The sequence below is a fragment of the Gossypium hirsutum genome, chromosome A08 (genome assembly GCF_007990345.1).
Source record: "Gossypium hirsutum isolate 1008001.06 chromosome A08, Gossypium_hirsutum_v2.1, whole genome shotgun sequence".
NCBI lineage: Eukaryota > Viridiplantae > Streptophyta > Magnoliopsida > Malvales > Malvaceae > Gossypium > Gossypium hirsutum.
In genome coordinates this window covers 111,375,032-111,447,120 of record NC_053431.1, presented here as the reverse complement: position 1 = coordinate 111,447,120, position 72,089 = coordinate 111,375,032, and the positions used below count along the sequence as shown (strand labels likewise).

The window sequence follows — 72,089 nt, the reverse complement described above, 5'->3', positions numbered from 1 at the left end:
TGTTCCGTGGAGATCCCTAAGGTATGTTATTATCCCTATTCAAGACTAATAACATCTAATCCTTAGATTGAATAATTGAGACTTTTCTCTAATTAACACCCTAGGGTTGTATTAACGATCTATGGATCCCCTTATTAGGTTTCACCCTAATCTGGCAAAATCTTGTCACCCTATGTCTAGGTGCACAAACAATTCAGGTTAATTATGAAAAATGTACTCTTAGACAGGGTCTATTCCTCCTCTGAATAAGAGCTTATCTTGAATCAGTATCCTGGGATATCAAAACAAGAATTAAGAACACATAATTAAGAACAAGTTAAATATTTATCATACAATTCAGAAAATAATAACAAGATTCGTCTTAGGTTTTATTCCCCTTAGGTATTTAGGGGATTTAGTTCATAACTAAAAGGAAAACATCTCAGAAGAATAACGAATACAAAACATAAAGAAAACTCAAAACTCCTGAAGGGAAATTGAGGGAGATCTTCAGTCTTGATGGTGACTCCAGCTTCTGAGATGGATCAATCGACTTCCTTCGAGTAATTCATTCCTTCCTCTTTGTGCCCTCCTTTTTCTCTTCCTTTAAGGCGTATTTATAGGCTTTAGAATGCCTAAAAAACCTCAAAATTAGCCTTTTCCGAATTGGACTCAACTTGGGCTCGGCTGGGACACGCCCGTGTGAATCGTGCTTCGAATCTGCCAAATTGACACGGCCTTGTGGTCTGCCCGTGTGAGGAAGTCCAGGCCGTGTTGATTTCGTACTTTGGCCCATTTTTTCCATTTTTGGCCCGTTTATCGTTCCTTTCGCTCTCCTATTCTCTCCTAAGTATAAAACATGAAATTAAAGCATTAGGAGCATCGAATTCACCAATTCTAAGGGAAAATCATCCATAAAATACGTTAAGCATGGGGTAAAAATATGTATATATTACGGTTTATCAAATACCCTCACAGTTAAGCATTTGCTTGTCCTCAAGCAAAATCCTCAACTCATAATCAAAATAAATCTTTTTCAACCTATAATCTCTATCGAAAATATCTCAAAATAATCCATAGGTAATCATACATTGAGAATTCAACTAAAAGAACATAAAAGTTTCAAACATTCCAAGTTGGGTATTTAATCATGCAAACATAGGTGTCTCTCCTCATCTAAGTAATTACCTTTGATTCAGAATATCACAGAGTTTCACATCCTCACTAAAGATTCACTCAAATCACTCGAGGTGTTTAAGGACAATAATTGAAGCACTCAATAGTTAATAATAAAAAATTATTACCATAGGCTTGCATGAAAATCAAATCTCCACCACTATAAATTGAGATGATACATCAATCAAAAGGTCTTTAGAGGGTTGTAATGAGGCTTGGTTAGGGGTGTGGTCACAGGCTGAAAGCAAAAGTTAGAATCGAGATTGAACTGAAAAATCACTTAACTAGAAAAAGATTTAATATCACTTGCGTACAATAGAGCTTTTTCTCAGAATATGGAATTAAATACTTAAGCTCAAAAACAAAAGATTACTAGTACTAATATGTATACATTTTTTTAAGAAAAAAATTAAATTACAGAATAGAATAAAACATAGTTAAGCAGCTATTTCAATTCAAATCTCGACAAAAATGGGGATCGAATTAATTTAGGGGATTTCAACAATAATGGGTTAAGGGTTAATATTAAGGGTAATACAATAAATAGTTTGTTAGGCTCAAGGGGGTTTACTAGGGGTTAATCGTGGAGGTAGGCTTTTCATGGCATGAGTGGGTTAATCCTAAATGCCTTAATCATTTTGACATATCAAATCAAATGGTGTGGTCTTGACATGCATAATCAAGCAAGTTCTAGAATAACAGTTCAATACTGACGCACTCAAAGCAATAATAAAAGTGAGCATGAAAGAATTAATAGATGCTCAAAAGGCTAAAAAATCTCACACAAATTATGGCTTTTTGATGTTTAAAACTTGTGAATTCCAACCCAAAGTAATACCTAATCTTTGGGGAAACAACCTAAGATTTTAAATTCTTAAAAATCAACTTATCATGCTTGATTCTCTAATGTCTTAAAGTTTAAACAATCAATGCATAAATACCTATGTTTTAATTTAAGATATATCAATCAAAATCATAAATCAATTAAAATTTATTCTAAATATGATATGAGAGCTTTTCAAGAGAACAAGGCAGTCATTCAGAGATTTTTCTGATAGGGAAATGAAGTAAATACCCCCCCACACTTAAGATGTACATTGCCCTTAATGTACAAAGATAGATATAAGAATATAAAAAAGAAGATAGGGAGGAAGTGAAACTTCCTGTATGATGAATTCCTCGAATTGGAGTTTTTGAGAGTAATCGGTGTGAGAGTGGAGGAGGATATTCCGGCGGTGGTAGAGGTTCATTAGTCCATAAGTCCTGTGCCAAAAGATTATTATATCTAGTGGTAGCTATGGTCGTGGTCGATCAGGACATGATAGTCGTAGAGAACTGTTCCCGGTGGAGTTTTTAGTTCTTATGCAATGATGAGCTTAGGAGCTCTATATAACTCTGATAAAATAAGGAACTTTTTAGGGGATATTAGGAAGAATAATTACTCATAAAGAAATAACTGAAATTGATGATTAAAAAAATTAAAATTCTAAAGTCTAATAAAAAATAAAAAGTAGTTTTAATAAAAATTAAAAACATAAAATAATAAATAAATATTTTTAAACATCTTCATCGCTGGATGGTTCGCGAGGTAGGACTGGCGATGAGATGTCGAGGTGTTGACAAATCTGCTGTAGAGTAGCATCAATGTTGTCAAATCATTGAAAACACTGCTGCTCGAATCGAGTGAGGCGCTCAGAGATGTCAGCATATGAAGCCGCCGCATAAACTAGACGAGAGGGTGGTGGTGGCTGAGATGGGGGTCCTTGTGCTGTGGAGGGACATCATCAAGAATGTCTTCGTAGGCCTTCTCCTCGGTAGATTGAGCGAGACGATATTGAGGAGGGTAGGTTCCTCGGTGCTTTTCGATCATCCTCATGCTAAACATACTCGAGATGCCTTGTGGAGACATCTAGCCAATAAGGGTTAAGGATGATTCTTAGGTGGTGGTGCTGAGGAGCCCGAAATGTCGAGCCAACTAAGTAACATAGGGGCCAATGGAGATAACCCCCTTCCTATGCCGCTCTGTCTGGTGCTGAATCGCGAGGGCGATGAAATACGCAAGGTCAATGATGTGCCCGTGTGACATACACCATAAAAAGTAGGCGTCGTGAGTGTTGATGACGCCGGTGTAACACTCAGGTTTTGGGCCTAGTCGGTACAGTAGTTTCGGGACCACAAATCCGATGATGAAAATTTTATTTTTATTATATTTTTATGGTCTACGATTTCAAGGAATAATTTCGTGAAAATTTCATTCGAAAATTTTAACATTCGAGCACTTAATTTAGGCAAAAGGACTAAATTGTAAAAAGTGCAAAAGTTGAGTTCTACATACAGAGGTGTCCAATTTTTATGAAATTTTAAATTGAGTGTCCTTAAATGGTAATTAGACCATTGGTTAATTTTTAGACAAAAATAGACATGAAATGAGTGTAATAAAATATTTTTAAGTTAGGGGTATTTTGGTAAACTAATAATTAAAAGAATTAAAAAGGGAAATAAGCCAAATTAGCTATCATCTTCTTCATTCAACCGTTTCTAACAGCAGCAGCCATGTTTAAGGTTTGTTCAAACTCCCAAGCTCAATTGTAAGTGCTCGCTAGCCCCGTTTTTAAAGTTCTTTACATTTTTGAAATCTCGGTAACTTAGTTAAGCTTATTCTAGCAATAATTTAACCTAGGGTTTATATTTGGAAAAATACCCATAGGTGAAATGTGTTTATTTTGATGTTTTATGGTAAAATATTAATCTTGAAATTGTGTTAAACAATTTTTACTAAGCGATTTTACATGAAAACGAGTAAAACGACATAATCAGTAAAAAACCTAATGTTCAAAAGTACATGTTAGAGTGCGAATTTGATGTTGCTATAGAAGGGAAAAATGATCAACATGTCATAAAACACAAGGAAATAGGATGAAGTTTAATTTACGAGCCTAGGGGTAAAAATGTAATTTTGACAAAGTTTAGGGGCAAAATTTTAATTTTTCCAAAATATGATTTTGGGTTAATTTGAATAACGTGAGTCCTAATTAGGCTATATTTGAAATGATAGAGCAAGGAAAAATCAAAAATCGAGTTAAAATCAGAAAATATTAGGTTGTGGACAAAATGGTAAAAATGGCCATTTTCGCATACGAGGTAAGTTCATATGGTTTTTAATAATGCAATGTGTAATTTAATGTTATTGCCTTGATATTAAATGAGATGCAAGTTCATGTGTAAATGTTGGTAACATAATTGTCATTTTAAGTAATTTAATGTTATTTATATGATATGATGATTATTATTATGAAATATTATGCTTTGTGGTTATTATTGAGTAATATGCAAATTATGTGAGCTATTTTATAAATATGAAATGCTACCAAGTATCGGTTCTGACATTCCGTGGAAGACAGCAAAGATGTGTGATTGAAGAAAATCCCGTTTGAACCTTGGGAATAGATTAGGATACAAGTGACATGTCACTAGGATATTTGTAACAGCCTAATTTTCAGTGGTGTCGGAACAGTGATTCGAGATCACTAAATCCGACAAATGAGTAGGAAATATTATTAATTTAGTGAGTATAAGTTAAATGTGAAGTTAGGAAAATTTTTGAAATAGTGAATAGTGTACTAAAAATAAATACTAAAATAATTAGAATCGAAAACGAGGTATCAAGACCTCGGGAATTTTAAATCGAGCCATAAATATTTTTATAAATATTTATGGAGTGTTAATAAGTTAGTATTAAAGTTTCGTCAAGAAATTTTAAAGTTCTAATAGTTAATTGAACAAAAAGGACTAAATTGTATCAAATGCAAAATTGTAGGAAATGATTAAATAGCTTAAATGATAAAAGAAAGAGGGTTTAAAAGGAAAATAGACCCAAGGTCTACTTGGGCTGGATGGCAAGAGCATGAAATCAGCAAGAAAATAAGGAGAATTAAGGGCAAAATTGGAAAATTGCAAAATTTACTTAATAAAGCTAGGACTAAAGTGGAATTATCTAGATTTCTCTTTATTTTTCTGGATTCTCATCAGAAAAAACGCCATGGAAGAGTTCTATTAAGCTGGTTTTTCATATTTTTACTTCAAGTAAGTTCAATTCTTGATTATTTCTTGAAATTTTTGTGTTTTTATGACTTTTACAACTAGGTCCACTTGTTGAATTTATTAGTTTTTGATTCTATGAAAGAAATTGAAAGTTGCTATAAATATATGCTGGAAGTATATGATGATTTGGCATGGAATTAGAGCTTCAAATTGTTTATATGCTGATTTTTTTGAAAGAATTGAATAGAAAGTGAATGTTTGGGACCTAATTGTAAAAGAGTTTGAAGTTAGAGTTTTATGTGGAAATTATGAATTTCAATAGTTATGAAATAAGTTATAATGTCTAGGAAAAGTATTAATTGAGAAAATTATCTTAATTGAGGGGTTAATTGAGCAAGGACTGAATTGTATGAATTGTGAAATTTGGGGCAAAATGGAAATCAACATTTTGCACTAAAACTGTTTTGGACAGCAGCAGTAGTCTAACTTTGAAAAATCACCAAAAATTATAGAAATGGAATTAGAGGATGAATAAAATATGAAATTAAATCTTATTGAGTCTAGTATCTTATAGAAGAAATGATGTAAGCAATGGAATTGTAAATCATGAGATATGATGAATTTTGTGGGACAAGGTCAGAATGATTTTGGGTTCCCCTGTTCTGACTTTGTAAAATCATAAAAAATTGGATAAAAATAATTATGGGATTAAATTTATATTTTTAGAATCTTTAATGAGTCTATTTTCAAGAAAAACAAGCGAGGACATCATTCGAATCCTGTATGAGAAGATAATTAGTTTTTAGTGAAGAAGGGTAGGAACTGTCAGACAGCAGAACAGGGGAGACTTCAATGAATAAACTGTATTAATTGGCCCAACCAAAAATTATGAATTTTTTATGGTAAGAATACATATGAGTCTAGTTTCTGGGAAAATTTATGGATATTAATTTGGAGTTTTTTAGCTCAAAATAAAAATAATTTAGGGACTATGACACAGATGGGCAGCTTGAATATTCACATAAGTAGATAGTGAAAATTATGGATAATGTTACCTACAAGTGTGTTGTTTACATATATATATATGAATGACTCGTGTATAAATTGATCACATGCCTGATTATAATCGATAAGTGTTGAATTAGAAATGATATAATGATTTATTTGGAATATTTATTATGAAATTATGATTATCATTATGATACAAAAATTGAACTTGTGAGTTTATATGGATAAAATTTTAGTGATTATTTGTTAATTTTATGAATTTCATGATGTGTTATTTCATATGTATTGATGATAAAATCATGAATAATGTAAAAGCATGAAAATTGAATAAATGATCAAATTGAACATTTCAGTTCAGTGACAAGATGAATTGAAGGAAAAGACCATGGTTGGACCATGGCAACAAGTGATAAGTGATAGCTTCGGCTACACTTATCTGATCAAGAAAAAGTGAAAGTGATAACTGATAGCTTCGGCTACACTTATCTGATCAATGACAAATGACAAGTGAAAAGTGGTAGCTTCAGCTACCTGATCAGTGAAAAGTGGTAGCTCCGACTACCTGATCAGTGAAAAGTGGTAGCTCCGGCTACCTGATCAGTGAAAGTGGTAGTACCGGCTACCTGATCAGCGAATAGTGGTAGCTTTGCTACAAGTGACAAGTGATTTCCGTACAAGACCATATCTGGGATATGGCATCGGTCTGATATATGCTACTGTATAAGACCATATCTGGGATATGGCATCAGTGAGATATGTGATTCGTGTAAGACCATAGCTGGGCTATGGCATCGATATGTGATATGTGATTACGTGTAAGACCATAGCTGGGCTATGCCATCGATATATGAATATGTGTAAGACCATAGCTGGGCTATGGCATCATTATGTGAAGATGTGTAAAACCATAGTTGAACTATGGCATCGAGAAAACGAAGTACTCAATTCCTTAAGATGTTCACTAATTTGAAGAAGTTTGGTAAGTATTACATGGAATTATGCGACATAAGGAAATACAAGTTGATGAGACATGAGCATAAAACTTGGTTGATGAATGAGTTCATTTGTGATTATATATTTCTACGCCTTGAGTGCATTATCCGTATGAATTGGAATTCCAAATGAGTTAATGAGAAAACTTCTAGTATGAAATAATCTGAGTTCAAAATGAAATATCATGAAAATGTACTTGAAATACATTGGTATGTCTTGTATATGCTATTTGAATTCATAAATGTAGAAATTAAATGTATGTGGAAATATGAGATGATGATATCTGTACATGGAATTTATTGATGAATACGTACATCCAAATTTATATGATAGATTTTAGTGAACATTGAAATTGGGCTTAATAAGTGATTTGGCAATTTAAATCGTGATTGGTAGGAAGAGTTAATGAATTGTATATTTATGAATTTTTACACGTATTTGTCTGAAATACGAGGAAGTAATGGTAATTGATACATGGAAATATGAAACTATGATATATATAAAAACATGGAATATGTTTGATAAATGTGTTCATTCATAATTATGGAATTATGTACCCCATGTGTACTATTTGCATAAAGATGATATTTCAAATATTTTGGTGAATAAAGCGTAAATATGAAATAGTATGAAATCGAAACAAATTGTTATAAAAATGTATTTAAATTATCTGTAAGTGTTTCGTGCTTTTCGATAATGCCTCGTACGCTATTCCGGCGACGGATACGGGTAGGGGGTGTTACAATATTTGAGTTTCGAACTCGTTGAGTTGAGTCCGAGATCGTGAGATGTAACTAGGCATCCGAACTCGTTGAGTCAAGTTCGAGTTCACTTATGGATGTGCACGCCCGAGCTCCGTTGAGTTGAGTCCGAGTTCACTTATGGGTGGGTTACATGGTAGCTTGGGTACACATATACTCCGCTGGCTATTGAGTTTGTCTAGCTTTGGGCATGACACTTATGTGCATGCATTCCGTGTATCCGATTATATTCCGAGTGTTCAATGGGTAATTTGGCGAAGTATTCATTGATGATCCCAATGAGATAATCCATTGGTGAGTATGTCTTTGAGTTATGTTACAAGTTGTACAGTTTTGGCAGGTCAGCTCGGGGTTGGAGATTGTCAGAGGCAAAATCACACTATTAAGCTATCATTTTTGGGAGAATTAATTCAAATATTAGAAATATCAAGTGAGTGACATGTATAGGAAGTTGGTTTGTGTGATATGTATTATTATTATGACTTTGACCATATGTATCGATTTGCATTGAGTTATCGTATATGATGATGAGATGTGGTCCTTATCCATATGGTTTGTAAGTTTAATTAATCATGCCATGTCGTATGTTTTCATGTGACGATATAGTTAGCTTTGTTTGTTATGCATGATTGCTAATACATCAGGTAAGTTAAATGTAGACCAGTGGATCATGAATTAAATGGAAATGAGTAATGTTGCCTTGCATATAGATGTTTAATGGACAAACTGGTAACTACATTATGATGGTATAAAATGAGAATAAGATTTAGCATGTCTAGTTCTAGTTAATGTAAGAATGTATATTATATATAGGATGGTAAGCAAATATGTTTAAAGTGAATGACATGTTATTGCATGATTATGGATGTGTAAGTGCTCATTTATGCCACGTTATATGTCTTTAAATATGAGTCTATGCATGTGTTCGAAAAGTTTTGAATTAAATGAAATTTTATGGCCTAATTTTTGTCTATGTGTATGGTTAAGTTTGGTAATGCCTCGTACCCTATTTCGGCCTTGGATACGGGTAAGGGGTGTTACAGCCGGTTCTCTCTCGCCCTCCTATAATCGTGTGAGCCAAATTGGCGTGGAGGTACCTCAGAGATGGAGGGAGAGCCGATGCCTTGGAGCGGCTAGGATTGTAGGTGGCCCCACCTGGTACTAGTGCGTCTCAGCACAGTGAAAGAGAACGATGGATGTGGCGGTTGAGAGCATGTAAGTCATTCTCCTCCTTGAATTCCTCCGTATATAAACCCAGCACCGTACCAAATTCTAGGACGCTGAGCTGGTGGACTAATCTGCCTAGGTGAAATTGGACCGTGCCAGGATCATCGTAGTTCGTCATCACGGTCTGAAGATGAAATGTGGATCATGGATCATAATTCTATCGTAAGCTCGAGATACGTCGGCTCGATGATCCCAAAGAAAAGCTCCTAAGGGTCGGTGCTTAGGAGGGCCCGAATTGCTTCAGTCAACTGAACTTGTTCTACCGCAGCCCAATTGATGCAGCGGCCCGCAATTAAAGGTCAGGCCCGGAATATTTGGAATAGTTCTTCTTGGGGCCCGATGGGGAACCTCAGGAAAGAGTGACGAACTTCTGCGGTAGGACCCGAGGAAGATGACGCTCCCTTCCTTTACTTTGAAGCAGAGACAGCAGCCTTTTTACCATGTGAAGATGTCATGGTACCTGCAAATAGAATCATCAAGTCTTCTTGATGAGTAGTCAAAGTAAAACGAAGACAAATTTTAAATAAAAATCATAATTTCAGCCACAACTACTAAAACTAACTAAAACAATAAGTTCAATGGCATACTTTGGTGGCACTAGTATGGTGATATGAGTAAAAATGGCCAGGAATTTAATGGAAATATAAAGAGCATAAATTTAGCACATGGCATGAGTTGTAATGGTAAATAACAAAAAACAATTGAAAACTATGAATATTGATTTAGAATAGGTGAGTAAGGCATGAGAGTTTCATAAAAAAATATGTCATGAGGAATGAATGATAACTAATCTTAAAAGGAATGAAACTTGAATGATAGCATAGTGTGAGATACATGAAGATTATAGCATTAAAAATGTGTGGAATTAAAGGTAAAAGAGTGAACAAACGATAAAAAATGGAAGAATAAGCGTCAGGAATGAAGTTGAAAGCAGCGTACGGGCGTGGCAGGGAGGGCGTGTGGACTTGCAGCGGCTAGGGTTAGGTGTTTCTGGGTGAAGAAGACAATGAATAGTGTAGCCTATTTATAGATTTTAGGGCACACGGTCAGGTAACACGTCCGTGTTGCCCAATTTTAGCCCGTGTGATTCGCGAATTTTGAGTTTGGGCACGTCTGACATTTAGTACACGTCCGTGTTCCTTGGGCGTGTGGGTGCACACAGTCGTGTCACACGGCCGTGTCTGGCGTTGTTCGCTTCTCCCACGCCCGTGTATGTAGACCCACGCCCGTGTCAATCTAACAGGTTTGACCACGGGTGCTAGACACGGGTGTGTCACACGTCCGTGCTGTTTTAACAGGTTCACCCACGGTTCTTACATGCCCATGTTGTTTTGGCAGGTTCGACCACGACCATGTCGCATGAACGTAGCATTTTATCGTAGCCCGTGTTTGGGAAAATCGTTACCCTATTTTTACACGGCCCTAAGCACGCCCGTGTGCTTGGCCGTGTCTCTGTGGAAAACCTGTATTTAAGAGCTCCGTTAGTAAGTTAGGTGTTGAAGACTAAATTTTAAAGATGTTAATACAGTTAGTGCTCGGGTTGCCTCCCGAGAAGCGCTTATTTATAGTCTAAGCTCGACTTACCTCTCCATTGAATGGTCATGGTGGTTCGAGGAGTTTATACTCCTCATTCCTGCTATCATTCTCATCAAAATAAGGTTTCAGACTAGTGTTGTTTAAAGGTGCTGAACTTGGGATGACTTACCTCGACTGTACCGAATGGGAAAATGCTAAGTACCGTAAGAGGGATTTCTTCATTCGGTGTGGTAGTGACAATGTGAGGATCTGCGGCATCTAATAAGACTTTATCTCTAACCTTAAGTTGATTTGGAAAGGTGTTGAGCTTGTTCTGGTGTAGTTCTGGTTTATCATGCGTTCTTGGTTTATGCGTCCGTCATTCACCTAGCTCCTCGATTTGTAGCCTTCATTCTTTATGAATAGGTCCTCTACCATTGCTTGAGAATGACTCATGTACTTCCTTCAGATTCATTTCCTACAAAGTAGGTTGCATCATATTGTCAGTTTTAGTGGAATGGGTTAAACGATCAACTTCAATTTCTGATGTGTTTCCAGAATTGCGACCTTGAAGGGTGATTGTTTCATCTCCCACACGGAGTGTGAGTTCACTTGTGCCAACATCAATGATCATTTTAGCAGTTGCTAAAAAAGGCCTTCCTAGAATTAAAGGAGTATTGCTATCCTCTTCTATGTCTAGAACAATGAAGCCCACGGGAAATATAAATTTATCGATTTTAACTAGCACATCTTCAATAATACCCCTAGGAAATCTTATAGTTTTATCTGCTAATTGAATGTTCATCTTAGTCTGTTTGGGTTTTCCAAGACCTAATTGTTTGAACATTTTGTAGGGCATGACGTTAATACTAGCCCCTAAATCAGCTAATGCATTATTAATATCTAGACTACCAATTAAGCAAGGAAGTGTAAAACTCCCTGGATCATTTAATTTGTTCGGTAGCTTATTTTGCAGAATAGCTGAGCAAACTGCGTTTAGCTCCACATGCGACGCCTTGTCCAACTTTCGCTTATTTGCTAAAAGCTCCTTTAAAAATTTTATTGCGTTTGGCATCTGTAATAGAGCTTCAATAAACGGTAAGTTAATGTGTAATTTTTTTAAAAGTTTAAGGAATTTACCAAATTGTTCATTTGAGCGGTCTTTCCTTATCGCGTTGGGGTATGACACACGAGGTTTATATTCGACATTCACTGATTTGTTTTTATTATGAGCTACCTCACATTGGCCTGTACTTACCATAGTTTCTTGCCTCGGTTCTGGCTCAAGCTCAACGAATCCTTCTTCATCTTGAACATTAATCGCGTTGACTTGTTCCCTTGGGTTGGGTTTAGTATTACTTAGCAAGCTACCTTATGGTCGTTCAGAGATTAGTTTGGAAAGCTGCCCTATCTGAGTTTCGAGCCCTTAGATCGACACTTGTTAATTTTTAAGCGCTATCTCGGTGTTTTGGAAATGATTTTCTGACATCGATATAAACTTTGAGAGCATCTCTTCAAGGTTCGGCTTCTTTTCCTGTTGGTAGGGTGGTTGTTGGTAGCCTGGAGGTGGTCTCTGATTTCCTTGCCCTCCCCATGAGAAATTTAGGTGGTTCCTCCAACCTGCATTGTAAGTGTTAGTATATGAATTGTTTTGAGATTAAAATTATTACCCATGTAATATAAGTGCTCGTTATCCATGTTGTGGCCATAAGGTCGGTATTCCGAATTGCTTGATCCACCTCCACTTGCTTCGCACTGCATTACTGGGTGAACTTGTGAAGAACTAAGAAAACCATCAATTTTTTTATTCAAGAGTTCTACCTGATTAGAGAGCATGGTGACCGAATCGACATTATAAACATAGACTGTTTTCGTTGGTTTTGTCCTCATGACTTGCCACTGATAGTTATTTAGTGACATCTCCTCTATAAACTCATAAGCATCTTCAGGTGTTTTGTTATTGATGGTTCCGCCAGCAGCTGCGTCAACCATTTACCGAGTCGAAGGATTTAGGCCATTATGGAATGTTTGAACCTGAAGCGAAAGCGGTAACCCATAGTGAGGGCACCTTCTCAATAAGTCCTTGTATCTCTCCCATGCATTGTAAAGAGTTTCTAAGTCCATCTGCACAAACGAAGAGATATCATTACGTAATTTGACCGTTTTATCCAGCGAGAAATATTTTAATAGAAATTTTTCGGTCATTTGTTCCCAAGTAGTGATTGACCCTCGTGGTAATAAGTTCAACCACTGTTTAGCTTTGTTCCTCAATGAAAAAGGGAATAACCGAAGATGAATGGCATCATCAGCAACACCATTTATTTTAAATGTATTGCATAGTTCCAAAAAGTTTGCTAAGTGAGCGTTGGGATCCTCATCCTGCAAACCATCAAACTGAACAAATTGTTGTATCAATTGAATAGTGTTAGGTTTTAGTTCAAAAGTATTTGCAGCTATAGCAGGTCTAACTATGCTTGATTCAGTTCCTGTTAAAGAAGGTTTAGCATAATCATACATAGTGCGTGGAGCAGGATTTTGATTAACCGCAATTACAGGAGGTAGCTGATTGTCTTAGTTTTTAGCCATCTCTTCGGTTGGGAGTTGAGTATCGTCCTCTTGCTTGTTCTCCGTGTATCTTAACCTTCGCCTTACTTCTCTTTGGTTTTTGCGAACTATGCGATCAATTTCTTCATCAAAAAGTAGTGGTCCTGACGGGTTTCTTCTAGTCATAAACTATAAAAACCTGCCAAGAGAAAGAAAAAGTAAATTAATAAATAATAATTAAATAATTAAATTAAATTGCAAGAAAAATAAATGGCTAAAGTAATAAAAATTGAGCGTTCCTAATATCTTAGTTCCCCGGCAATGGCGCCAAAAACTTGATCGCAATTTTCGTGACAGGTAAGTTTTAAATATTTATAAGTAATCGTTCTTGAAACTAACTATTATCGCGATGCAGGCAAGTGTACCTATCAAACAGTAGTATAGTTTTAGCAAGACCAGATTATCGAACCCAAAGGAACTAAAAGTACTAGTAATGACTGTCTTTTTATCATCTAGCCTAAGAATAAGTGGGTTTTGTATTAAGTAACTAATTAACTAATCTAAGAATTCATAGAGAATGGAATTGGAGGATTACTTTTGGAAAACGATTGAATTAAGACAATACCTAAGGAAAAATCCACCTAGACTGTACTTGTTATTCTGGCTCCGAATCAGACAATTTATTCATTTAACTTGTTCCGTGGAGATCCCTAAGTTATTTTATTATCCCTATCGAAGACTAATAACGTCTAATCCCTAGATTGAATAATTGAGAATTTTCTCTAATTAACACCCCAGGGTTGCATTAACTCGATCTATGGATCCCCTTATTAAGTTTCACCCTAATCTGGCAAAATCTTGTCACCCTATGTCTAGGCGCGCAAACAACTCCACTTAATTATGAAAAATGTACTCTTAGACAGGGTTTATTCCTCCTCTGAATAAGAGCTTATCTTGAATCAGTATCCTGGGATATCAAAACAAGAATTAAGAACACATAATTAAGAATAAGTTAAATATTTATCATAAAATTCAGAAAATAATAACAAGATTCGTCTTAGGTTTCATTCCCTTTAGGTATTTAGGGGATTTAGTTCATAACTAAAAAGGAAAACATCTCAGAAGAATACCGAATACAAAACATAAAGAAAACCCAAAACTCTTGAAGGGAAATTGAGGGGAGATCTTCAGTCTTGATGGTGACTACGGCTTCTGAGATGGATCAATCTTCTTCCTTTAAGTAATTCATTCCTTCCTTTTCATGCCCTCATTTTTCTCTTCCTTTAAGGCGTGTTTATAGGCTTTAGAATGTCTAAAAACCCTCAAAATTAGCCTTTTCCGAATTGGACTCAACTTGGCTCGGTAGGGACACACCCGTGTGACACGCCCTTGTGAATCTTGCTTCGAATCTGCGAAATTGATACGGCCGTGTGGTCTGCCCGTGTGAGGAAGTCCAGGCCATGTTGATTTCGTACTTTGGCCCATTTTCTCCGTTTTTGGCCCGTTTCTCGTTCCTTCCGCTCTCCTATGCTCTCCTAAGTATAAAATATGAAATTAAAGCATTAGGAGCATCGAATTCACCAATTCTAAGGGAAAATCATCCATAAAATGCGTTAAGCATGGGGAAAAAATATATATATTACGGTTTATCAAGGTCCCAAAAGACGGCCATTATGCGATCACGAGTTGGAGAATAATTAGGGGCTAGTTAATTGTCATTATGCGATCACAAATTTAAGCTTTTTGGATACTCGGTGATGATGTCTTATATATATCATACATAAGATTGAGGTCATAATCATAGAGAAAAACGAACGGGCTTTCCAATGTAATTAACGTAATTTTTTTCTCCACTTCAAGGCAATCAGTATATTTAACCGTTCATTCTTATTCAATGGCTAACACTGATGTGGATGCAAGAAGACACTTAGGAGGAAAGAAGATATTTTGGTGGAGTAAAGGTCAAACTCGGGTCAGCACGGTAGTGGTTGTAGTTATTAATGAGTTGTTTAATAATGACAACCGTTGTCGCCTTAAAAAGAGCATCACCTTTACTATATGATCACAATCATTTTCCTCTTGAGTGTCCTCTTGCATAAATGGCAGTGTCAGCCTACGGATAAGAAGGAAGGTTAAAGATATCAGCTGGGTGGAAATGGAGAAAAAAATTACGCTGATTATAGCAGGAGGCCCCTCCTTTTTTCCTATGATCATACCCTCAAATTTATATATGATATTTATAAGGAACCATCTCTGGGTATCCAAAAAGCTTGAACTTGTGACCACATAATGATCGTCAAATGTCCCCCCAGTTATACTCCGATCCATGCTCACATAACAGCCATCGACCGGGACCTCGATGTAGATTTCAACACGTGATTGTATAAAGCACTGTCACCTTGGAATCTGACTTCTATAGGATGGGTTTTTGAGGTAATGGTCTCATCCTAGCATGACATATGAAATGTGTGTCTCGAAGCAATATCAAATCATCGACAACTCAAGAATAACTCAAACAAGGATAAATATTTCAACAAAAATTTAAACACTAAAGCGAGAATAAAACTAAGAGATAAAAATATTGTTAAAAAGAAGGATGATGGCCGGAAGAGATGATAGAGTACAGAGGTAGAACCCCTCTTTCATAGGTATGGGAGAGGGTGAGATTGAAAGGAAAAAAACAACGTGTGCTTTAAAACACGTCTCAAAAGAGACATTTTCATCAAATATTTGAGGTGTTTGAAATCTTACCCAGGATTCCCGAGTGTAAGACATCTTGGTAGGCTTTGGACTGGTGGTGGACAGAAAACGCATCCAGGTATATAAGCTTTCCTACTGACATGTTAGTGAAAGCATGCCTAATGGGATGTGCTTTTCAATAATTACAAAGAAAGTGCAATCAATTAGGTGCGCTTTCCCTTGCATGCTAGTAGGAAAGCTCACCTAGTTGGACACGCTTTCTGTCCACCACCCGTCCAAAGTCTACCAAGATGTCATGCCTTCGGAAATCCTAAGTAAGTTTTAAAGCACATCTGAACCTTTCTTTATTATTATTTGATGAAAACGCCTCTTCTAAAATGCATTTTCAAGCTTTTTTAAGAACCTTTGAACCATTCATTATTATTTGATGAAAACACATTTTCTGATACACGTTTTCAAGCACGCCTTCCCTTCCTCCTTGTTCTTTTTTCCTATTAAACTACCAAAGTATTCAATATTGAGACACCAGCAAATTCAGGTTTTTGAAGAGTTGTATTGCGAATGTCATCTCCATTTCTTTAAATAATAATTTGAAGATTTTTTAAAATATTTAATTCATTTTAAATTGAAATCTGTAATTTATTACGAAAGTTAAATTTGCAATACGTATGTCAGGGTCATATTTGCAAGAGCCCAGCTCGTGGAATTGGCCTTCAATTTTAGCATTAAATTACATGAGTTATGAACAAGAATTAGGAAGAAAGTTAGGCGTTGAAATCGAAAGAATTTCGAGCTTGAAATGTAGATATCTAGTCTCATTGAACCCCTTTAAGTATGAGCTATTTGACATAAAAGATGAGATGGAATGAGCTATTTGACGTAAAAGATGAGATGGAGCTCGAGACGATCCTAGATTCGTATTAATCAAGTGGAAATGCTATACTTGAGTTATATATTGAGTTTGTCGAGGTTGATAGAGTTGGTCAGTCTTCGGTCAATATTCTGACTAATGTTGGAACCAAAGTAGAAGTAGAAAGTCTTATGACAAAGTTCTGCGATGGGTACATTGCTTTGTTACAAAGATCACATTATGACATTCTAGAACCATAAATAGGAAGACATTCTTTAGTTTTAGACACTGATTATGACTTCGGTGGTCAAACCGTCCATCAATTGGGCTATCTCGGTAACCTGAACCTTAACACTCGGGTACAATTTTCACTCAGTGCATTCAATTCCAACTCTGGCATAATAGCTAACTTAATTTTACTTATGGTAAAAGCGAGTCCTAGGATTCATGTGTCGTTGTTGATTGCCAGTATTCGTAGTTAGTTCGATTAGATGCCATCATACTACAAGGCATGGGTCACAAAACAAAAGGCTATGAAAAGGTTGTATCACATGTAGGACAAGTCATATAATGATTTGTGGCAATGGTGTTAGGTACTGGATTGGTATATACCAGGTTTCGTAACTATTTTGAAAAAGCACCCAGCATACTTTCGCGATTGTTTGGTCCCTAGAAAAAAGTTTTCCATCGATTCTTTTTTACCTTCAACAAATGTAGGGTAGTTTTCTAGTACTGCAAGTCATTGGAACAAATTGACAACACTTGGTTGTACAGGAGGTACGGGCTTTGGTTGTTGATGGACATTTCTCAATATCGTACTCTAAGGATTTTTTCAATAGCATTTGCAAAAATGTCAGGAGAAAAAGAAAATGATTAGATTTTTTCCCTAGCCGATTGCGTTATCATGTTGTCCCGTAGCTCGACATATGCATCATCTCTGATAAGAGACCCAGAATCTTAGTCGTAATTGAATGGCATGGTAGCCTTTGGGATCGCACACACCATAAGTAATGTATTAGACATGTCAGCTCCAATTGAATGGCATGTATTAGACATCTCTTTTTACAATTTAATCCTTCTCCCACTTCTAACTTGAATTTCTATCATTTTATCTCATAATTTACTCAATAATTCAACTTAATCAACATCTAAAAATTCACTATCTTCCTAAATTTCAACATAATTCAAATAGTATTTCTTCCTAGGATTCTATAGACACCAAAATTACAAGAAAATGGATTAAATTGACTTACCAATCAAGCTTGAAACTCTAAAACCCTAAATTTTTCTTTTCTTTTTCTTTCCCTTTTTCCTTCTTTCTTTCCCTGCTATTCGTGACTTTCTTTCTCCTTTGCTTTATGTTTTAGTTCTTTTTATTTTCTTTACTTATTCTTTATTCAATTAATATATTATAATTATATAAGTAATATAATTTACTTTATATAATTATTTACTTATATAATAAGTAAATTTATATATATACATACATTTGTACCAAATAAAATATTACATATGTATTTTTACTTACCACACACTTGTCTCTTAAAGTTTATTTGCTAACTTACTCCCTTGACTTTTCTATAGTTTATAATTAGACTTTCACACTTTATTCAATTTAGTCCTTTCACTAAATTAACCTTAATTAAGCTAAATTTGTTTAATTAAAATCTAATTAACCTCTCTCTTAACTTCGTAAATATTTCTAATAAATATTTACGAATCCCATTTTCAGAATCGAAGACCCGAAAATTTACTTTTCCGATGACCTTAAAATTTGGGTCGTGTGATGGGGGTACTATGATCTCATTATATCTTCTGGTTCCTATGTTGCTTCTTCAATATTATGACTTCTCCATAACACTTTTACTAAAGGAACTCATTTATTGCGTAATTCCTTTACCTCACGTACTAATATCTTAACCGGTTCTTCTTCATATGACAAATCCAGTCGAATCTCTATATCTTCAGTTGAAATCACATGAGATGGATCTGATCAGTATCTTCTTAACATAGAAACATGGTAAACATCATGAACTTCTTGTAATTCAAGAGGTAGAGCTAAACGATATGCCACAGGTCCAATTTTTTCTATAATCTCATACGGTCCAATGGATCGTGGACTCAATTTACCCTTCCGACCAAATCTCAAAATTTTTCTTCCAATGAGAGACTTTAAGAAATACTTTGTCTCCAACTGAGTACTCAGTGTCCCATCTTTTCAGATCTGCGTACGATTTCTACCTATCGAAATCTGCTTTCAATCGTTCTCGAATCTTTCTAACAGTGTTTTCCGTTTCTTGAATTAACTCTGGACCAACCACTTTTCTTTCATTCAATTCCATCCAACACACTGGTTATCGACATCCCTGACCATATAGAGCTTCATACGGTGCCATTTGAATACTTGATTGGTAACTATTATTATACACAAATTCTGCTAACGGTAAATAATGTTCCCAACCTGATTCAAAATCAATGATACAAGCTCAGAGCATGTTTTCTAAAATCTGAATGACTCGTTCAGACTGTCCATTAGTTTGTGGGTGAAAAGCTGTATTGAAATGAAGTTGAGTACCAAGAGACTCATGTAATTGCTTCCAAAACCTCGATGTAAACCGTGGATCTCTGTCAGAAATTATTGATTCTGGAATACCGTGTAACCTTACAATTTCTCGAATATACACCTCCGCAAGTTTCTGTAGTGACCAATTAGTTCTGACGGCTATAAAATGAGCTAATTTCGTAAGTCAGTCAATAATTACCCAGATAGAATTCTTTTTACTCGTAGACATTGGCAACCCAGTTACAAAATCCATTGTTATTCGGTCCCATTTCCATTCAGGAATACTAATAGGCTAAAGCAACCTTGTCGGAACTTGATGTTCTGCTTTACCCATTGACAAGTCAAACATTTAGCTACATATTCAGTTATATCCTTTTTCATTCCTGGCCACCAATAAAATTCTCGTATATTACGATACATTTTCACTAGGATGTAAGGCAAACTGACCATTGTGAGCTTCTAGAAGAATTAATTCATTTATCTCAGGAGTAGTTGGAATACAAAGCCGATTCTGAAATCTCGAACAATCATTTTCGTCAATACTAAAATTCCCTGCTGTACCATTTTGTACCATCTCTCTTTTCTTTATTAATTTGTCATCTTTCAACTAGGCCGATCTAATCTGATCAAACATTAATGGTTTCACTCTTAATTCGGCCAAAAGTCCTCCATCATCAGTAATACTGAGCTGTGCAAACATCACTCTCAGTTCTATTGCAGCTTTTCTACTCAGTGCATCAACTACAACATTAGCTTTACCTGGGTGATAGTCTATGACACAGTCATAATCTTTTAAAAGCTCTATCCACCATCTTTACCTCAGGTTCAGTTCCTTTTGAGAAAGCAGGTACTTCAGACTTTTATGATCAATATAAATATAGCACTTTTCACTGTATAGGTAATGTCTCCAAAATTTTAAGGCAAATATGACAGCCGCTAATTCTAAATCATGCGTTGGATAATTACGTTCATGCAGTTTTAATTTTCGTGAAGCATAAGAATTACTTTTTTATTTTGCATTAGTACACATCCAAGTCCGTTCAACAAAGCATCACTATATACAATAAAATCTTTTCTCAATTCTGGCAAAGTCAACACTGGTGCTTCTGTCAACATTTGCTTCAACGTTTCAAAACTTTGTTGACACTGATCATTCCAGACAAACGAAATATTCTTTTGTAGTAACTTTGTCATCGGTAGAGTTATATTTGAAAATCCATTCACGAACCTTCGATAATATCCAGCTAAGCCAAGAAAACTTCTTACTTCTGACACATTTTTGGGAACTTTCCACTGAACAATAACTTCAATCTTCTTTGGGTCTACTCTGATCCCATCAGCCGATACCACATGGCCAAGAAATAAAACCTCTGATAGCCAAAACTCACATTTATTCAATTTCTCATATAATTGCTTTTCTCGTAGTGTCTATAAAACTATTCGGAGATGTTGCTTATGTTCTTCTTCAGATTTGGAGTATACTAGGATATCATCAATAAAGACTACCACAAACTGGTCTAAGTATGGATGAAAAATCTGGTTCATAAGATCCATAAAAGCAGCCGGAGCATTTGTTAACCCAAATGGCATTACCAAAAATTCATAATGTCCATACCGTGTATGAAATGCTATTTTCGGTACATCACTCTCCTTTACTTTCAACTGATTATATCCCGACCTCAAATAAATCTTGAAAAATACAGTAGCTCCTTTCAATCAATCGAATAAATCATCTATACGAGGTAACGAGTATTTATTCTTGATAGTCACCTTGTTTAACGATCGGTAATCAATACATAACAGCATTGAACCATCTTTCTTTTTAACAAATAACACTGGAGCTCCCCACAGTGATGTACTAGGTCGTATAAAACCTCGATCCAACAAGTCTTGCGGTTGTACTTTTAGTTCCTTCAATTCAATAGGTGACATACGGTACGGAGGTAGTGACACTGGATCTGTACCTGGATATAGTTCAATCACAAATTCAACTTCCCGATCAGGAGGTAATCTAGGCAATTCTTTTCACATACAGTTTAAATTTTACTGCACTGACTCTCAACTGAATCGAAATTAATAACATATCTAAGAAAGCAGCACATCATTGATTAAGAAGCTTACTAGCTTTAACTGCTGAAATAACACGAACAGTCCCACTGGTCCGAATACCCTTTACTTCAATTCGATCACCACTTTCATTCTGAACAGTGAATTTCATTTTATAACAATCCAAAATTATTCCATGTTTTGACAGCCAATCCATACCCAGTATAATATCAAATTCGTCGAATGGCATAATCAACAGATCAATAGAAAATATTTTATCCTGAATCATCAATGGACATCTTCGACATATCTGATTCACTAACATAGTTTGCCCCAATAGACTAGACACTTCTAGCGTTATTTTAGACAATTCAGGTTTTAAATTTCCCATCTCAACCAGTTTTGTATTAACATAGGAATGTGACGATCTTGGATCTATTAAAACATAAACGGGTTCTGAATGTAATAAGAATATACCTTTCACTACATCATGAGCATCTCCTTCATCTCGAGTTCTTACAACATATGCTCGGGCCAGAGCATGATTGCATGATTCGTAACAAGTAATAAATATTTATAATGAAGATCAAACCTAGAATAACTATTATCACGACGAAAAGGCAAGCGCACCTATCGAACAATAGTATAGTAACGGCAAGACCGTGATATCGTACTCAAATGAACCAAAAGTACTAGTAATAAATATCTTTTTTATTATCTAGCCTAGGAATAAAAGGATTTGTTTATTAAATTAATTATCTAAAATAATTAACTAATATAATTAAAGCGAAGAGAAAATTTGGAAAAAGACTTGAAGAGAAGCAATTGATAAAGACGACACCCAAAGAGGAATCCACCTAGATTTCACTTGTTATCTGACTCTGAACCGGATGATTTATTCACTTGACTTGATCCGTGAGACTTTCTAACCTATGTTATTATCCCTTTCGGGACTAATAACGTCTAACCCTCAGTTGAATCAATCGAAATTTCTTTCTTAATTAAAACCCCTAGGGAAGTAGTAAATCACTCTACGGACTCCCATATTAGGTTTCACCCTAATTCGGTAAAATCTCATAACCCTATTTCTAGGCGTTCGATCAACTCCGCTTAATTATGCCAAATATACTCTTAGGCAGAGTCTATTCCTCCTCTGCATAAGCACATCAAATCATGAATTAATACCCGGAATATTAACTCAAGCATTAAGAACACATAATTAAGAACAAATCAAGTATTTATCATACAGTTCAGATAATAATAACAAGATCCATCATAGGTTTTATCCCCCTTAGGTATCTAAAGGGTTTAGTTCGTAATAAAATAAGAGTACATCTCAAAAGTATAAAAATAACAAAACATGAAGAAAACTCTAAAACCCCTGAAGGAATTATAAGAGAGATCTTCAGTCTTGGAGTACCTCCGGCTTTTGGGATGGATTGTCTGGCTTCCTTCAAGTAATTTCTGGCGTGTGGTTCTGTATTCCAGAAAAGTTCTGGAAGAGGCCTCCTCTCTGGGTCATACTTAGGGTGTTTATATAGCCTTTGGATTGGCTTTCTTCCTCCCTAAGTACCCTTTTCCATGTAAAATACAACTCTTTAAAAAAGGGACACGCCCGTGTGCCACAGCCGTGTGACGTGATTGCTAGGCCGTGTTCGATCTGTTAAATTGCCACGACCGTATGGGCTCAATGGCCAGGCCGTGTGAGTCGTGTAAACCTTAGTTGACACCCTTGAAAGCCACGGGCATGTGAGATGCTTGTGTGGCAAGGCTTAAGCCGTGTGATCTTCTCGATTTGGTCTATTTTGTCCCTTTTTAGCTCGTTTTTGGCTCTTTTTGATTCTTGGTGCTCTCCTGAGTACAAAACATGAAATAACCAGATTAAGAGCACCAAAATCCACAAATCTAGTAGTAAACATCCATAAATATGCTAAGTATTTGGGGTAAAACTATGTATAATTTGGCGTTTATCAAATACCCCCACACTTAAGTATATCCTTGTACTCAAGCAAAACTCTCATTTACTGCTAGAATTCATTCTTTTCAATCACATGATCAGTATGGATAATGTTACAAACTATTCCACGTAAAATTATACGGTGAGAATTTAACTATAGGGGTATTGAAAGCCTTAAACAATCTAAATTGGATATTTTGATAATAAAAATCATAGGTAATCTCCTTCCTCTAAGTAATTAACTTTAGTCCTAAATATACAAGAGATGGCATCCTCACTAAAGATTCACTCAAATCACTCAAACTGTTTAAGGTTCAAGATTAACCATTCGATTGTCTAACATGAAAAGTTATTACCATAAGCTTGCATGAAAATCAAATCTCCACCACTTGTAAATGATATGATACACTAATCAAAAGGTCTTTGCATGGTTGTAATGGGGTTTAGGTTACAGGTATGGATACAAGCTGAAGAACAGGGGTTAGAATCGAGATAATTTCAATATGTTACCCCATTATCAAAAACTTAATTACTGAACCACAAACAAATATCTAGAACTATTTTGCATGAGTTCATGACAACTTTAGCTTGCTGAGAATTACATTTTTTTTAAGAACAAATCAAGTCAATACAATACAGAAATCATATTTCATGATTCAGCAACAAAAAATGGGAACATAGTGAGGTAATAATATTAAATTTAATCTCGATAAAAAAGTAAATTAAGTAAGAGGATTTCAACAATAATGGGTTAATGGGTTAATGATAAGGGTTAATCAATAAAAAATAGGTTAGTAGGCTCAAAGGGGGTTCGCTAAGGGTTTAATTATGTGGGAAGGCTTTTTATGGAGTAAATGGGTTAAATCCTAAGTGCATTTATCATCTCAGTATATCAAATCATACGTGTGATCTCGACATGTATAATCGATGTAAGTTCTAGAATAACAGTTTAATGTTGACACACTCAAACCACAAAAAAAGTGAGCAAGAAAGAAAACTATATGCTCAAAAGGCTCAAAAATCTCACCAAAAATTTGGGTTTTTAATGTCATTTCTGTATACTTAGGATTTCAAGATAATACTTCAATTTAGGAGAAATAGTCTAAAAATTTTATTTCTCAAAATATCAACTTATCATGCTCGATTCTTTAAGGTCCTATAATCAAATAATCGTGCATAATTCCCTTGGTCTAATTCACGACATATCAACAATAATTATAGATCAATCAGAATTCATTATATTAATATTATGAGAAAATCACTTAAGCACAAGACCAATTTCAGGGATTTGAGAATAATGCAAAAAGTTAAGTTTCATGTTCACCCCCTCCTTGCCCTCAATGTAAAGAGATAGATTATTCAAAATAAAGAAAATCATAAGAGGAAAGGAGGTGAAACTCTCTATTATACGGATGTGGAGCTTGATTCTGAGGATGGAGTGTTCAGGGAAAGTGGTAGGTGCCATTGTTCTTGGCTAGATAACGAAATTGGGTCGTTGAACATGGCACTCGTGAGGTATTCTTTCCCTTTTGTTTCCTCATTTCGTAAAATATTCCTAGCAGCTTTGCTTGGAAGTCTGTAGAATCATGAAGAGCTTATTAAGAGTTGGTGTGGAAGAGAGCGTAGTGAAATTACTTGTTAGAAATACCAAAAAATGGAAAAAAAGTAAAATTTACTAATATAGATATGTCTTTCAAAATAAAATAATAAAATTGAAATGAAAATTAAAATCAAAAGAAAAAGAAAATTAAAATAAATAAAAAATAGGAGGATTCAATGATCCTCGTCGATGCGGCCTTCAGGTGGTGGTGCTGGAGTGGCGATGTGAAAGTGCTGGCACAGCTGCTGTATCATGGCCTGCATATCATCCATCTGTTGGTCCCATCGTCGATCTCGCTCGTGAATCATTTCGAACTGCGTAGTGCAATACTGCTCGAAGTGGGTGAGTCGGTTAGAAAGATGTGCCAATGAAGCAGCCGCATGAACTAGTCGTTCCCTAGGTGGCGTGGTGGAAGGCTCCTCATGCTGTGAGGGAACATCAGGGATGTCCTCAAGATCCTCCTCGTCAATGGCATACGAGAGACGATACTGAGGAGGATCGGTCTCACGTCGGCGCTCGATCATCCTCATATATAACAAAGTCGTGATACCCTGTGGGGACATCTGACCTGTCAAGGTAAGCGCTGATGACTGGGCCGCAGTGTTGAGGAGGCCGAAGTGTCTGGCAAGGCACGTCACGTAGGGCCCGATGGAGCTCACTCCCTTCCTCTGTCGCTCAGTCTGATGGCGAATGGCGAAAGCAATGAAGTACGCCAAGTCAGTCACGTGTGCATTCACCATGCACCATAAATAGTAGGCATCGTAGGTGTTGACGATGCCGGTGCTCTCTCTCCTTCCGGTCAAGGTGTGTACCAATATGGCATGGAGATATTGTAGGGAAGAGGGGAGAGCTGAGGCCTTCGAGCGGCTGGGGTCATAGGTGGGAGAGAGTGGTGCCAAAGCCTTCTAGCACAAGGAGGGGGACTTGTGGATATTGCGTGGTAGTGCATTCATGTCCTCCTCCTCTATAAACTCATCAGTGTAAAGTCCCAGAGCAACTCCAAACTCTGGGACACTCATCGCACGAACTAGACCACCTAATTGGAAGTGAATGGTGCTTGGGTCGTCATTGTTCGTCATCACCACCTGTAAATGAAAAGTAGAGCATAATTCTAAAGTTAGCTCTAAATAAGTGGGCTCGGTAATAGCAAAGAATCGTTCCCATAGGTCTATGGACAAGAAGGCGCAGATCTGGACTTGCTCTACGGTAGCCCAGTCAATGCAACGACCTGTGGTGATGGGTCGTGCACGTAGTATCTGAAATAGCTCCTCCTGCGAAGCTTGCGAAAATTCAAGGAACGGGTGTCAAACTTCAGCTATAGAACATACCGAGGAAGAACACGGTCCCCTACGTCTCTTTGAGGAAGGGACCGCAGCCTTCTTGCCTCTTGATGACGACATAATGTACCTGAAAATATATGAGTATTGATAGAATCCAATATACATCAGTAGTTAAGCAATAGGCCTAAAATTAGTATATGCTATTTAGTAGCTTAAACAAGTCAAATATAGAAAATTCTAAAGCAAATTCCTAACTTGTCTAAAACATATTGGTAATAGTAACAATATCTATGCAAAGCATGTAGAATACTAATGTAGAAACACAAATTGGAAAAATAAAGTTGAGAAAGTGAACCAAAGGCTGTAATAAGGCGGTGCACGGGCGTGTGGTGGCGAGCACGGGCGTGTGACACGGAGAGGAAGCCGTGTGGTGGGAAAATGAAAGGTATAGGGAGGGAAAATAGGGATTAATGCAAGGGGAGTGGATTTGATGGTGGTTTGGGGTTGGGGAAGTGAGAATCTGAAGATTGGTAGTCGAAATAGGGATTAGGGGTTGGGGGAGGGTAGATTTTGGCTAGGATTTTGAAAGGAGGAAGAAAATGAACAGTGGTTTGTTTATATAGGGGAGGGTCACACGGCCTAGGGCCACACTGTGTACTTTGAGGGTGAACCCGTGTTTTTTGAATTTTGCGAGTTAGGTCGTGCCCGACTACTATCACACGCTCGTGTGTCTTGGGCGTGTGTCAAACACGGTCATGTCACAGGACATGTCACACGACCGTGCCTAGCTTTGTTCGCTTCTTCCACGCCCGTGTTTTATGGTAGCACACCCGTGTATTGTTGTACACGGCTGAATGGCACAGGCGTATCGCACGTCCATGTCGAAGAAACAGAATCGAGCTTTGTCCCTGGCACGCTCGTGGTTTTCTATCCCTACGTCCATGTTTTTCCTATCAAGTTCACCCACGGCCATGTCACACGGCCGTGGGGATTTATCGCCATGTTTTGGGGAAATTATGTCCTACTTCAACACGGCCGTATTGTACGGCCATGTCTCCCTCCGTGTTGGGCACACGGCCTTAAGCACGGCCGTGTTCCTAGCCTTGTGTGCTGAAAAACTTTGCAATTCAAAGACTAAGTTAATTGATTCGAAGTGTGAGAAGTTAAAAATAAAGAAATCAAAATATGTTAGTGCTCGGGTTGCCTCCCGAGAAAAGCTTACTTATAATCTAAGCTCGACTTACCTCTCCTTTGATTTATCATGGTGGTTTGAGGAGTTCATACTTCTCGTTCCTGCTGTCAATCTTAAAATAAGGTTTTAATCGGGTGTTGTTTAGCTTAAAAGTGCCAAACTTGGGATGACTCACCTCAACCGTACTGAATGGGAAAATACTGAGTACCGTAAGAGGGATTTCCTCATTTGGTGTGGTAGTGACAATGTGGGTATCTGCGGCATCCAGTAAGACTTTATCGCCAACCTGAAGTTGATTAAGAGAGGTATCGAGCTTGTTTTGGCGTAGTTTCTGTTTATCACGTGTTCTCGGTTTGTGTGCTCGCCATTCATCTAGCTCCTCTATTTGAAGCCTTCGTTCCTCATGGGTTTATTTGTTCTCTACATGATAGTAGTTCACTGTCTCTGTTGTCTTGGTTCGAGGGGGTTCCTGTAAGGATGATTGAGTATTAGTTTTATCATCGACAGGTTTTATAGTATTATCTTGAGTTTTAGAGGTTTTGAAAGAGTCGCGTGCTTGAAGTGTTACTGCGTCGTTACCTGTACGAAGTGTTAGCTCTCCTATGCCTACATTAATAACGGTTCTGGCAGTTGCTAAAAAGGGTCATCCTAAAATTAAAGGTACCTCGTTATCCTCATCCATATCTAAAACGACAAAGTCTACTGGGTAAATAAACTTATCAATTTTAACGAGAACATCTTCAATAATACCCTTAGGAAATCTAACTGTTTTGTCAGCCAATTGTATGCTTATCCTAGTCTGTTTGGGTTTACCGAGACCAAGTCATTTAGACATTTTATAGGGCATAACATTTATACTTGCCCCTAGATCAGCTAAAGCGTTATTCACAGATAAACTACCAATTAAGCAAGGAATTTTAAAACTCCCTGGATCTTTCAATTTGTTAGGTAGCTTATTCTTTAGAACAGCTGAGCAGACTGCATTGAGTTCCACATGTGATGTAGCGTCTAATTTCCTTTTATTGCTCAGAAGTTCCTTTAAGAATTTTGCAGAGTTAGGCGTCTGCGAAAAAACTTCAATAAAGGGTAAGTTAATATGTAATTTCTTTAAGTGTTTGACAAACATACCGAATTTTTCTTCTGTTCTATCTTTCGTCATCGCTTTAGGATATGGCACACGAGGTTCATGATTCATACTTACCTGTTTGGGATCATTATTGTTTACCTCTTCTCGTCCTTTGTTCTTCTCATTGTTTTGCTGTATTTCTGGCTCGGGTGCAATGAATCTGTCTTTATTTTGAGTGCTAATTGCATTGAGGTGTTCCCTTAGATTAGGTTCAGTATTACTTGGTAAGCTACCTTGTGGTCGTTTGGAGATTAGTTTGGACAGCTGGCCTGTCTGAGTTTCGAGTCCTTGGATCGATGCTTGTTGATTCTTAAGTGTTGTCTCGGTATTTTGGAAACAGGTTTCTGACATTGATATAAATTTTGAGAGCATTTCCTCAAGGTCCGGTTTCTTCTCTTGTTGATAAGCTGGCTGTTGAAAATCCAGAGGATTTTGTGGCTTTTGATTTCCTTGACCACCCCAAGAGAAATTTGGGTGGTTCCTCCAACCTGCATTATAGGTATTACTGTATGGGTTATTTTGAGATCTAAAGTTATTGTTACCCATATAGTTGACTTATTCTTCTTCAGTTGTAGGATTGAAGGATTGGTATTCTATATGCACACCTCCTCCGCTTGAGTCACACCTCATTACTAGATGTACCTGCGTAGAACCAAGAAAACTATCAAACTTTTTATTGAGAAGTTCTACCTGATTAGAGAGCATGGTGACTGAATCGATGTTATAAACGCCGACTGTTTTCGTTGGCTTTATCCTCATAACTTGCCACTGATAGTTGTTCATTGACATCTCCTCTATAAATTCATAGGCATCTTCCAGTGTTTTATTGTTGATGGTTTCGCCAGCAGCTGCGTCAATCATTTGTCTTGTCGAGGGATTCACACCATTGTAGAACGTTTGAACTTGCAACCAAAGCGGTAACCCATGGTGAAGGCACCTTCTCAGTAAGTCCTTGTATCTCTCCCATGCATCGTAAAGTGTTTCTAAATCCATCTGCACAAAAGAAGAGATATCATTACGTAATTTAGCCATTTTAGCTGGCGACAAATATTTTAGTAAAAATTTCTCGGTTATTTGTTCTCAAGTAGTGATAGACCCTCGTGGTAACAAGTTCAACCACTGCTTGACTTTGTTTCTCAGTGAAAAGGGAAATAACCGAAGAGGAATGGCATCATCAGAAAAGCCATTGATTTTGAATGTATCGCAAAATTCAAGAAAATTCGCCAAGTGCATGTTGGGATCCTCATCCTGCAAACCATCAAACTGAACAAACTACTGTATCATCTGAATTGTGTTAGGTTTTAGTTCGAAATTATTCTCAGCAATAGCAGGTCTAACTATACTAGACTCAGTTCCTGTTAAAGAAGGTTTAGCATAGTCATACATAGTACGTGGAGCAGGATATTGATTAGCTACAATTATAGAAGGAAGCTGATCGCCTGGTTTTCAGACATCTCTTCGGTTGGGGTTTGAGTATCGTCTTCTCACTCGTTCTCCGTATATCGTAAACTACACCTTATTTCTCTTTTATTTCTACGAACTGTGCGATCGGTTTCTTCGTCAAAAAGTAATGGTCCTGACGGGTTTTTTCTAGTCATAAACTATAAAAACCTGCCAAGAGAGAGAAAAAGTAAATTAATAAATAATAAAATAAAATAAAATTGAAATAAAATTAAATGGCTAAAGAAATAAAAGTTTAGTGTTCCTAATATTTCAGTTCCCCGGCAACGGCACCAAAAACTTGATCGCGTGATTCGTAACAAGTAATAAATATTTATAATGAAGATCAAACCTAGACTAATTATTATCACGACGAAAAGGCAAACGCACCTATCGAACAATAGTATAGTAACGGCAAGACCGGGATATCATACCCAAGGGAACCAAAAGTACCAGTAATAACTATCTTTTTATTATCTAGCCTAGGAATAAAAGGATTTGTTTCTTAAACTAATTATCTAAAGTAATTAACTAATTTAATTAAAGTGAAGAGAAAATTTGGAAAAAGACTTGAAGAGAAGCAATTGATAAAGACGAAACCCAAGGAGGAATCCACCTAAATTTCACTTGTTATCTGACTCTGAACCGGACGATTTATTCACTTGACTTGATCCGTGAGACTCCCTAACCTATGTTATTATCCCTTTCGAGACTAATAATGTCTAACCCTCAGTTGAATTAATCAAAATTTCTTCAGTCTTGGAGTAGCTCCGGCTTTTGGGATGGATCGTTTGGCTTCCTTCAAGTAACTCCTGGCGTGTGGTTCTGTATTCTAGAAAAGTTCTGGAATAGGCCTCCTCTCTGGGTCATACTTAGGGTGTTTATATAGCCTTTAGATTGGCTTTCTTCCTCACTAAGTACCCTTTTCCGTGTAAAATACAACTCTTTGAAAAAAGGACACGCCCGTGTGCCAAGGCCGTGTGATGTGATTGCCAGGCCATGTTCGATCCGTTAAATTGCCACGGCCGTGTGTGCTCAATGGCCAGGCCGTGTGAATCGTGTAAACCTTGGTCGACACCCCGAAGGCCACGGACGTGTGAAATTCCCGTGTGGCAAGGCTTAGGCCGTGTGATTTTCTCGATTTGGTCCATTTTGTCCCTTTTTGGCTCTTTTTGACTCTTGGTGCTCTCTTGAGTACAAAACATGAAATAAATGGATTAAGAGCACCAAAGTCCAAAAATATAGTAGTAAACATCGATAAATATGCTAAGTATTTGGGGTAAAACTATGTATAATTTGGCATTTATCAGAGCTCTTACTTCAGATTGTTGTGTAGCATTTTCACTAGCCTTTCTAGTTCCACCTCTATCAAATGAACCACTTTGGCCTGAACCTCGACCTCTAGATGTAGATTTTGATATCTGAGAAACCATTGATGCTACTTTATTAAGCTTCGGGTAGTCCTTTACAAAATGATCAGTTGGCCCACATCAGAAACAACCCCCAGTTAACTTTCTACATTCTTCCCTATGTCTGTTTTCACAATATGCACATTTTGGAATATCAGTGTTCTGAGCTGGGCTTCTAATACTGCCAGTAGATACAATATTTTATCTCTTTTGACTTCTATCTCCTCTTTCTGATCTTGAACTGAATCTTCCACTACCACGAGATTCCTTTGATCGTTTGAATTGTGGACTTGAACTAGCAGTTCCAGGACGTTTTCTAACTCAACGGGCAGTTTCAGACTTTTTACTCTTTCCCAGCACTTGCTCAATCATTTTAGCTCTTTCTATTAAATCTGCAAACTCTGTAATCAGTAGAGGCATCAATTGCAGTTGGAATTCATCTCGCAGTCCTCTTAGACATCTTTTACATTTGTCAGCTTCAGTCGGTACAAATTCGGTTGCATATCTACTCAGTCTCAGAAATTCCCGTTCATAATCCACTATGGACATATCTCTCTGTTTCAGCATCAAAAACTCCTGTTTCTGATCTTCCATATATGTATCTCTCAAATACTTCTTCTGAAATTCTCGTTGAAAGAATTCCCAGTTTACCTGTTCTTCCGGTATATACTGAATCACTAATTCCAACCATATGTAAGCCTCTTCTTGTAACAGAGAAATAACACATACTAAACTTTCCTATGGTGTGCATTCTAATTGCTTCAAAATTCTCTTGGTAGTGTCTAACCAATTTTCAGCTGTTGTTGAATCAGTTCTCTTTGATCCCAGAAATTCTGTAGCTCAATACTTTCTCAGTTCCTTAATAGGGGCTCGTCGGGTAGCAGGGGTAGAAGTAGTAACAGGCATACTTCTTACCGCTTTTTGAAGAGCTTCAGCAATCATTTTAAATATTTCTGTATTATCCCTTTCAGTATTCGGTGGTTGGTTACCTACCGGGTTTACACTTAGGGTTGAGGATTCAGACTTATTTACATCACGTGATTCATCTCTACTGTGCATTTCTTGTTCAGTACCCTGGATACTTTCGTCAGACATCTTTTATACTATAAAACAGAATTAATTAATCAATATATACATATCAGCATCCAATCCCGACTCAAAATTAACATAAAAATGGTATGTACCTCTAGACCCATTTCAGTACTCGACTTAATCCTAAAATCGACTAAACCCAGTTAGCTCTGATGCCACTAAATGTAACACACTTAACCTATATCCGTCACTGAAATAGGGTTACGAGGCATTATCGGACTTATACACTAACATTTATACAAAATCAAATCATAAATTAGCATTCTAGATCAATTCTTTAAAAATTTTACCATAAAGTCCCTAATATGGGCCTACTGGGCCCAATACATGCTTTAGAAGTGGTTCGGGACTAAACTGGCAACTTTGGGAATTTTTCCTTGAAGATAGGGGCACACGCCCGTATGGCCTGGGACATAGCCGTGTGGCCAGCCCTTGGGCAGGTCTAACTTGCAAATTTTTAAGTATCAGAGGGGCACATGGCCTGGGCACACGCCCATGTGGCTAGGCCGTGTGGTATATTGATTTTTCACCATTTTTAAGCCATTTTTACATGTTTTTGACATATGACCGTGCTTGAAACCCGTGTCCTGCACATAGCTAAAACACACGGGCGTGTCTTTTGCTCGTGTGCTATCCTGACTTCACATGTAAGGATGTAGGGGACACACGGCCTATCAACATACCCGTGTTTAAGTCGTGTGTCTCACACGGTCTGAACACAAACCCGTGTGGCAAGCCGTGTGGACTCAAAATGAACCTTATAGTTCAAATTTTTCCAACCCTGCAAACCTTAAATAATAAACAACTTAAATACAATCTTTCAACCAATCCAATATATGATAAATACACTTAATACTCATTAAACCATCAAACCATAGACTAACTCTTATATTTAATAACCCTTAAAGCAAACTTCTTCAAAATTTGCACTTAAATACCATTCAATTCAATTAAAAAAGGACTATATTATAACACACTCATTACATTAATTAACTATCTATTAACATTCTTCACCAACATCACTTATATACAAAATAACTTCAAAAATAACCTAGGTACATGCCATTTCTCAAGATAAGATACATACCAAGTATTTGAGTTCTGGAGTTGGCTTGGATGCTGAAACGATATCTACTTTGTACCTAACCTGCGCACAGAAACAAATCGTACGCTGAGTATACACTCAGTGGTATTTCTATAAACTAATGCTTAGAACAATAATAAGTCATATATATGTATTTTAACTCAAAACTTTTACTTTCATAATTTTAATAGCTTAATTACTTACCTTTAACTTATAGCTCTTAAATGTAATTAAGCAATTCTTTACATACATTTCATATCATTCGATATCTTTCAACAATCGTATAACAGTCACAGTCACATAATCAATAGCAGTCGGTCTTTAGTACTTTCATTTACCCCTATTAACATAGCTCGGACTTGGACGGATACACGGATCCAACCCACACCAGGATATCATACAGTGTTTCATCGGTCGAAGCTGGAATACACCGTAAGGATAACAGTAACTGTCAGGTACAGAATACCTCTTCTGAACGAATCTGAAACAGTAACAGTAGTTGACACATATAGTGTCTCATCGACACATAGTCGGAATATCCCTGAACACTTCCAATCCTATGGCATGCTAACTATATCCGACTTAGCCCGACACTGTTAATAGGGTATTTGAATCATTTGATTTTAATATAGAAACATTAACAATTTCTATCACATCATTTATCATACATACTAACCAAATAAAAATAAGAATTACATTTATTAAATTATTAAGCATAGTTTATAGAAATACAAACCGTAATTCTCGAGGTTACTCGATATCCTCGTTTACTTTCTCTTTCCCTTTTTTCGATAACGTTTCTGATGCTACGTTGGCTACATAAATTTTAACATTTAAAATTATCAATGTATGTTATTTAATATCACACTCTTTTATTTCCATATAGCTTTTACATAAATTCCAATTTAGTCCTTCCACCATAACCATTCTTTTTCTTCAAAATAAATCTTATATTTTCATTCAATTATCACTTTAGACTATTCAACTCTTAAATTTTACAGCATAAAACATTAATTATAGAATTCTCTCAATTCAATCCCTACTATTTCAAAACTTATATCTCTTTTTACAATTTAATCCTTCTTTCACTTCTAACTTGAATTTCTATCATTTTATCTCATAATTTACTTAATAATTCAACTTAATCAACATCTAAAAATTCACAAACTTCCTAAATTTCAACATAATTCAAATAGTATTTCTTCCTAGGATTCCATAGACACCAAAATTACAAGAAAATGGATTAAATTGACTTACCAATCAAGCTTGAAACTCCAAAACCTTAAATTTTCCTTTTCTTTTTCTTTCCCTTTTTCCTTCTTTCTTTCCATGCTATTCGTGACTTTCTTTCTCCTTTTCTTTATGTTTTATTTCTTTTTATTTTCTTTATTCATTCTTTATTCAATTAATATATTATAATTATATAATTTAATATAATTTACTTTATATAATTATTTAATTATATAATAAGTAAATTCATATATATACATACATTTGTACCAATTAAAATATTACATATGTATTTTTACTTACCACACACTTGTCTCATAAGGTTTATTTGCTAACTTAGTCCCTTGACTTTTCTATAGTTTATAATTAGACTTTCACACTTTATTCAATCTAGTCCTTTCACTAAATTAACCTTAATTAAGCTAAATTTGCTTAATTAAAATCTAATTAACCTCTCACTTAAATTCGTAAATATTTCTAATAAATATTTACGAATCTCATTTTCAGAATCGAAGACCCGAAAATTCACTTTATGATTACTTTAAAATTTGGGTCATTACACTTTTTTCGACATAGTTTGAACTTGCCCAACACCATTTCCATCAACTGCACCAGTGCGACATACATCACTAACATACCCTTCGACTAGTTGACACAATTATATGATAAGTGTCTACGATACAGGCACATGACAACGAATCTAGCAAAATGTATCAATTTTGTATTGAAGGGGACGTATCATTTTCCAATAACCTCTGTTGTGAAATGATAATACTCTAAAATGACATATTTTTATGTATTAATTATATGTTTATTTTGAGTATGATCCTACTAATTTGAGCTATTTATGGTCTTTTATCTTATAGGTACTAAATTGAAGGCAAAATGGAATTTGGGGCTAAAAGCGTGAATTTAAAGTTAAATTGGGCCAACATGCGAAGTAGGAGAGAAGTGGTGCTAAAAATGCAATGTGTGGAAGATTTTGGGAGCAAAAATGCAAAAGAAGAGATTTTATGGCACAAGACTCTATTTAATGTTTAATTATATTAGGATTATTATTTAGATTTAATTTTAGGATTTATTTTCATTTATCTTTAATTATCTTTATTTATTTGTATTTATCTTTTAGAATTTAATTAGGAATAGGCTAGGTTTCTTAGTACTATAAATAGGGGATGGAGTGATACAAATTTTACTCATCTTTTCAGTAAACACTTTCTCCCCCATAAAGTTTAGCCTTTTGTTCTTTCCATATTTTTTAATAAAAATTCTATTTCCATTACACCTATTTTCTTTTCCCCAAAAATCATGAGCCCCTAAACTTATCTAGCCAAAGGTTCAAAAATCCCCAAAAAGGGTTCATGAGGCTTAGAATCCACGCTTAACTTTCTCAAAAGAGTATTCATCATTTTTTCGCATTACATGGCTGACGCTTCCGTCCATGTCCCTTAAAAAGTGATATGTTCAACGTGTGTAAGGAACGGTTGCTTTGTATATTTTGGGAAGTTGCACAATCGGTTCGTTAGCTTACTGCGTCAGAGGTTGGCAAGCCCAAAAGACAAAGTGGCGTAGTATTCGCCATTGAGAAGTGATGATCTAGCATAAGATGATCCCACAAAAGCGATTGTTGGCTAGAGTCAGGTTCCGCTAAATTGTAAGTCTAAAATCTTGGAGCTGGTGGTCATAGGCATCCTCTTCCACTATAACTAGCTTATTCTGTTTGAGAAAGATCACCTAAAAGCTGAGGATTGAACCCAAGGTGGATCGAGGTAACCAGAGGCTGGAATCTATCCATAAGAATTCTTTTTCCTCAACTCTATTTATTTATATTATTTTCAGAATTTCAATCAAAATTTTTAATTATGTTTTTTTATCAAAACTTTTAATTGTATTTTTTTAATTTTTTTCCCAGGTACGTAGGTTTTCTTGGGTACGATTCTGACCAGGATTTCGAGAAACAAGTAATTGTGCAAATCCGGTCTCTGAGGATTTGACCCTACTTCCCTTATACTATTATTTTTCTTATTTTCAATATTTTATAGGGATATGATATTTTTGGTGCTCTCAACGACAGCATCATGAAAGAAACATACTTTTGTTTGGTAGCCTTATTTCCAAAATGGACAGAGACATGCTGAAAAAATAGCGGATGATCACTTTTGGTGCGAGGATGTCATGAAAGGAATTAAACGAAATGCAGAGAGAGCAAACACTATGTATGTAGTGTGTCACTCGTGTCCAAACCTACCATTTTGAGTTGCAGAGTACAGTAGACCCGACCAAGATATTACCATGGCAACATACCATTTTTTCCTAACACAATGGACCTGCGATTGTGGGAAATTCCAAGCACTTCGATTCTCATGTGCACATACAATTGTTGCATGCACAAATACAATACACCATATATTGATAATGTGTACAAACTAGAATGCATGTACAGTGTATGGATATATGAATTTCCATTAGTCTCAAATGAGAGTATGTGGCTTCCAATGTCGAGCGCCCCGTTCAAGTTGGTATCAAATATTTGGTCGTATTGCCTCCCAAAAGGTCAGCCAAATTTTACTTGAATACGCAACAATAATAAGGATGTTCGAGAGAGGACCAATCAACAAATGTTATGTAGTTATTGGAGGAACCCAAGGCATATAAAGGCAACATGTTCGCAGTTGAGGGATGCATTGATGACAACACCTCGTTAACATATTTTATTCATTTTTAACACAATTTTATTCATTTTTATTGTACACAAATTTATTATTCATATTTTTTTTACAGAATCTGTTCATTCTTTTGTATACCTCATAGATCATTTGGTCACACTACATGTTTTACTTTGAATTTTTTATAGAATTTAAGTGATAGATAATTTTTACCCATTCACTATTTTGTTTGCCATGGTGAAATAACGAATAAGGATAAACCAGGTGTAATAATTTATCTCTAAATATTTATAAAATCATCATTAAATGTTTGGTATCAAATATTATGGATGGAAAATTTTGGTTCAATATATAGATTAGAATTTTAAAAAGTGAATTATGAGTTGCAACACAAGCATAAAAATGACCATATTTTATTGATATCAATTATATTTTCATCACAAAAGTAAAGGAAAAAAAAAACATCATTGGCGTCGACAGGCTGAATGTGTACAGGACGGTGGCTGATGGTTGCGGACAGGATTTTTTCGTACAATTTAAGGTGTCAACTCTTCTTCATCATCTTTATATTCACCTCGACTCCCGTCTTCATCTTCATCTCCTTCTTCCGTGATTGAGTGCGGTGTCATCCTAGCCTTCCATTGTGTCTCATCTATTCTACGATACGGTGGCTACAAAGATAAGCCACCTTGATAAAACAATAACGCGTAGGGTGTTTGCAACGCTATCGACGGATAATTGTACGATGTCTCATAACCCAGTTGTGCATAATATCCAAGAATTGTTGTTGTTGGTGGATACGTCAGCATTGATGTCGGCATCAGGACGTAATATGCTGGGGACGGAGGTGCTACAAAATACACATCTATAAAGAATATATTGAGAGAACTAATCGGGATATGGTGATGACATCAGTGCCTCTTGTTAAGTTGAAGCCAATGATGAACCCGTCGTGCCACTTGCTCTGGACCTATAATTCTAGGGCAATCGTCATGGCCTCCTCGAACAAATTTGTCCACTCCTCACCTCCATCGACTGTAGATATAGCTTGCCACCGAGTTTAAACCATGACATGTACTCTGCAAAGATCATTGTCTCCAGTTTGGAAAAAGGTTTGTGCATAGGTATGAAATCGTTCTTACGATCCCAAATGTCGATATATTCTTTGTGGAATTCCTGCCAATTTTTTTTATTTTCCCCCGCAAATCAAGCTTGTGCAGTAATTTAATGTCTTGCAGTACCAGTAGAATATTTTACCTCCACCCGAACTGCTGCATCACTCGATTAGATTCGTGCATCTCCACCATCACGTAAACTACCAATGGCACCTTCGCATCCCATATACTCCAAATGATAAAAAATTTGGGTGAAACACATGCTACGATTGTTGGATCGGCGTATGGCATCTATTCAAATTTTAGTACATAGTTATAATATTTTTATCTACAAAATATTAAATTTTGAATCATTGCGTAATTATTATAAATTTTGTTATATTTTCAAATTATGACATCCGAGCGTTGATCTAATAGCAACTCGATATCTTTAAGCTGCTCCGGTAGTCCCACATAACTCGGCACATGGTTCCGTCTACTTAAACAATATGTTAATTCAAACATATAATAAATAAACAACATTTACTATGGTAACTATATTATTATCAAATTAATTTTACCTTTTCACCAATGGGAATGTATAAGAGGCGTCCGCTCAGGAATGTAAAAATGATAGCTACCACTATGCACATGACTGCAGCAGAAGTAGGCAACCACCGATTGACATCTTATCCGATTTCGTCGCTTGGCACAACTCTCTGTACAAAGTGACCAACACGACTGATCCTCAACTCAGTCAATTATATTCTTTGAAGTCAACCAAATGTAGTAGCCACCTTATGTGCACCAAATTTTGAGATATATTAGACATTAGAATGCCCTTGATTAACCTCGAGATGAATGCTCGGGCATATTGTTCTTTTTCGATGTCAATCGCGTCTTTAGGAAGGTCTTTGAAATTATTTTCCAATCATTTCATTTCTATCCGGCCACTTTGAAACTTGTTCGGCACCTTTCCTGTAACACCCCGAACCCGAGACCGACACCGGAGTCGGACACGAGATGCTAACAAACTTTGAAAAATTTTTCCAGACACTGCCCAGTCTGAGTACTAGTCGCTTCAAAAATCATATCTTGAGTTTCACAACTCGAAAATCAGTTTTGTGATTTTTCCCTGAAACTAGACTCATGTCCCCACCTATGTATTTTTTCTAGAATTTTTGGTTGGGCCAATTAGTACAGTTTATTAGTCAAAGTCTCCCATGTTACAGGAGTCGACTACACTGACCTTTTCCCATTACGACTTGGATATCTCTCTGCACAGAGCTTCAATACTGATGCCGTTTGTTTCTATGGAAACTAGACTCAGAGAGGAATCCATACATATATGGTATGACCCCTAATTATCTCTGGTCAATTTATAGTGAATTTCCAAAGTCGGAACAGGGAATCCAGAAACTGTTCTGGCCCTGTTCCACAAGAACCCGAATATCTCTTACTGTACTGTTCCTATGATTGTTTCGTTACTTCCATATGAAAGTAGATTCATCAAGGTTCGATTACATAATTTATTCACTATTTAATTCCACTCATACGAATTCTTGTGATTTTTCCAATCCACACCACTGCTGCTATCAGCTTCTATTTTCAAAGTAAACCTTACCTAATTTGGGGTTTCATGGACCAACTAGGGCCTTGTCATACATAAGCCCACATATGATCATACTTAGCCATTCCAGTGGCTGATCATTTGCTCAACACTTCCATTCCAACTATAGTTACATCATGAAACCATCTATACATTCATAAACACAAATGGTCTAATGCCATACTCCACTTCTACAAGCCATTTTCGCATGGCTGTACACTTATACATTTCATAAAATACTCGAAAGACAACAATGGGTAGTCCTATACATGCCATATCAAAATTCAACCAAAATAGTACCCAAAACAGCCTTTGATAGTGTGGGCGACTTCGACTTCAAGATCCCGAGTCCGATAGCTGGAGAACCAAAAATCTATAAAACAGAGGAGCAATGTAACGAGTAAGCAATTTATGCTTAGTAAGTTTGAGCAAGGAATTCCAGCATGCACAAAGAATAGCACACATTTAGCTAAACGGAATATTTCATAATACGCAATTTACCGATATCAAACTTGCTTCACAACATTAACAACCCTTATGTACATACACAATAAACTAACTTGGCCGAAGGCCGGTAGCTCGTTTATCAACTGAGCGAACATTTATTTGTAAGGGCTCGATTAAATTCAACACATACGTAACATATCCCCATATTGGGATGTTTTTCGAGTATTCGCTGGAATTTTACAGCAAGCTCATTCATTACCAAATCACGTACCTTCGGGATTTAACCGGATATAGCTCCTCGTTCAAATGCCTTCGGGACATAGCCCGGTTTTAGTAACTCACACAATGCCTTCGGGACGTAACCCGGATTTAACAACTCGCACGAATGCCTTCGGGACTTAACCCGGATTTAATAACTCGCACGAATGCCTTCGGGACTTAACCCGGATTTAGTATCTCGCACAAAGGCCTTCGGATCTTAGTCCGGATATATTCGCTTAGCACAAAGCCTTCGGGACTTAGCCCGGACAGCATTCAATTAATCATGCACATCTAACAATAATTCATGGTACATTCATATTTCATTTTCGTTTACGAAACTCAAACACAAGGCACATATTGTCCTTGCACATTCGGCTCAATAGCCACACATAGAGCATGATTTAATCACATCGAAATTTAAGCTCTCTTACTCAAGAACTTACCTCGGGTGTTGTCGAACGATTCCGCTAGCTATTCAACCACTTTTTCCTTCCCTTTATCGGTTTTATTTCCCCTTTGCTCTTGAGCTTAGCCTAGCTACATGCATGGCCGAATCTCTTCACCTTTCTTCTTCTTTCCTCCTTAAAATTTTTTGGCCAAGGATGAACCAAAGGATGAGAAAATTTTTCTTTGTTTTTCTTTCTAGTTTTGGCAAGCATGAAGATGAGAAAAGGATGAACAAAATTCCCCCTTTCTCTTCTTTAGCTCACGGCAATAGGGGGACAAACACTACACACACATTTTTTTTTTCTTTTGTTTTCCATTTCTTTATTACCCATACTCCTTATTTTATTCTTCCACTAACAAAACATGTTTCATGACATGTTTTGCCCATCATTCCTTGTCATGGCCGGCCACTACTCATTAGGGGGGGAAATTTGACATGCAAGTCCCCCCTTTGTCCACATGCACTAATAGGTCCTCACACATTGACCTATCACATTTTTGAATTTTCTCACATAAGTCCTATTGACTAAATTCACATGCAATCAACCAAATCAAAGCTTGAAATTTTCACACATTCATAATTACATATTCTACACAATAAGTATCACATTCAAACATTTCGGTGACTCGGTTTAGCGGTCCCGAAACCACTTCCCGACTAGGGTCAACTTTGGGCTGTCACAACTCTCCCCCACTTAAGAAATTTTCGTCCCCGAAAATCTTACCGGTAAATAGGTTTGGGTATCGTTCTTTCATCGAGCTCTCGGTCTCCCAAGTAGCTTCCTCGATCCCGTGTTTGAGCCATAACACCTTTACTAGCGGAACTCTTTTGTTTCGCAACTCCTTCACTTCACGAGCTAGGATACGCATCGGTTCTTCTTCATAGCTCATGTCGACTTGAATTTCAACCTCCGATGGGCTAATTATGTGCGATGGATCAGATCGATAGCGTCGAAGCATCGAAACATGAAAGACGTCATGAATCTTTTCAAGCTCCGGGGGCAAAATCAATCTATACGCAACCGGACCAACTCGTTCGGAGATTTTGTACGGCCCAATGAATCTTGGGCTCAACTTGCCCTTACGGCCGAACCTGAGTATCTTTTTCCAAGGTGAAACCTTAAGGAACACTTTGTCTCCCACCTGATACTCGATGCCTTTTCGTTTCAAATCTGCGTACGATTTCTGACGATCCGTGGCTACCTTCAGACTTTCACGGATTACCTTTACTTTCTGTTCAGCATCTCTAATCAAATCAACTCCGAAAATTTTGCTTTCACCGAGCTCGGTCCAAAACAATGGTGTACGGCATTTACGACCGTACAAAGCCTCGTAAGGTGCCATCTTAATACTTGATTGAAAACTATTGTTGTAAGCGAATTCAATCAAAGGTAAATACCGTTCCCATGAACTACTGAACTCGAGGATGCAACATCTCAACATATCCTCAAGTATCTGAATTATCCTCTCGGATTGACCATCGGTTTAGGGGTGAAAAGCAGTGCTAAAATGCAGCTTGGTACCCAGAGCTTCTTGCAATTTCTTCCAAAATCGTGAGGTGAATCTCGGATCTCTATCCGACACGATAGAAACAGGTACCCCGTGTAATCTCACAATTTGATAAACGTACAATTCAGCTAGTTTATCCAATGAAAAATCCGTACGTACGGGGATGAAATGAGCCGACTTAGTCAGTCTATCAACAATAACCCATATCGCATCCTTCTTACTTGCTGACAAAGGCAGTCCGGACACAAAGTCAATTGTGACTCGATCCCATTTCCACTCGGGTATCATGATCGGCTGGAGTAATCCTGAAGGCACTTGATGTTCCGCTTTCACTTGTTGACATATTAAACATCTCGAAACAAAGTCAGAGATGTCCCGTTTCATACCATGCCACCAAAATTGACGTTTCAAATCGTTGTACATTTTCGTACTCCCCGGGTGAATTGACATTCGGCTACAATGGGCTTCGTTCAGAATCATCGAAATGAGTTCCGAATTCCTTGGAACACACAAACGATTTCTGAACCTCAAACAATCATCATCATCAATTTGAAACTCCGATTCCTCGTTCGGAAAACACTTAGCCCGTTTTGCAACCAATTCATCATCGACTTTCTGAGCTTCACGAATTTGGTGAGTCAATAATGGTTTAGCTTTTAATTCAGCTACTAACACACTGTCTGGTAGAACAGACAAATGCACGTTCATCGCTCGTAAAGCAAACAATGACTTCCGGCTTAAGGCGTCCGCAACCACGTTAGCCTTTCCTGGGTGGTAATCAATGACAAGCTCGTAATCTTTCAACAACTCAAGCCAACGTCTTTGTCGCAGATTCAAGTCTCGTTGAGTCATCAAATATTTGAGACTTTTGTGATCCGAAAATACATGGCACTTCTCACCAAACAGATAATGTCGCCATATTTTTAAAGCAAACACGATGGCAGCTAGTTCGAGATCATGGGTCGGATAATTCCTCTCGTGTGGCTTCAATTGTCTCGACGCATAGGCCACGACTCGACCTTCTTACATCAATACGCAACCCAACCCAAGTAGGGATGCGTCACTATAGATGACAAACTCTTTACCTGATTCGGGTTGCACCAAAATTGGAGCTTCAGTCAAATGAGTTTTCAGTTGGTCGAAACTTTTCTGACATTTCTCCGTCCACTCGAACTTAACATCCTTTTGAAGTAGCTTCGTCATTGGTGTGGCTATCATCGAGAAACCTTTCACAAATCGTCGGTAATAACCGGCGAGCCCCAAAAAGCTCCGAACTTCAGTAATATTTCTCGGAGGTTTCCAGTCAAGTATGGCTGAAATTTTGTTTGGGTCAACTCGAATACCCGACGCGGATACCACATGACCCAAGAAGCTAACCTCTCTTAACCAGAACTCACACTTACTGAACTTAGCATATAACTGCTTATCCCGCAAAATTTGCAGCACTAGCCTCAGATGCTCAGCATGTTCGGTCTCATCTCTTGAATAGACCAAAATGTCATCAATGAACACAACTACGAACTGATCCAAATACGGTCTGAAGATCCGATTCATCAAATCCATAAATACCGCAGGGGCATTAGTGAGCCCAAACGGCATCACTAAGAATTCGTAGTGACCATATCTCGTTCTGAAGGCAGTTTTGGGAATATCTGGATCTCGAATTCGCAACTGATAATAGCCCGATCTCAAATCTATTTTTCAGAACACTGAGGCTCCCTTCAGTTGGTCGAACAAATCATCGATGCGCGGCAACGGATATTTGTTCTTTATCGTCACTTTATTCAGCTGACGATAGTCAATGCACAACCTCATGGTTCCGTCCTTCTTTTTCACGAACAATACTGGTGCACCCCAAGGTGAGAAACTTGGTCGAGCGAAACCTCTATCCGTCAGTTCTTGCAACTGAGCTTTCAACTCCTTTAACTCAGTTGGTGCCATACGATACGAAGCTATCGAAATCGGCGTAGTCCCAGGTACAAGCTCAATACCAAACTCTACCTCCCGAACAGGTGGTAAACCCGGTAATTCTTCCGGAAAAACATCTGGGTATTCACAAACCACCGGTACAGATTCGGGTTTCTTTTCTAATTCTTTGTCAACAAGCACATATGCAAGGTATGCTTCGCACCCTTTTCTTACATATTTCTGTGCCAACATTGCTGATATTACAGCTGGCATCCCCTCCAAGTCCACAGACTCAATTCGGACTACTTCGTTATTTGCGCACCTCAAATCAATAGTCTTGCTCTTGCAATTCACAATCGCATCATGCGCGGTCAACCAATCCAACCCAAGGATAACATCAAATTCATCAAACGGCAAAAGCATCAAGTCCGCTGGAAAACAGGAACCTCGAATTTCCAAGGGACATTTCTTACACACTTTGTCGACAAGCACGTAACGACCCAAGGGATTTGACACCCGAATTACGAACTCAGTAGACTCAATAGGTAAAGTCTTACTGGATGCTAAGGTTTCACATATGTAAGAATGAGTAGAACCGGGGTCAATCAAAGCAATTACATTAGTATCAAAGAGGGTGAATGTACCGGTAATAACATCAGGCGAAGAAGCATCCTCGCGGGCACGTATAGCATAAGCTCTAGCAGGCGCACGGGCTTCGGATCTGGTTATATCATCTCTAGATCCTCTCTGACCACCACCAGCATTGCCCATATTTCCAGATGGTCTACCTCGAGCAGTGGTAGCACCCGGTCTCCCACTCTGATTTGCATTCTGTCCCGACAACCTCGGGCAATCTTTAATGAAGTGGTCCACTGATCCGCATTTGTAACAGGAGCGCTCAGGAAATCTACAACTCCCCGAATGCCATTTACCGCAATATCGGCATTTCGTCCTGTCTCGACGTTCATTCCCAACACTGGCGACCGAAGTGCCTCGTGTACCCACAGGGGGTCGATCACGATCTCGTCCAAAAAGGCCCGAAGTGCCTCTAAACTGGCCCGCACCATCTCGAAATCTCTTCGATGTCTGTTGAAGAGACCTTCCCGAGGACCTTTTACGAAACTCTCCAGTTCCCTCATCAACTCTTTGCTTTTCTTTTCTAAGCTCTTCGGCTTTACAAGCTCGTTCAACAAGTACCACGAACTCTCGTATTTCAAGAACGCCAACGAACATCTTTATATCTTCATTCAACCCATCCTCGAAGCGTTTACACATAATAGCTTCGGACGAAACACATTCCCGAGCGTATTTGCTAAGTCTAACAAATTTTCGCTCGTAATCAGTAACCGACATGGAGCCTTGCTTAAGCTCAAGAAATTCCTTCCGTTTTTGATCAACAAATCTCTGACTGATATACTTTTTCCGAAACTCAGTTTGGAAAAACTCCCAAGTTACTTGCTCTTGGGGCACAATAGAAGTCAGAGTACTCCACCAATAGTAGGCAGAATCACGTAGCAAGGAGATAGCACACTTTAGGCATTCATCGGGTGTACAAGATAGCTCATCGAGTACCCGGATAGTGTTGTCCAGCCAAAATTCAGCTTGCTCGGCATCATCGCTATCCATAGCCTTAAATTCAGTAGCCCCATGTTTTCGGATTCTGTCAACTGGGGGCTTATTTGACCTTATTTGGTCCGTTACCGGTGGTATTGTAGGTGCGGGGGTAGTATTTGTCGGGAATGGAGGTTGTGGAACAGCCATATTAGTTCGAATGTATTGGTTAAACCAATCATTCATCACGCTATAGAATGCTTGTCTAGCTTCATCATTCGGATTACTAGCATTAGGTTGAGAGTCCGCCGGCACTGTCCCTTGTGCGGGAGCAGGCGCTACACTCTCAAGATCATCAGCTACCTCTCGGTCACGATCGGGATCCATTACTATAAATAAACACATTTACGATTGTCAGAAATCACCACACTATCAAGTAATCACATAAAATGGCATGTATAGCTAGACCCAAAACATTACGGTAGTCCTAGAATCGACTAAACCGTAGCTCTGATACCAATAAAAATGTAACACCCCGAACCCGAGACCGACACCGGAGTCGGACACGAGATGTTAACAAACTTTGAAAAATTTTTCCAGACACTGCCCAGTCTGAGTACTAGTCGCTTCAAAAATCATATCTTGAGTTTCACAACTCGAAAATCAGTTTTGTGATTTTTCCCTGAAACTAGACTCATGTCCCCACCTATGTATTTTTTTCTAGAATTTTTGGTTGGGCCAATTAGTACAGTTTATTAGTCAAAGTCTCCCATGTTACAGGAGTCGACTACACTGACCTTTTCCCATTACGACTTGGATATCTCTCTGAACAGAGCTTCAATACTGATGCCGTTTGTTTCTATGGAAACTAGACTCAGAGAGGAATCCATACATATATGGTATGACCCCTAATTATCTCTGGTCAATTTATAGTGAATTTCCAAAGTCGGAACAGGGAATCCAGAAACTGTTCTGGCCCTGTTCCACAAGAACCCGAATATCTCTTACTGTACTGTTCCTATGATTGTTTCGTTACTTCCATATGAAAGTAGATTCATCAAGGTTCGATTACATAATTTATTCACTATTTAATTCCACTCCTACGAATTCTTGTGATTTTTCCAATCCACACCACTGCTGCTATCAGCTTCTGTTTTCAAAGTAAACCTTACCTAATTTGGGGTTTCATGGACCAACTAGGGCCTTGTCATACATAAGCCCACATATGATCATACTTAGCCATTCCAGTGGCTGATCATTTGCTCAACACTTCCATTCCAACTATAGTTACATCATGAAACCATCTATACATTCATAAACACGAATGGTCTAATGCCATACTCCACTTCTACAAGCCATTTTCGCATGGCTGTACACTTATACATTTCATAAAATACTCGAAAGACAACAATGGGTAGTCCTATACATGCCATATCAAAATTCAACCAAAATAGTACCCAAAACAGCCTTTGATAGTGTGGGCGACTTCGACTTCAAGATCCCGAGTCCGATAGCTGGAGAACCAAAAATCTATAAAACAGAGGAGCAATGTAACGAGTAAGCAATTTATGCTTAGTAAGTTTGAGCAAGGAATTCCAGCATGCACAAAGAATAGCACACATTTAGCTAAACGGAATATTTCATAATACGCAATTTACCGATATCAAACTTGCTTCACAACATTAACAACCCTTATGTACATACACAATAAACTAACTTGGCCGAAGGCCGGTAGCTCGTTTATCAACTGAGCGAACATTTATTTGTAAGGGCTCGATTAAATTCAACACATACGTAACATATCCCCATATTGGGATGTTTTTCGAGTATTCGCTGGAATTTTACAGCAAGCTCATTCATTACCAAATCACGTACCTTCGGGATTTAACCGGATATAGCTCCTCGTTCAAATGCCTTCGGGACATAGCCCGGTTTTAGTAACTCACACAATGCCTTCGGGACGTAACCCGGATTTAACAACTCGCACGAATGCCTTCGGGACTTAACCCGGATTTAATAACTCGCACGAATGCCTTCGGGACTTAACCCGGATTTAGTATCTCGCACAAAGGCCTTCGGATCTTAGTCCGGATATATTCGCTTAGCACAAAGCCTTCGGGACTTAGCCCGGACAGCATTCAATTAATCATGCACATCTAACAATAATTCATGGTACATTCATATTTCATTTTCGTTTACGAAACTCAAACACAAGGCACATATTGTCCTTGCACATTCGGCTCAATAGCCACACATAGAGCATGATTTAATCACATCGAAATTTAAGCTCTCTTACTCAAGAACTTACCTCGGGTGTTGTCGAACGATTCCGCTAGCTATTCAACCACTTTTTCCTTCCCTTTATCGGTTTTATTTCCCCTTTGCTCTTGAGCTTAGCCTAGCTACATGCATGGCCGAATCTCTTCACCTTTCTTCTTCTTTCCTCCTTAAAATTTTTTGGCCAAGGATGAACCAAAGGATGAGAAAATTTTTCTTTGTTTTTCTTTCTAGTTTTGGCAAGCATGAAGATGAGAAAAGGATGAACAAAATTCCCCCTTTCTCTTCTTTAGCTCACGGCAATGGGGGGACAAACACTACACACACATTTTTTTTTTCTTTTGTTTTCCATTTCTTTATTACCCATACTCCTTATTTTATTCTTCCACTAACAAAACATGTTTCATGACATGTTTTGCCCATCATTCCTTGTCATGGCCGGCCACTACTCATTAGGGGGGGGAATTTGACATGCAAGTCCCCCCCTTTGTCCACATGCACTAATAGGTCCTCACACATTGACCTATCACATTTTTGAATTTTCTCACATAAGTCCTATTGACTAAATTCACATGCAATCAACCAAATCGAAGCTTGAAATTTTCACACATTCATAATTACATATTCTACACAATAAGTATCACATTCAAACATTTCGGTGACTCGGTTTAGCGGTCCCGAAACCACTTCCCGACTAGGGTCAACTTTGGGCTGTCACATTCCCTAAAAATGTCTCGCAAAGGTCCTCCTTACCAGGAACGACCGCCACCCCTATAACGACTGACCCATCCACCAATAAACCAAGTTGTAAAGTTATGTCTTCGAATGTGATTGTATACTCACCATATGGAAGATGGAATGTGTATGTCTCGGGTCTCCATCTTTCCACTAATGCGCTAATAAGTGTGAGATCTAATTTATAGCCCCTAAGCATACGAGACGCATGTAAGAATCTTGCATCTTGCAAACAACCACGAATTTCATTGGGTACGCTCTTGGATAAATTGTATGAACCCCTCCAAAACCCGATCTGTAACACCCCTAACCCATCTCCGTCGCTGGAGTAGAGTTACGAAGTATTATTATACAAATCAAAATATTTAATTTCAAATAAAAATTTAAGAAAATTAAATAAAACATTCAATAATTCATTTTAGTTAAAGTAAAAATACACTTACGAGCTTTAAATCGAGCCTACAGAGCCCTAAAAATAGTTTGGAAACATTCAGGGACCATTTTGAAACACAACAAAAAAATTATGAAAAAAATGTAAACTTTTGAAAACATGGGTCACACGGCCATGTGACATAGCTTAGACCATGTGAGTATTCGATGTATGGGACACACGGCATTATCCCAGCCCATATGTCCACCTGTGTGAGTATTCGAAATAGGGTTACACGGTCGTGTCGCAAGCCGTGTGCCAAACCATGTGTGCATTCAAAGTTTGGTCACACGGACATGTCGCCAAACAGTGTAACTCTCTAAGACTGTGTGGTTCATCCTGCACCTAAAATTTAAAATACTCATGGCCGTGTGTTGTGATCATGTATGGAACATGGCCGTGTGACAGCCCTTATCCCAGGCCGTTTGCTTCACAAGTTACCCCTAATGCAAGCCAATTCAAACCCAATTGCTTAGGCACCAAACCAAACCAATTCAAGATACTTTCATATGGTTAAAACACATTCGAAGACATCAAAACATACAAAAAATCAATCAACCTAGGTGCCTAACCAATGTGTCCTCATTGACACCACAATTTGTAACTCAAAATGAACCAATTCAAACATTTATCAAGCACAAAAATTGTAATTATATTCATCATAAGCAAACTAATCATATAGTCAATTTGTCAATCAATCAAACCATTTATGTCTACTTTCAAGAATCCACAATTTCAAATCAAACTAACACCTTAAATACATATATACTTTGAACTACTCAAACTTTCATTTCACTCCATACACATTTATACAACTTACATATATACATCATCACAAACATTAAGCAAGAGATCTAAAGTATTTAACAACTAATTCACTAGATCAATGTACCAAATTTATATACATGACCACAAAATGCTACCAAAATAAGTACCAAACACAAACAACATGGAAAATGCCAACCAAAAGTCCTAATACATGTCATTCATAATGAACTTCCAAAGTAACTCAAAACATCTACCAAAATAAGATATGGATAGCATGTATTCTCCGACTTGAATTCTGATCTACTAGGCTTCACAAAATCTACAAGAAAAACACGACACGTAAGCACAATATACTTAGTAAATTCAAATACATGTAAACATAACTTGATTAATAAATTTACTTTACATAAAACATATATGAATCCCAAATCTCATTATGTATTCAAAAATTCTTACTCACGAAACAAACCTTAAATCATTAACATAATAGTCCTTCATTTGATATCAACATTTTCATTGTTTTGAGGATGCCATGTTATCTTTCAACTAAGGTCTTACATAATCCCGAAATGATGTCATAGTATTTTTAACCTATGGACTTGATCGTTTTCTGGTATAGAACTAGGGTCTTATCCATTCTGGTTTAATGCCATTGTATATTTCAACCATGGTATTTTCCTTTTCGATTATAATGACATGATATTTTTAAATCATAGTCTTTTTCTCTTTTCTCAAATCAAAGAATTCTATCACCAATTTATAGATATGTACATATAAATATCAGTTCACTTCTATAAATCAAATGAGCTACTTTAATTGAAATACAAACTTACCTAGGTAGAATTGACTCCAACACGAGACCAAAAATTACTCCGCTACTTTGGCTTTTTCGTGATTAACATCCAACTGGTTTGTTTCTTGATCTAAATAATAGTTTCATTCAATTAATACCATTTCAGCACTCAAATAAGCAATTTTATAAATTAAGCCCTTCCATCATTATTTTACAAAATTTCCCCAACATTTTAACTTTTATACAATTTAGTCCCTAAACCCAAAATTTGCAAAATTTCTATTTTTAAACTACCAACTATGCTAGCCCAATTCTTTAAGCTCTCAACTCAGCCCATATTTATCATCATTTCATAAAATCTACATGGACTTTTACTATTTTCATAAATAAGTCCCTAAATCTTAAAAATTACCAAAAATTACTTAACAAAATATTTATATGTAACTATTCAATTCATGAATCCATCAAAAAGGTTAAAAAACACATTAAAAATATTCATAGTAAATCCCAAACTTTTAGCAGTTCTACAATTTAATCCTCGAACTAGCTAAACTAAGTTAATACGATAAAAAAAACACAACAATTACTAAAAACGGATTAAAAATTCATATCGAACCTTAAAGTTGCAACAATGGTGTTTTTCTTCTCAACTTTCGGTGGTAATGGAGAAGAAAGATGATAAGAATTGTTTTCCTATTTGTTTATGTTATAATTTTACTAAATTACCATTTTGCCATTACACAATATATAATATAATTAAAATGCATGTATAAACGAGGTCAAATTTCCCATTAAATCCCTCTACTCTAATATCATTATTAATTTTACACCTTTAATTTATAAAAATTAACTTTTATAATTTTTATGATTTGATCTTTTTTACTTAATTAACTATTTAAACATTAAAATTTCTTAACGAAATTTTAGTATGACTGGTAAATTCTCGTAAGTCTTAAATAAATAGTATTTACTGACTCACTTATCGGAATCGTGGCCCCAAAACCACTATTTTCGACACCACTGAAAACAAGCTGTTACACGATCATCCACCTATTTATATCAACAAAATACTTTAAAAAATTATAAAATTAAAATTAATGAAAATAATAAAAAAATCTTACAATCACTAATTACGCGGTGGAAATATGCTTGTCGTCGAAACGAATAAGAAAACTTGTCATTTGTGAAAAATTAATCAAAATGAATAATTTATGAAATGATAAAATAAAGCTAGAATATTTTTATACAAATTTATTGGAAAATTTGGAACTAATATTGAGAGAATAATGAGAATTGATAGAATTAAAATTTGAAAGAGAATGGAGAAAGTTGAATTTGAATGAAAATAATGGAAAATGGTTTGGTATTTATAACATAAAAAATTATCGTTTGGGCTGGAAATAATTTTACCGTTGGGGAAATTATTGTTGAAGGAAAACGCGCCCAGTTAGAGGCACTTTTACACACCCTCTAAAAATGACCTATTTCTCTAAATTTTATGAAAAAAATTGACCAATTTTACCGATTTAACACACTTTTACATAAGCTCAATTAACTATTTTAGTTTTATCGTTTATTATATGCTAAAAATAAAATTAAAACGAAAATTAATGATTCATTCCTCAAGCTTTGTCTTGAATTTTCTTTCTTCCACAGCATATTTCTACCTTTAAACAGAAAATTGAATGGAATCAGTGTACCTTACATTTACATGCAATTTGGATCAAACTATCCTTGGGATGACCAAGTTGCTTATGGTGAAACAAATGGCGGTTCCTAAGACTGTCATGTCGAATGTAATAAATTGCAAAAGAAAATCCAAACTTTTCATTTGTGTGGAAACAGATTATTGAAAGTTTCACATGAACTGGTACTGGTCCCCCATTACCACCAATATTGAATGTTTTCGTTAATTGTAAGACATGGGGTAAAATAAAGACGTGAAATGATTGCTCTAAATGTAATATCCTAATGATTTGAGTAGGGTCGCTGCCAACTTTTACTCAAATCGAAATTAAGTAAGCTCTTTTTTATTTTTTGCAGAGCTTTCAATACACAGATAATTTCCTTTGTGTGCCCAGCTTAAGAAACAACAGAGAAATGGTAAATTTTGATAAATGGAGTACAAGCTAGAATCAAGTTTGAATTAAAGAAGCTTTCCTTTGGAGACCACATGGTGTTCAATGTATTTAGGCTTATTTGTGCATAAAATTGTTATATAGAAGTCAACGAGAATTATTTGACTTACTTAAATTGATTCGATTCATGAAATTTATTGAGAAGCTTATCTACTTGAAGTGTTAATGACTTGGTGAAACTGTTCAATAAAATTAGAGTTATCATGATAATTATAGATTTTAAAATTTTTAGAACTAGATATTGATGTAATTCAATCTATACCCTTAAATTTATTTTCGATGCCTTAAAAATATTTACTTTTCGAAAACTAAACAATTTCACGATTTAGGTAGCAATCAAATTTCAATTAAGAAAACTTTCCTTTGAAGACTATATGGTATTCAATGTCTTGGGTTAAACAGTTCCAAAAATAGCTTTCTTACGCTGGAAGCCAGTTGATAAAATAGTCCAATGGTTGGTAAATGGTGACAAATACGTTAATGTCCTTCAGAATTTTGGATGAGGGTTGTTAATAGTTGGAACAACTAGCCAAACCCACCCAACTCTTTTACCTTTTCCAACTTCAAACTGTTCCATATTCATTGCATTTTGCTTTCTCATATCATTTATGATATGCAGCTGACTTCAACTAACCCACAAAGATCTTGTATATAACAATTGCAATGGAATTGTTCAGGAGAAACACTAACTAAATGTAGAGAAATGACAAACCTTAGCAAATTGTGTAGTGGTTACAACTCTGAAATTTGAAAGAGTTTTAAAATTATAAAGATAAAATCTTTAATTATTAATTCATTTTCATTATAAAAATAAAACTTTTAATTACTAATTAAAGTAGAAAACACCTAGCCATCAATTTTAGTTGTTTATAGAACTTAAATTAAAAGCCTTTAAACGAGGATATCTAAACATTAAATTTAACTTTTTTTTTGGTCTAATAATAATGTAACTAATGTAACTCGAACTCAAATCACACCTGCAACGATAAACGCTTTAACCATTAAACTAACATATGAAAATCACTTCTCAATTTAAAGTGAGTAAATAGAATTCTATACTCAATCTCATACATACATATGCTGTTTGTTAGAGTTTGGAAAAAGGAACACAAACATAAAATGGGGCCTAAATTATTTAATTCAACTTCAATCACACATCTTTCTATAAATGCAACAGTTGCACCTCTTAACCAAGTCTCTGGAAGTACTACGTTTATATTCAATCATTTTCGTTTGTTGCAAAATATTTCCCATTACAAAATCCTAGTAAAAGTATCGCGCTTGAAAAGTAAAAGGAGTTTGGATAAAATTATAAGTTCAAAAAATTATATTTGAACAAAATATAGAACTTGTTTATTAAAAGGGTTGGACTTTAGGTAGAATTTTGGTCCAGGTCCGACTCGACCTGAATCAATTATTTTGTTATTGTTTCGTTGTTGTTTTGCTAACATTTTGCTATTATTTTACTGTCATTTTGCTATATTTTTATTGTTATTATTTGGATATTGTATAACTCTTGTTAATTTTGCTACTATTTTTGAGACATTTGCTTACTAAGTTGTAACTATCTTAGTGTTATTTAATTGTAAATAATTTTTAATGTATTTTTTAACTTGTCGGGAAACATTTATTTGAATATTTTTAGTATATTTGATATATAATATTTTTTAAATTTGTTTTTACATAAAAATAATTTTAAAAAATTAATACGAATGAGTAGGATCAGGCTTGAGTTTAACATTTTTAATCTGGACTGAACATGGACAAAACTTTAGTCCGAACTCAAACTTAAAAAATAGGGTTAAAATTTTGCATTACCCAACCCAATCCAAATTATTTTTTATGGTTTAGTTGCAGTTGATGTGTACAAAACTTATAGAATTTATATTCTCAAATCCAAAAATTAAAATAATAAAAAAAATTGACGTTTTGTTTATGTTAGGTAAGACATTAATACTGACGTAACACTGAAACTATTTGATACTAATAATACATTATCTGAGTTTCTTGTATAAGATAAGTTTAATGTCACTTTCACCATTAGATTAGCTATTAAATAAAACAATGTCGTCTTCATCCATCGGGGGTTTTCTTCTCGTTCACACAACATAAATGAAATGTTTTAATAAAGCAAATTATAGATCACGTCGTATTATACGATAAATTTGTAGTAAGTACTAGACCTTTGTCTTGAAATGGTAAAATACGACACTTGAAGATTCTCAATCTATGAGGAACATGCAATTTAACCTACTTGTAAAAGAACAAAAAAAAAAAAAGAAGGGTGAATTTAGCAATGAGGAAAGTATATATATATATAACTGACTAAAAATCAGAGTTTTTCATTGGTCTTGGTGGGAGCAATGTCTTAGGTAGTGTGGTATCATACTTACAATTAGCACTAGCTTGAATTAGCAATACCAACTTTTGAATTGTCATTTTCCCTGCCCAGACTCATTTTAATAGAGAAATAAACTAAAGGTGTTTAAATACAGGTCTAATTTTGTTTTCAGTCCCTGTACTCTTTATTCATGTAAAATTTAGTTCTATACTTTTAATTTTAAAATCGAAGGACTTCCTTTATATTTGATTTTTTTTCTTTTTAAAAGAATAACTCATATGGCCATTTTAAAGTTGAAAGGGAGCCATTTAAGCAAATATATATCCATCTTCTTTGAAGCAGCTATAAACTTTACAATCCTGTACTCAAAACGAACCTTAAAACTCTATACTTCAATATTTTTCTTTGCTTATTTGACTTCTTACACATAATATTAACTATGTGAGCAAAATTTTTATTTTAAAAACCTCATATAATCCAATTTAAAGGAATTCCTTAGATGATGTTGTTAATTGGACCACACTTATTAAATCAAATGGGTAGTGGAGGTACTGAATGCTTTGTACTTTTGGTAAATAAAAAAAAAGCTTGTTCAAAGAGTGCAGAGACTAGCAGCATAATTAGACCTAAAATATGTGTACGAATTAATTGAATTAGTTTCGCAATGAGCGTGGTTTTCATTTTGCACTTATATATATATGTATACTTTCCATAGAGGCAAGCAGCTAAATGGAAAGGAATTAAGCTCTCTCTTTTCCCATGTGATTGGATTGCCACTAAAATGACTTGCCAAACCTCCACTAGAATTAAAATTTAGCTGATAGAACTTGTTTTATATTATGCTGGACTTTCACTTTCAGATATCCCCATGTTGTCTTCTCCATATCCGTTAAACAAGCCTGTCAAAAAAGCTGATAGACTCTGTTCAAATTTTATGGCCAATGCTTGAATTTCAAGCACCTACTTTAACAGAGAAAGCTAAAATTAAATCATTTATGATGCATGGAATTCGGTTCCTTCATTAAATAAAAAACAAGAATCATTCAACTAAAATACAAGCCATGGTAGGTCAAGAAAAAAAAACTGCCAAACCCAATTATTTAACATATATATATAATAAATAAGATTGAAAAAAAAATGATTTTGAGACACTGACATTTTTAATTTACAAACTCAATGGTATGTTCACATATCGGTTTGATCATCGGAGACGGAAGCAGCCCGTGACCTTCTCTTTCGGCGTGCTCTTTCCATCCTCGCTTGCTTCCTATGGCTTCCACCGAATCTCAACCTCCCGGTGTTACGGAACCTTTGTTTTTCGTTTGAATCAACTGCGCACTCGGGAGGGGTTATAGGGTAACGCACATTGTCATAACAATATGAATAGTACATGTAACGCTGCCTGAATCTTCGCATGGCGGATCGGCTTTTCGGTGTTATGATGGCATAGTCACGGCTCTCGAGCCAGGTATCTGTCTCGGAGCAGGCAGTGGAGTTGGGGAATTTCTGGATGGGATCGATGGCGCAACCATCAAGGACTAGGTCTTTAAACTCGGAAGTGAAAGGGGCATATTCATAATTAACTTTATATTTTCCTCCGTTGGTGGCCCAGCTAGAGGCATCCCAAATTGTTGCATACAAAGACATTGGCTTTGATGGGTAGTCTCCACCCATTGCATCATTGCGTACCACTTCCCTAATAGGAACTTCATCGACATAAAATCTGATCACAAATTGAACACCCCAAATTAACACATCATCTTAGTAATAATATACTACGAAGAAAAAAAATTAAAAGTAGTTATCGTTAACTCCTTGAGAAGTTTGGAATAAGCATTAGTTAGGTAGAATTATGGCATTTCTTTTTATCGCTTTTAAGAATCTAAAGGCATCAAAGTTTGGTAGCCTAACTAATATTTGGATCGAAATTACTTAATTTTTAAATATTGATGAAAAATGTATAACTTTTAACCGATAAATACTCGTAAATTATCTAAAAATAATATAAAAACACAAACTATTCGACGCACGACATTGAAAACAACACGTGTAGAATAGAATTAGTCCATCAATGAATTTTTGAATAAAATGTAATTAATTAATCAAACTCCTTAAGTCAGTCGTGTAAATGTCTTATAAATAGAAAACGAAGAAGTATGGGAGTTGACAAGTCATTTTCTGATGTCAATAAAATAAAACTGGTTATAAATAACCTAAAATCAAAACACCTTTTCATTTCTCTCTAGAAATTTAATTACGTGGGAAAATATAGATTAATATGTTGGGCGAATAAAATCCGTTACATGTATTAAATATAAAATAAATAAATAAAAAGATTACGACAAATATATATATCTCAAAATTTTTAAAATATCATTATCTTTTTTAGCATAAAAAAGCAGCCAAAATCCATCGTTTCTCTTATTTTAAGGCAATGCCGATCCCCATGCTTTAGAAACATCCACACGCAAAACCCAGCTTACTTTTTCTCGTTTTCTCTTTACTAAGGTCAAAACATCATACTAAACATATGCGCATATAAAGTGAGGAACAACACATACATATACGGAGTTAGAGCAAGGTTAGATTGAAAAATAGAAAGAGAGAAATAAGGTGTTTAAAACAACTCACATTATGTTCTTGGCAGTCCATAAAATGCTGTATCTATGGAATTCTTTTGACGGATCAAACCAAAGGTTATAGCGTTCCTCTCGGCCTCGGTTCGTGCTGCCATTCCCATACACATTTGTCTGGAATCTCCATGGTTTACTTTCAATATTTCCTAAAAACTCGATGTCTAATTCATCGTGGTTTTTCTCGAATACGTCACCGTTTGATGTCTGATTTGACCATAGCACCAGAAACAAATAAAAGAATTCAATTCCGTTAGCCGCCGCCATGATTCATATTCAATTCCCCGTTCTTTGTATGAATAGCTTTTAGAAAGGATTCGTTAATCTGGAATTTTAAGTTTTTATTGTGACGATGAATCAAAATTCAAGACCAAAACAAGAAAAAAAATAAAAAACTTACATAGAAGGCAACCACTATTCCAGCAGTATAGTCTGAAGGTAATTTGATTTTGGCACTGAAAAATCCATGTTGATACATACGAGAGGAAATAAAACCCGACCCTGAATTTCATATCAAATCAATACCCCCCCCCAAAAAAAAAGAGATTTGCATGGTGAATCTTATAATAAATATTCTATAATAATCAAGCACATGTAATTACCAGTATAAACGTCGAGGAGGAGGCGGACGCTATGACCATCCGGGGAACGAACAAGATTGCCATCGCCGAAGAGAGGGTTGTAACCTTCATCAAAGGCGAGGGTGGTGACGTTGAAAGTAGCAGTACCGAAGCCGATGAAAGAAAACAAGAAGAAAAGGAGGGAAGGGGTTATGGTTTCAGAAATAGAGCAGCTTAAGAGACCCATAACTTAATTCAATTAGTATTTTGTTTCTGATTCTGGTTTGCCTATTTGCTTTCTGTGTACGTCTCCTATATTTATACACACACCAAGACAGAAGACAGAAGAAAGGGTAGCTAACGAGATGAGAACGGCTGCTATATTGTTAATATATATGCTTTTCAATTGTGCTGACTGGAATACCCCTTTGATTTTAGTTGGGACATTAAATTAATTTAATTTAAAATTTATCAAATGGACACGCCCAATCACACTTAGCACACCCAATGGATTCGCTTTTCATTATTTCATCCAAACTTCATCTGCAAGATTATTATATATATATATTTAAATTTTTTTATTGATATAATGGTTGAAATAGTTTTCTTTTTGTTGTTGTTGTTATCGTATTGTTTATTAGGAGCTACAAATTAGTTAAAAATGATAATTATAGTGAATCGTTTATCTCCTGTTAATGCAACCAAAGTCGCGCCATTATACACTTAAAAATATTTTTTTAGTTTTTCTTTATTTACATCTAAACTCAATCAATTTCGAAAACTTGTATTATTAATTAAAATTTTCATATTTTATTATTTAAATATCAATATTATATAAAAAAGAAAAGAAAGGATGGATTTGGTAATCTCTTAAATTGATTTAAGACTTTGTTAGAACATGTGAATATTTGTTAAGACTTTGTAATTAATCACTCATAGGTATTTAAGTTAGGTACCCTGTAGCAAGCATGCAATGTATATATACACTATAGTTTTGGCAAATTGTTGCAAACCAGCCATACATATTATTCCTATAGGTTGAATATTGGTATGGAAAGGAAAAGGTTTTATATTAAAATGTAGGAGCTAAGGTCCAATCCCTGATCAAACAACCCTATATAATTAAGCATAATATGTGTATGTATGGTTATAGAAAAGAATATTAAATTTTCATTATTTTTATATAAGTTACTTGACCAACCAACCAAAAACCTACTGATTGCTAAAGAATATTTATACTATATTATACAACCAATCAAACAGGTTTTGGTAAAACAGCTAGCGTTTGGTGCCCATAAAATATTATGGGAAATCCGAAATGTTTTACTCTTGTAATCTTGGTTAAGGTAAAGCAAAAAAAAAAAAGATCTTCCACGACTGCCAGACTGACGGCGCATAGTTTTTTGCACCCATTTTCTATTCATAGTTTCTACTTTTTCTTGAGAATAGTTTTCTCTCTTCTTGATTTACCGAAACAAGTACAAAGGCATGAGTAAAAAGAAACTCAAAACCTTAATAACTCTTTTTCGATGGATGACGATACATTAAAATGAATAGTGAAATATATATTTTGATTTAAACACATAGGTGAAAATAAAAAATAACTATTAATAATTAATTATATTAAATTTAATTAAATTATATGTATATATAAAAATATATTTTAAAATAAAATATGTTAATAATTAAAATTATATTTTATATTAAATTATAAAATACATATTAAAATTGTATTTATGTTCAACAATTATTTTATTAATAAATAACTAAAATTTTATAATAAAAAAATCATAAATTATATTTGTATTTATTTTTTTATTATATTAAAATTTTGTAAAAGAATATTATTCATATAAAAGTGTTTAATTATGAAAATTATTTTTGATTCCTATCAAATTTATATATTTATTAAATTACTATACAAATCAATATTTCATATAATAAAGAAGTTGTTTATATATTTTTAATTAAAGAGGAAAAAGTTGCAGCAGTAGTATATAGAAGCAATGTAGGAGTTAAAAAGTAAGAATAGAATACGGGCTGAGTGGCATTGCTTTTAGCAAGCCGTGAGAAAGGAGGGTTTTGGCTCATCTCACCACTGGGGTTTAACAGCAGTGAAAAAGAAAAAATGAGGTTAATCTCTTCATAAAATACAAAGGGATCTTTAATAGATTACCGGAAAAGCCGAAAAACCTTATCCTAACAAGATTAGCTTCCTATTTTAGGCCGTAATTTTCATTGTCTGAAAACAAAATATCAGACGGCTATGGCGTAGAAACAATGTACACATTGTTGTGGATTCATAATTGCGTGGAAATGAATAAACACGTCACATGATTATTCATAACGGAAATTCGAGAGAATGTATCAACTTTAAATTACAAAAATAATATTATTTAAATCTCTAAATGAGATGGTGCTCGAAAGTTAAAAGAAAATTATTTTGATATCTTTTTATATTTAAAATAAGTTATATTATATGACGATATTTTAGTTTTTTATTTTAAAAAATTAATAAAAATATACATATTATGATATTTAAACCACGCTAATCTCATTAAAAAAATTTTAAATTTTCCGCTCAATTAAAATTTTATTTTGATTTTTTTATACATTTTAATTTTAATAATCACATTTTATTACATCCATAAACAATATATATTAATAATTTTGTTGATTGATTTGGTGTCACAAGTTAATCTAATATTTTTTATTTTAATATTGTACATATTTAATGTGTGATTATTATTAATTAGTTACAAACTAAATATTTCGTTATTTATTATTGACATAATGACAAATTTGACCCTTAACTAGAGGTGTTTATGGGTCGGGCTGAGCCCAACAAAAAATTTAGGCCCGTTTGCTAGACCCGACCCTAAAAATGGGCATAAAATTTTATCCAAGCCTGACCCAAATAAAAATGCTAAAACTTGAGCTTGGACCGGCCCGTCCATATTAATTTTTTATATAATTTTTAAATATATATAACACATAAAAAATATTAAAAACATTAAAATAAATATTTCCCTTAAAATAAATTTTAAAAAATATGTATCCTTAAATAACACTAAGATATATGTAACTTAACAAGCAAATGTCTGTAAAATAATAACAAAATTAACAATAAAACAAGTTTTATAGAATATCCAAAAAATAAAAACAAAATAATAGTAACATAATAGTGAAATGATAGCAAAATAGGGGAAAAAACAAAAAAAATAGTAGATTTTTTTGTTCTTTTGTGAATTCTGGGGCCAAGTCAAAAATACCTTACTTGAGGCCCAGCTTATTTTTTAAACAGACCTTAATTTTTTGCGCAAATCCTCCCACTTTTTGAACGGACCATAAGTAGGTCTACCCTTAACGTTTATATTTTTTTGTCAATTTGACTCTTATTCTTCTTTTTTTTAACTAAATTTCACCTTCAATCTTTTAAAAAGAATTTGACCTTCAAAAAAGAGTCTAAATATTATTTTTTAAATAAAGATATTGATAAAAATGTAAATTTTTAAACATAACGACCTTTACGATAATTTATATGTATTTCATACTAATTTTTTGAATTTCTTATATATATATATGCCTACTTATTTCTTTAATATCCACTTGTATGCCTCCTCCCCTTTTAACTTTCACATGTCTACTTATTTCTTTAATGTCAGCAGCAGCCGCAGAAAGAAGAAATTTCCACTGTTTGATTTTAATTTTCACGTGTCCCTTTATTTCCTGAAATCAAATCTAACACCCATTTCTCTTAATATCAGCTGCCGCAGGAAGGAGTTTGACATTTGACTCACACCTCTCCTCCTGCCTGCTGATATTAAAGAAATATTGTTTTAAATGTCTCAAACTTCTTTATTGAAATGTAATAATTTAAATAAAAATATATAATAGTTTACTATATCGACACCTGTCAATCCCCTGACCACATTTGTCGAGTTTAAAAATTTAACAACCAGTTTTTCAGTGGTTTCAGAGCCCAATTTTCAATGATATTATTTTAATATTTAGGACGTTAGTATAAAGTTTAATTAAAGTTTGGTCGTTTAATTATGCCAATCAGATAGTTAATAAGACTAATTTGTAAAAGTGGTAAAGTTAATTGCTATGAATTTTTAATTACTTGAAGAACAAATTGAGCAATTGGACCATTATAAAATGGCCAAACAGTAGTGGCATTAGTTGGAATCCTCTTATTTTTGTTGAATACACTTAAGGTTAAGTGATTAAGGTTAATCTTAATTAAATTAATTAACTATATAAGTGAAATTAAAAGAAAAAGATGAAACATTTAGTTCTTCTTCAATCTCACGTATAAAAGAGAGAAAATTAGGGTTTTGGAAGCTTTAGCATTCGGTCTCTCATTTGGTATGATTTCTAAGTCATTTTCTTGTAACTTTTATGTTTTTAAGGTTCCGAGAACTTAATTTAGCTAACTCGTGTACCAATTTGTAAAACTAGTAAAGTTTTTAAAATTTTCCATTGTTGAATACTTGATGAAATTGGTATTATTTGTTAGATTTTAAGCTTAAAAGTGAAAAATGACTAGTTTGTAAAGTTTAATTGCTAGTTTTGAACATAGGAGCTAAAATGCATAAATTTCAAAGTTCGTGTTGAATTTCTGTAATTGTGGATAATAGAAGGCTGTAGAAGGATGAAATTGAGATCGGTTTCAAAATTGAGGCTCAAATTTGAAATTTATAGCAATTTTGATTTTAGGGGCTAAATTGAATAAAATATAAAATTTTAGGGAACTTTAAAAAAATAGAATTAAACTATTATATGCATATAATAGGATGTTATAAGGTATTTGGAATTAATAAATTGAAATGAATTATCATATAGATCGGGAATTGAACAAACTAGAGGATAATCAAGGAAAAGGCAAAATTACGTATTAGTCCTCAACGTTTTGTTTGTTGCTGTTTGTGCCAAGTTCATATGGAACTTACTATATTATTTACGATGTGTTTAACTATATATTATATTGTCTGCTAGTTTAGGTTAATTGTAATTCTGACAATTTTGGCATATAAAAGACTAAATCTTAAAGTATGATAAATATATTATTGCAAGTAAATACGATGTATGGAACGGATGTGGAATGTTTATATACTTGAATGATATGTATATGACAACATTACAGGGATTGGAATGAATTAAATATTGTAATAAAGCTTGTATGAACTTAGTAAATAATTAGGATACGAATGACATGCCATTATGTTTCAAAAAGGAAAATGGGTATTTTGACTAGGAATTAATACGATGGTTTAAGATCAAGCATATGTTGTGGATTCTCAAAAGCTCGTATGAGCAGCATCAAACTAAGCTCATGTAAGCAACCCTAGTCTGAAGCTTGTGTGAGCAAATCAGTCTCGTGTATCCAAGTTCAGTTTACTATGGTTCTCCGGGCAAAACAAAAACAAAACGATAATTTAAATTGGAAATGAAATGGTTGAAATGTGTGAACACGTGTTGAGTTGTTATTTTTCAAATTGAGTAGGGTTTGAATGGTTGTATATACTTATGATCTGAGTACCATAGTTTTGTTACGCAAATAAACTAACCTATTGGTTATATTGTTGATTTGAACATGAAAGTATAAGGTGCCAAAGGATTTAATGTATTAAACCAATAAATTTTAACAATTTACATTGTTGTGAAAGTTAAGGTAAGTAAGGTAAATCTCATTTGAACTTACTAAGCATTCGAAAAGCTTACATAGTTGTTTTCCTTTTTTTTGTAGATTGTCGGTTTGCAGAACACGTCGATCGGATCACTTCGAAGCTCGCACTATCCTACTATTGACTCGGTAGACTTTTGCTCACTTTAAGCTTAATTATGTGGCATGTACATAGGTGTTAAGATATGTGTTAACTTTGAATGGATGGTTTGGTTTGAGCTTGATTAATCTTTGAATTAACAAGTGTTAATGTTTATATATGCATAAGTGTATGTTTTGGCAATTTGATAACTATAAATGTGGAACTTGAATGGTAAATTGCTTGATGATATTGAATAGTTATAAGGCATGGTTAGTTCAGTTGGATTTTGATCTAGTTGAATTGTTCGGTCACAAATGCACCAAATGGTATGTGTTGAGTTTGGCATGAAATAGGTACCAAATTGCCTAAGTTGTGCCAAAAATAGAGTCTATGTCGTGACGTTGGGTGATGGTTGTCGCAATGAACTCTGGACTTCAAGCCACAACGTGATAAGGAACCCCATCGTTACAACGAGGCCAAGTTAGTATGTCACGTTGCGACGAAAAACCCCTTAATGTCGTGTCGTCTACTTCAAGTTTTGAAAATGTTGCAAATTGGTCATTGTTTGATCTCAGATTTACTTTAAAGCATATGTAGGCTCGTATAAGGCCTAGAAAAGGTTGTATAACATGATTATGATTTGAAATTCTTATGTTTGTATGGTTTATGCTTTGATGTTAATGTTATATGTTCGTAGTTGCTTCGACAACAGATGTGAGATCCCGCAACTTGGACCTGACAATCGAGTCAGGCAAGGGGTGTTGTAAAAAACTTTTCTAGCAATGTACCAAATTCTCATAAATATAATATAAAAAAAATCTCTTCAAGTAAAACTCCACTCAAAAAGTTTATTTAGTTGAAAGTTTATTACAAGTACTTGTATCATATTAAAAAGTTGATTTTAATCACTTTACTATCAAAAGGAACATTTTAATCTCTGTAAAAGGATTGATGTAGTTTAATGGTGACTTACGTGGAGCAAACTTCAAATAGTTTAAACGCAACAATTATAAGGAAAAAAAACAAACAAAATAGAAAACAAATTAGGGTAAAACTAAAATTAATTTCTTATCTTTACTCATTCTTCAAAAACTGATGTTTAAAATTTTAATTTGATTTAATATTTTATTTAATACTATGTCAATTACCGTTAAATCATGTCATTCCATTAACAATAAAAGTAAACATGTAAGGACTAAAATTTGAGCTTTTCAATCATAAAGAAAATACAATAGTCTTTTTTAATAAAATAAACTTTATAAAATAACAATGAACTTAAAGTAAAGATTACCATTAATTTTAGTTTTAGAGAGTGGAATATCTATACTAATTATCAAGCTTTTTATTAAATTGGTGTCACCCATCAACCGAGTCTCAATTCAGTTAAAGAATTACTAAAAATCAATTTTATTGCTAAGTTATATGATTATATGAATGTTTTTGTCTTTTTATATTTGGGATAAATAACAAAATTATACATGAACTTTGATTTAATGTGAAATTATATATACTAACTTTAATTTGGTGCAATTATACACATGAAATTCTAATTGTGGTTCAAATGTATACTTGAAACTTTAATTTTGATTTAATCATACACATTTAAAAAAATAAATACATCAATTTATTTTTATATTAGATAAATATAATTATTTATGAATGTAATATATAAATATAAAATGATGTTATATCAACAATTGTGTTAATAATTTACAAAAATTGAATCAAATCAAAATTTCATGTATAAAGTTGCACAAAATCAAAGTTCATGTATATAATTGTACATTAAACCATAGTTCATGAATAGTTTTGGGATTTATCCATTTATATTTTTATAAAGCATTAAAACTTGTCCATAATGAGATTTGAAACAATGGCAATTCATTTACCATTCGAACTAAAACATTTTTTTTGTTTTTATACGAAATTTTAATAAATGTATTTGTTTTATATATTTTTATATGTGTCACAAGTTAACTCGACACCAACTTAGAATTGATAAAAGAACAATAATAAATAATTGTATTCATTTAGTTTTATTAATCTGATGTGTTTTTGTTTTTAAATTTCATTCACTCACAATTTAATTTAACTTTTTTTTTATTTTAATATCATACATATTTTATTTTTTATTATTAATTAATTCCAAATCATACTTATTATTTATTGCATCTTATTTTTAAACACACCCTTATTTTAAATACATAATTTGTACATATGATAAGATTTGTAGTGTATATAAACAACAAATTTTTTACGAGCTTTGGATACATTTAAAATTGAAGAAGCTGAAAGGGTTGAAATGGTATAAAACTAGACATGATATCTCATAACATAATCTCTTTTTTTTTTTGATAAAAACCCGAAGGTCAACCTCAATTTATTGCATCACTTAAAATAATATCATGAATTTCCAAAGGATAATCCATGTTAAAATCCGTAATACAATTTTGGATATTAGCCCATTTACAAAGCAAATCAGCCGCTTTGTTACAACAACGCGGGGCCCAACCGAAACTAAAATCAAAATTACAATACTGTTTCAGTATATTGAGAATATCCTTGATGCGATGACCCATAGTGGAAAAGTCAACTTTTGTTTTATTGAGCCTGTTTATCAAACCCACGCAATCAGATTCGAAAACCAGCTTAGTCCAGTTTTTTGTCTGTGCGAAACTAATGCTTTCCTCCAACGCATGCAGCTCGGCCCATTCGGCTTGGACGTTCTTCTCCAACACACCCGCCCGCCCGCCAAGAACAAACCCATCGTGGTCCCTCGCCACAATACCGAAACACATCTTCCTCCCAGTCGTGTTGGCGTCAAAATTAATTTTGACCACTCCCTGATCAGGTTTGCTCCAACCTTTCTCGCTCTCTGGTTTCGGAATCAACGGCTTCTCCACGAAATTAAAAATGCGGAAATCCTGGCTTAGGGCAGCAGCTCTACCCCACATCACCATGGCCGCTTCCTCCTTGTCACGGAAAATTCTATTATTCTGACTGTTCCAAATGTTCCAGAGCACCGTGATCAAGTCAGAAAGCGCCTTCTTGTCCAGCGTGCGAGCCATGTCCTCAATCCAATCCACACATCGACTGTAGGTGCCCTCGAGAACTTTGGTATTCAGCCCACCAAGAGCCAACACCGCCTTAGTCCTGGGGCAGTCTCTCATCGCATGAAGAAGGGTCTCCTTGTCACTCCTACATCTCGGACAAATACCGTTGACCTCCCTCCGAATGCCAGAAATTTTCTCATACGTAGGCAGAATATCATGCCCCAGCCGCCAATAAAAAACCTTAATTTTCGGTAGAGTTTGAAGTTTCCACATCAGCCTTCAAAAGATTCAATGGGTTCCATACCCCACATGCTTCAAAGTCAACCACGAGTAAGCAGACTTGGTAGAGTAAAAGCCTAACGGATTATGGAACCAAATACGATTGTCATCAGGACTATTATGAATAAGGGGAATTTTGCATATTCGATCCCCCAAGTGTTCACCATAGATCTCATAAATCTTTCTCTCATTCTATCCGTTTTTGTCGTTATTCAACAAATCACACACCTTATTCTCCTGGACCTCCCACCTGTTGAGACCAATCGAGGCACCTGAGAGCCCTTCAAAACCCCAGTTATCGCGCCATATGTCGATCTTATTCCCCCTGCCCACGTTCCAACCAAACCCATCATACAAAATACTCGTGGCTTTGGCAATGCTCTGCTACGTGAATGAGGGTTTATCAACACACTTGGGTTGGAGAACATCTCCATCCGGAAAATAGTTGGCACTCATCACTTTATAGCAGAGCGTGTCTTTACAACTCATAAGACGCCACACTTGCCTACCGAGCAAAGCCACATTAAAACACCGAAGGTCCCTGAACCCAAGTCCTCCTATCCCTTTAGGGAAGCACGTGCGGTCCCATGAAAGCATATGCCAGCTTCTGTTATGATCTTTTCCCCCTACCAAACCCGACCAAACATGGCCTGAAGATCCTCCAAGATGCCATTCAGGGCAAAGAAAACTAAGAGAGCATAAGTAGGAACGGCTTGAAGAATCGAATTTATGAATATTTCCTTTCCACCATAAGATAACAGCCTCTTCGACCAGCTTTTTATCCTATTTGCCGTGCGCTCCAGAATACTTTTGAAAGCATCAGACTTCTTCTTACCAACCGGAATAGGAAGGCCAAGGTAAGCATCAAGGTTGGACACCACCTTCATCTTCAGTAGTCTGCTAAGACCTTCGCGTTGAGAAACAATAGTGTTAGGGCTGAAATACACTATGGATTTATCAAAATTGATGCGTTGACCCGGCATCCGTTCAAATGTTTCCAGGATCTTAGTAAACGCCAGCACTTCACTTTGCTTATTCCTAACAAACAAAAGGGCATCGTCAGCAAAGAAGAGATGATTAATCCTGGGACCATTAATACTAGCTCGAATGCCCCTAATAATATGAGTCTCTTGAGCCTGAATTAACAAACGAGACAGGGCATCCATACAAAAAAGAAACAAGTAAGGAGAAAGCGGGTCCCCTTGAAGGAGACCCCTCTCCGGAATAATGACATCGGATTGATTCGTATTGCCCTATATCGGACAGTACACACACAATCCATGATTTTATTAACCCAAGCAGAGGAAAAACCCATATTTTTCATCACATTCTCAAGAAAGCTCCACTTCACCCGGTCATAAGCTTTGCTCATGTCGAGCTTGACCACACATCCTTTGTTCGGGCTATTCTTAGAGCTGTAAAGATAGTGCATGAGCTCATGGGCAACTAAAACATTGTCGTGGATCATCCGATTGGGTACTGTTGCAGCTAATTTTGGCCCATACCAACAAACCAAAATAAAACACCAAATACAATAAATAAAAATAAAGTCCAAGAGTCACCTAGCCCAAATTACAAACTACCCAAACCCCATCAGCCCACTACTAAACCAAACCCAATTAAATACAAACCCTAAAGCCCAAGACAGCCCAACCAACTAAAAATTTTCAGCAGCAAAAAACCTAGTTGCAGACTTTCAGCCGCTGCCTCCTCTGCCACGTGTGCCACCATCGCTCGGGGCACCAACCACCAGCCTCTGACACGACCTGCAAAATGAAGGTCCACACGCAAGCAAATACCAACAGCAGAGAAACGAACAAAGAGAAAACGACAAGCAAAAAAAAACGAAAGGAATCAAACAAAATAAAAAAACAAAGAACAAATCAGTGTAACTCGGCTATAAAAAGCCGAAATCAATCCCTTTCTTTTTTTTACGGAGATTAGAAAGCAAAACGCAAAATAAAAATTAGAAAGGTCGTTGTTTTAATATTTTTTGTTTCTTTTATCTTCTCGTTTTTTCATTTTATTTCATTTTTTAGATATCTATTTTAAGCATAAAAAACAAAGAATAAAAAAGAAAAGGGAGGGGCTCACCTGGATCTCGTGGTCGCGCGTCGGAGAACACTTTTCCATCGCCGACATCGGACCCAAAAGGGGGGGTTGAGGGCCTCCTTCGATTCTTTCAGTTTTGGTAGCCTAGCCTTCAAAGGCGTTTCAAACGAGGCTAAGAGAACCATTTTGCGTCCCCCCGACCACCGTCTACGGTGGAGGAGCGGTGGTCCGGCGATGATGGGTATATTACCCTAGCCAAATCCCAAATGAGAAGAGGGAGGAGGGAGAGAGAGAGCAGGAAGGCTCTCTGCCTTTTTTTGAAAGAAAATGAAGTTAAAATAAAAATAAACAAAAAACTTTGGCTTTAATAGCCATGCAAAACACTGCCGTTTTGCACACATATGCTTGGGTTGGGGATATTGTCCCATTTAATCCCTGTGAGTTTAAGCATGTTTCGAATTAGCCCCCAGTGACCTTTTCTTTTCATTTGCAATCGATACCCTGAATTCTGGCCCACTTTCAATCACGTCCTGCATCCTTTTTGTTACTTTTATTGTTTATTAATTTTAGAATGTTTTATTATGTATTATTTCAAATATTTTACATACTGTTTGCTACTAGATTAATTATGTATATGATTTATTTTAACTTGTTTTAACGTTGATTATTAAAAATTGAATTATTATCCATTTTAAACGTTTTTTTTTTTTGTATATTGAGTGTACTAGGCTATTTTGTTATATTATATGTTTTTGATACTTTTCACATATCATTCATATAGTTTATTTCCAATTATTTTTTATACATATAACAAAGTGACAATTTTGTATATTATTATTACTATTATTATTTTCTTTAAGCCCCCTTTTTATTTCAAGTTTTTATCTCTATGTATATATATGTATATTTTTAAATTAATCTATATGCACATCGTTCATTTTAAAACTGTTTTCATGCCTTATATAACCCTATTTATTTATTTTAAAATATTTTTTATTATTGTTTACTTTAAATTTTTATATATATTTTTCATACTTTTACATATATATATTATTTACTTTAAAATTATTCGTATGAATCTTTTTCAATTTGCTTTATGTAATCTAGATTTTAAAATTCTCTACATTATATATTTTACAAATTTGCTTCGTGCATCATTCGTTTTAAATTGTTTATTGTAAAATTTTATATGTATTATCAATTTCAAATCATTATATCTATTTTGTACACATATACATACTAATTATTTCTTAGATGTCTTGAGTATTACATATTTTAAGTTTCTTTTACATAATATTTATTTTATACTTGTTTAGGTATCATTTGTCTTAAATTATTTTACACATTATTCATTTTTAAGCTTTTCCCATATATTATTTATTTCAAATTTTGGTCTGTAATATCTATTCTAAAATCTCTTATACATATATTCTTCTTTTAAATTGGCTTGCACATTGTTGATATTTCTTTTTATTAGTTATTTTAAATTCATTTCTTGTCATTTTTAAATTTGCTTTACGTTTTATTCATTTTAATTCGCTTTATAATATTTTTTTATTCATTTGTCTTTGATTATTAATGATTAGTATCTAAGCGATATATGTTATGTGAATATTACCATTGCGTGTATTATATTTGGTCTATTCGTATTTTCATCATTGTCATTTGCTTGTATAACATTGTATTCATGTTGTATTATCCCATGCTCTACGATATATCTTTGTTTTATCTAGCCTAAGTCATATCATACATTAAGCCCAATACATTTATCCAATAAATCGTTTTATTTTAATCTAACAAATACACGTCGTTTAAATATTGTATTCGCTACTATTCAAAAACAAAATTTTCCAAATAAGACAATGTTATGCATTTTGAAATGTCGAGGAATTGTGCCCTAACTTACGGGGTTTCGATTCTCTCGTTGATTCTAAATAGCCAAATATCCTTTCGA

General features: G+C 35.4%; 1 protein-coding gene and 2 non-coding genes across 3 annotated transcripts; 2 read left to right on the top strand and 1 right to left on the bottom strand.

Moving 5' to 3' along the window:
- The first annotated feature begins 12,750 nt into the window (after positions 1-12,750).
- On the top strand, positions 12,751-12,857 carry LOC121205368 (small nucleolar RNA R71). The gene has a single exon (XR_005900448.1). It is a non-coding gene; the product is annotated as a small nucleolar RNA R71 (small nucleolar RNA).
- Positions 12,858-29,477: 16,620 nt separating this feature from the next.
- On the top strand, positions 29,478-29,584 carry LOC121205906 (small nucleolar RNA R71). The gene has a single exon (XR_005900979.1). It is a non-coding gene; the product is annotated as a small nucleolar RNA R71 (small nucleolar RNA).
- A 27,202-nt stretch (positions 29,585-56,786) lies between these two features.
- LOC107920762 (probable xyloglucan endotransglucosylase/hydrolase protein 30) lies at positions 56,787-59,344 on the bottom strand. The gene is made up of 4 exons (XM_016850608.2): positions 59,023-59,344; positions 58,821-58,921; positions 58,419-58,627; positions 56,787-57,510 (listed from the first exon to the last, which is right to left on the bottom strand). Exons 1-4 carry the CDS (start codon positions 59,225-59,227, stop codon positions 56,973-56,975), a joined length of 1,053 nt encoding a protein of 350 aa, XP_016706097.1. The 5' UTR covers positions 59,228-59,344; the 3' UTR covers positions 56,787-56,972.
- Positions 59,345-72,089: the final 12,745 nt, after the last annotated feature.

Bases quoted from the DNA above. Each gene is read 5' to 3' on its own strand.
- LOC107920762 (XM_016850608.2), bottom strand. From the start codon at position 59,227: ATGGGTCTCTTAAGCTGCTCTATTTCTGAAACCATAACCCCTTCCCTC. The intron at 58,922-59,022 runs GTAATTACATGT...TATGAAATTCAG, and splicing joins CCTCCTCGACGTTTATACTG to GGTCGGGTTTTATTTCCTCT. The intron at 58,628-58,820 runs GTAAGTTTTTTA...TGGTCAAATCAG, and splicing joins GAATAGTGGTTGCCTTCTAT to ACATCAAACGGTGACGTATT.